This window comes from Styela clava, chromosome 1, assembly GCF_964204865.1.
Source record: "Styela clava chromosome 1, kaStyClav1.hap1.2, whole genome shotgun sequence".
Classification (NCBI taxonomy): Eukaryota; Metazoa; Chordata; class Ascidiacea; order Stolidobranchia; family Styelidae; genus Styela; species Styela clava.
The window spans coordinates 17,408,142-17,480,230 of record NC_135250.1 but is presented as its reverse complement, the minus strand read 5'-3'; the positions used below and the strand labels follow the sequence as shown (position 1 = coordinate 17,480,230).

The window sequence follows — 72,089 nt, the reverse complement described above, 5'->3', positions numbered from 1 at the left end:
GCGTGACAACGATGGGCCACCATACATGTCTATCCCTTCAATCATACAATACTACTGGATTCCTTTCTTGTATTAAGTACAGTGTAAGTGTAAGTACAGTGTTTAATAAAATCAAAAGGGGGTAACTTCAGCCATTCTGAAATTTCAGAATGGTAACTTTTATGAATGGGGGCGTGAAAACCTGTATTTGATACACGTGCTCTGCTTCTTTAAAAAACTGAGAGCTGAGACCATTTTCATCACTTGAAAAAATTGATAAACCCTTCAGAAAAATATTCATGGTTCTATGTGAAGATATTCCCGGGGACAAATACGGACACTGGCCAAAAAAAATTAGAAAAAGGGAAGACGCAATGTTTGGGAGTATTTAAACAAATATCATCTGTTCAGATTATATAGTGGGACTTTGTTTCTTTTATGGCCGCAACTTTTTTATTACTTTCGACGTTCATGACATGCGCCAAAAATTTATCCTAGGGTTATCGTTTCTGAACCTATCTCAACCTTTATTTTCAAATCATATTAGTGTCGCAGATGAATACCTAAGACCACGCAATGAATTTATTTGTTTAATGTTGAAAAATGATCCTGTAACCTTTGTTGCGTTATTTTTTTTTACATTTTGTCACACTCCAAAACCCATTGTAACACACTTGTCGCAATTTACAGTGATGCATGTTTTTGCAACATTGCCCAAATCAACTGAGAATACCGAATATTATATTTTTTTCGTCAATTGAGTCGTTGTTGGGCTCCCCCGGTGTTAAACTACTAACATTTCACGACATGAAACAGAAATTCCTCAATATGGAGGAAAGAGTTTTTCAACGTATAATTTTAGTGGGCAAATCAATTATTCGGCCGTGTTAGAAACTGACAATAGTCAAGCAAAAATTCACGCGGCTCGTTGAAAAATGAACATGAAAATATTAATATAAAACTGCAATATTTTTTTAGTACCATTCTTATATTGGCTCCATATTGATATAATGAACTAACTGCATTTTAAATTGGGTTTAAAGATTTTCTGTTTGCTAAGCTTATCTAACGAACGTAAGTTTGCTTGGCTTGTAATAATGCAGGACCACAATATAGTGATGTATGTAACAATTTATCAGTACTGTATATATATCTCTCACTCACTTTACACAATTTGTGACATATGGGAAGGTGGACCACGGTGGGACATGGGGCACGGTGGAACATCAGCTCTCACACTCGTATTATATCCGGAATCCGGTCTGCGGTTCGTTTTTTGAATCCGCTAAAATTTTACCATTCCAATTTTTTTTTTCTATTTTAATCTTTCGAACATTACAAACCACCATCTGGTATTTTTCAACTTCAGTCACTGTAAAATATTCATAACGTTGGGGAGTGGATGTGCCTTCCTAAGCTCGCCGTGGGACAGTCTGACTATATTTGTTTCTTATGGGGAACAATGAACCGGGGTCCAGTGGGACATGCTCCACTGGGCGCAGTTCGGTAGTTTGATCCACTAAGTGCTTAGAGATGTGTTATGTTTTTGTAATATTATGGTATCTTTCGGCCCATGGCCCAATATGGGATATTTTCGAGAATCAAAAATGTTTAAAATTTAGATTCTAATAAGGAAGAAATTTAATTTGTTCGCGTTATTTTTTTGGAAGAATATCTGAAATATTTTGGTTGAACATTTGTTTCAAAAAATTAAATATCCAAATTTGAAGCCCTCCCCCCCGTTCTTTAGAGATTATAATGCTGATTCTTTGCTTAGTTTTAAGGGCATACTTCGTTGAATTTAACAGAATGCCCCATTGTGCCCCTGGGTTTGTCCGAATGTGCCCCACGTGGAGTATAGTGGGACACTTGACAAACGATTTTCAAAGTATTTTGGTGGTAAGATGTGTGTCGCAAGGGACCCAAAATGAAATGGCGGTTCAGAATAAACAGGTCAAAATATGCAAGAGAAAAAAGTGTCCCAACCTTCCCCACTTCCCCCTACTTACGAGAACGGATTGCACATCTTTTGGAGCTCAGGCTCAGTTCCATTCTTAGGTCAACCTTGCGTATAGTATGTGATTGTGTAAGCTAAGGCTGAAGCTGCAATATATTTTTGTTTCGCTTTCCCCAATTTATTTTCACTTTGCTGTTTCCCTAGCTGAGATTCTTACAAGTTTCTGGCTAACCGTATTCTTTTATTAGTACTCTTTCCACTTTTATTTGATTGCTCAAGACTCTAAGGGGAATTCTATAAAAATAAATATGAAAAATCCCACATATATATATACATATATGATGTTTCTCTGTACATAATGTCTATATATATATTCCAATACCTGTTCCATACCGATATCATGTGGCTTATTCACTTGAACTTTGAGAAATAGTAGGCCTACAGTTTGAAAATAGTTTCAAAACAACTATTTTTACTCCATATCCACTATATTTGTTACACAAGTTTTCAATTCCATAAAAAACTTGTGTTTTGATAAGAAACCATTGTGCTATTGGAAGTTCCCTTTCAATATAGCCGGCCGTATCGAGCATTTCCGAGATTCATCTATATAACGGCTGAAGAGATCAATGTTTAGTTTAATTAGACGTTGTAAAAATGCAATACAAAAACTCTTACGTATAAGTTACTACTGAATCCCATTCTTTTTTACGTACTCACATATGGTGAGCCACGACACGTCAATCAAAGTAAAACAATTTGGCAGCATTTAAATAGCTACTAAATCAAACAAAAAAAAAGAGATTATTTCATTACAATCACTAAAGTCTGTTAAAGTATACCGAATTCTGCCATCAAAAATCGACGAGTTACCAATGATTTAAGTAATGATGTTGCTTGATACTTACAACATTTACATGGAGATTTTATAAAAGTCCCTATTACTTTTTATAGCAAAGAGAACTTTGAATGCGGTGAATTTTTGGTCAATAATTTTGAATGCCAACAGGTAGTTGCTATTTTAAATGACAAATACGAGTGAACAGAAATTTTTGGAAATTTAGTGAAAACTACATTTTGAAAAATGTTATTCAGCTCAAGTAGATTTTAACAATTTGATTTTATTTAATGTCGATAGAATAACGCACGAAGCCTTTATATGACAACATAATCCAAGGCACATTTAAGATATTCGCAATGCCTAGGATTGCTTTTTCATGTCTTTCAGAATGGATTTCAAGTATTTTATGCAATCTAAGATTTCTCATGTGCCTTCCAGTTAATTAAAAAAATCTTCGTTAATAGTTTATCTTTTGTTTGCTAATGACATAAAAAACCGCAGGTAACAGCTTATTCAATGGCGTAATATTGTATGATGTGACTACGATTAGAAATGTCTCTCCGCCAAAATCTCAAGCCTTTCTTATATGAAATCTTTTCATAACGGTATTACACTTAAAATAAAAATTATTACGAATTAAGTTCAACTAACTTATATTGCCAAGTCCAATTCAACCAGTTTGTGTTGTTACGACTGTACAATCATGCTTAATTAACTGCTGATCGCCATCTGATGAGATACTTAATTTTAAGTTGTTTCTAGTCATGCAATAGAAAGATCAATCGATGCGATGTCATATTATCACTGTAATGAATTACAACTTTGTATTTTACTCGCGTGATGTTACAAACTAGTATGCGAGTTATGGCGAAGATTTAGACAGATGCTGGCGACTGACAAGGTATCAGCAGCCTATGTAAGATTATCAATATTATTGTTGTGGTCGTGGTTTTTAGCATAAATTGAATACTTTTGTGTGAAAAGAGAGCAATGCAGGGTTGGTGGCTTGAATGTGATTAATGTATAACTGTATTTTATGGTTAGGTATTACATACCTAAAGAACCACAGGTATGCGGGATGCACGATATTCACAGAATTTTTCGAATTTACATACAGTACTAATGTAATGGACATTGATAATATATTTCAAATAAACGCAGTCAGTCAGCTCCAGTACTTCTGCACAGAATTTTGCGAGGCTTGTGCGTCTAAATAATCTAAAAACCTATTCAAAGATAATGAAAATGAAATGGAGCCTATGTGTGCTTACATTTTCACTAAATTTTTTCTTTTAAAATACTGTTCTGATACATTTTCTGACCACTTGAAAAAGTGACTAGAATGAATTGTAAAACATGTTTAAACTCCTCTGTGTACAATATACCAGTGTAATGGTAAATTGTAGCAGAAGTTCAAAATGATGTACAATAAAGCTTTTCCTTCTTATTACATAACAATATTGCAAGGGATTTTAAAGACATACTGTAACAACCCGGCCCTTTAGACTTTATTTTCAAGCATATAACGTCACGCGAACGTGATGGTTTAATTCCATCACACATTTAATTTTGGTGCGTTCACGCACGCAAAATTTACCATGGTTCTTAAAATAAAGTTTTCAAAATTTTACTCGCATGTCAGGAACAGGTTCTCCACGAAAGCTCAATAGAAGTAACTTCAACTTGGGATAACGTTTAGTCATCGCGAATGTCTAATTTTAAATCTAAATGAAGAGTTGCGATGTAAAATATATTCTACTGCTTGAAAACTGCCAGGTTCTTACAGGAAGTTATCAATTTTTACAACAGCCTCACATAATAAACTTCTGCTTCGGTGTGAAGGTCCTATAGAAGATTGTAATTTTACGAGCAATTTCAAAACGTCTGAACGCAAGTTAGGATATATATATATATATAAAGTCATTTGATATTTAGAATACTTGACATTGAATTTCACCTCGGGGCTCTCGTACATTATAAGAAGAGCGGGTATAAAGTTGTGCCTATTTAACACAGAGTAGTCTTTCACCCCCGGAAGGCTTTACAACATATTCATGTCTTTTCATCTCGCCTTTATGATCAAACCTATATACTTGCGGCCTAAAACATGATGTATCAGGCTTAGGCTACAGGTGGACCGAGCATTCTTTATGAATGCATCATGGTTAGATTCATGTAAATTGAATATGTTTGTAGCAAAGAACAAAAGAAACTCTTTGTTTGTATGCGCTTTGTTCTCAATTCAGATGTTTTTGTTTTGATGTCCTTTTGTTCAGATCAATTTATTATGAGCCTGTGCTGAAATTGAGTTAAGATATTGTGAAGAGTTTTCAGGGAGTTCGTAAGCTTTCAGCACACTTACTATGACTGTGCTGTTTTCTGTCTAGTATATTCTGTGTTTCAAGAGATTCGGTGAAATATATAGCGAAAACAATATGGAAATGAGTGAGTAGATTTCGTATTACAAATATTCTTGTTACAAGTATGTAAATGTAAGCAATAATATGTTGACAATGAGTCTATGAAAAATTCGTCTATTTAAATATACTTATCTACATAATTAGTTTCATTAATTTCTGTGTACGAGGCAGGTGGTCGCGTTTTCTAATGCGTTTGTGAGACAACATTAGATGAAACTGAATGCAAATTTGTACGTACGAAAAATAAGTAATGTTGTTATGAACTAGTATCATTGATTTGAAATTTCCAAAAGATTAATAGTTATCTGAATTTTGGACAGTAAGACCACACATACATAATATAATATGATTGTTGGAGTACTGTTTTCGTCTATTTATAGTTAATAATGAACTTTAATTTATCATTGAGGTTTGCCCATGAAATACATCATGACGGTGATGTTTTGAACAATTTCGCTTTCTGAATCCAAATTCTATGCCCTACCTATGTACTCAAATCTTGCTTCCGAAATTAGCTCGATACCACATTCGAGTCGCAAATTTGTTTTCCCCTTAAGTTAGCTAAACCATTATAAATGGAGATCGGAGCCATTTTTATATGATGCTGTTATCAAACAGTAACACATGCCTATACGCACTTTTCTATTACATTTTTATCATTCTGAATATTATATACAAAATTGTAATATGCACTCTGAATTCCATAATTGTTTGCCTGTGGTTTCACATCTTTGAGACAAATAAGTCACGACCGTACTGTGCTATATATAATTAATTTAGTGTGGAAGTTCATCATATTGTTGTGAATAATTCCCCATAGAGTATGTTCGTGTGAATGTATTTCTTTATATTCATGTGAGCAAATTGACCATTTAAAAAAAAAATCAAGAATTTCAATTCACAATATTGGTGAAAAACTAAAAAAAACATGAATGTTATTGAAAAATTCACAGCGCGGCAACCTGCTTTTTGCGAGATAAATAATTCAGCTACACTTTTCGCGCCCTAAAGGCAGATAGTATCTGGATTAGACATTCTTTCAAAAGCCAGTATTTACGACGAGCCAGCCTTTGTAATAACCATATTCCAATGCTTAATTTAGTAGCCCGACTATAGATGGAACGGATATAAAAAGCGCCATGAACAGCTCTAAATCTTCATCGTTCCACGCATGAACCAAATCAATAGTATTCGCATGATGGAGGTTCAAATGTTTTTGTTATTGGCACGTACATCAAATCAATATTTTGTAAATCAATGCTGAACTTCCCACAGATATGGGTAGTTTTCCAAAACTAATCTAGGCTAACTTTGTTAATGATGATTTCCCAGTCTGTATTGGGATAATCAAACTTCTGTCATTCCACATAAAGTTGTTGTTCTCTATGTTTTCTTATCCGAATAAAAGTGGAAGTTATGAGTTGCTTTTTCCAACTTGATTTATACCAAATGAATGGCTTTTATTCACACTAATATGGATTTATGTTTGTATATATTTCAATTTGTACAAAGCACACAAATATAACTTTCGGTGAGCGCTCGAATGATAAATTTTTACATTTAAAGTAATAAAAAAGAAACATGCGATTGATGCGTGTTAAAATATGCTTCATTTATCGATAAAAGACTCAAAAGGCTACACAAATTATAGCCTATACAATGTACTTATATAATTGGCCAATTAGTCAAATCAATCGAGCTATATACGTAGATGCTGAATTTAATGCTGCTGTGTAATAGTGTTAGAATAATGCCGAAGTTAATTAGCTTGTCCGTCAGATAGGGTTCGACCCAAAAAACGACCCCCTGGCTACGCCACTGTATTGTAAGCAGTTACCTAGATAGGAAAAAGCCATATTATACATAATATTAGACCATTAATTCTAAAAAACCAACTCGGCCTACTCAATATTATCAATTACGACAAATAATTGAAATCTTGCAGTTTATAGTTTTATTATAAGGTTTGATAAATTTTAACAGCAACGGATTCTAGCAATTTCACCACTGTAGAGACGGCGACGCTCTACCACAATGTGGCAACAGACGAACTATCGCAAATGATGATGTTTTTCGCCATAGCCATTGTTGCGGGAGGATTTTCCTGGCTCGTTTCAAAATGCGTTACAGTTTTACATAAACGCCATTTACGTAAACTAGAAGAAGAACAAGAAGCGTCGATGAAATACAAAAATCAGGAAACATTTGTCATTGGAAACAACGAAGCCGCGGTGAGATTTACATATACCGAAGGAGCAGTAACCACATGCCAGCTCATATTTTTAGGAGGTTTTCTATATCTATAACATATGTCAAATTGAATTACCATGCTCTTTACAACGTTGATTGAATTGCGGGGGTTCGAATCTCGTTAATGATCGTAACGTATTGTTTCATGTTGTGTTGTGTCTCTATTTATAGATGTGGTTTTGTCTAACAAACTCCTTTGTACAAACAGTTTTGTACACTTCACCCTTATCCATGTTACCACACCCACCCACCCTCCTTGCACAACTGCCTGTATAAAGGACCATATTGTACATATTTGATTTACCCTATTATAATTTATATATATCAAAAGGGGTGTATGCGCACATCTGTGTTTTAGGCCAATATGGTCTTGTGCATACATCCCGTCTTCAGTATTTATAATTACTTACTCTTTTATATTGCTTTTACGAGACGAATAAACATACATACATACATACATACGTACGACGTATTTCTTCCATATTGATTGCTGCTCGCCCAGAACCCCCTTCAATGCACGTTCGTGATAAAAAAGAATAATATTGATCTATTAAGCTATGTTGCCTTGTAAATGATTATGTGCCAGGTGTTTTATCTACTTTGTCTTTGTGCTTGGTCAATGTGAATCAAATGGAAATATATAACTCAATTACGATTGTGTTTTATGGTTGAAGTAATTGTAACATGGTGTTGATGCTAGTGACGGGTAGTTGTCGGTCTTCACATATGTCGCAATTATAAAACTGTTGATACTCGATCGTTCACAGAAATATTATCTGCCTGGAGCTGGTCTAACTTTCCCGTTACGTGTAGCCTACATTGTTCTCTTGTTTTTCCTATAGGTCTTTGTTAACGGTACTGAAGTGAAAGAAGAGGAAAAATCTGAAGCGAGCCTTTATACTCGCGGCTTTGGAATCACCTCAATGGGAATGTTCGACGTGGCGGTGGATGCCATAGTACGAGCGGGAGAGAGAAGAAAAAGCAAAGAAACTGACACTACTTCTCGAAATGGTGACATTTTCCAAACACCAGTAGAACTATTGAGTCCAAATGACACCCCAACGGAGGACCCTACAGAAACAACGCCCGTAATCAATCCCCTTGATAATGCTAATATTAATAAGTCAAACACAGTGACATAAAATCGATGATTTCCTGATTATTATTTATCAAAACCAGAAGGTTGATATACCGTCACGTAAAACATAAGCGATATTCATGAGCGCCAATCTGCCTTAGTTAGACCTCATGTACAAATCAAACTAACGAGATCGTTGTGGTTTCAGCCTCATATCATCAGTAAGAGTAGCAATAGTGGTTCTGGCACGGCTCCAAATCGTTCAATTATTCGTCCAAAGACAGTAACACCAAGAGTTGAACACTAATTAGAGCCTTAGAGGCTATTTACTTTCACGCCTTATTAATTTACATTATTTTATTATTGTTCTTTTTTTTTTATCTTCCATTTGCCAAACTCCAAATTGCCTTTGATTATAAATGATTCAACACTCGGGCAATGGGTATTTTCAAATGTTCTAAAGGTTGGAAGGTTTCCAAAAGAGATTAGACTTCAAGATAGGTGACACGCTTTGTTCTTTTAAAGGTGAGTCACACGATTATTTTTCTGGTATTCAATATCTTTTTGATATCATTCTGCTTCCCATTAGTCTTCATAGTAAGTAGTTTTATATAAATCTAAAGACGAAAAAAGGGCTGAATTCTCACAACTCGGGCCAATTTTTCGCAATAGAGTCCACCCCAGTAAACAAAGCGACAATCTCTTCATTTCTTCGCAATGTTTTTATTTAAAAATCTCCTTTGGGTCTAATAGTTATACAAATATGTAAAAAGTTGATTTGCGCAAGTAGTTGTATGCTTATAGTCTGATTTGCAGAGCACTTGCTAATATGCAGATCAACTGAGTAGCATCATTCAAGTTGTATTTCATCTATGGCATATGCTTGACTGTTGTAAGTTATACCGCTGATATGGCGATGTTATATGCGAAAAGCGTATTGAGAATAGAGATGTAAGTTTCAGAATTACGACTCGAATCAACGTTTATTTGAATAGATTCAAAGCAATTTCAGAAAGAAAACGACTTGACTCTATTTATGAGTTATAATAATTCAGATAACACGGGGCGATTGCGCGACACAAGAGTGCTGTCTCAACACCGACCGAATGCGTCTCTTCGTTAATTTTTCTTGCGTTTACAGCTATTTCCAAGCCATAAAACACACGGAGTTGATATATCCCATATGAGTCACAGTTATAGAGCAACCAATAGGGCGCGGGGTTGATACATTTCATATAATTTCTTATTTAAAACATAGATATGCGATGTTTTCCTCGTAATTACTGCTTCTTACAAAATCACGTCCCATATATACGGTTGTAAAACACGTTTAACTTTATTCTTATAATGGAGTTTCTAAGTCGATTTAGAACGATCATCAAAATCAAAACGTCATGCTTTGCGGCATCAAAACGGTGTTTTGTGAATAAAAATGAAATAGCGAAATTTTGGATGAAACCAGAGATATTGGACGGACGTATGGAGGATTTTTTGGTTCACGTAGAACCTCGAAATACGCAATTAATAAGAGACCGGCGTCGAATATATTGTGAACGTCCCATTAGTTAACGTAGTTAGTGTGTCGATATAAATACGGAGGCCTCGCATATAGGATTAGACGTGGGGATATTAGACATGGATAGATTGGAAAATGCAGGATCAGTCATGCCAAGTTTAGTTACGATTGTGGTGTAGGATTGGATCATTAGACACTGGTAGTTGAGGTAGGGTGAGCGGGAGAAAGTAGAAACGGTGGTTCGGTAGGGACCGGACATCGAACATTTAAGAGGAATTAGCAGGAGGGGTTAGGCATGGGGAGATCAGGTATAGTCAGCGGGTGGGGTCAGACATGGGGAGATCAGGTCGAGATAGCGGGTAAGATTAGGCATGGGGAGGTTAGCGGTAAAGCTCAAAAGTATACAATAACAACCAAGGATTATACTAACGGATGTATATTTATATTGAGTGTTTATGCTTATGACAAGCTATATGTATAAACTTTACTTGAAAGGCTATATAATTTGTATCAGTGTACATGCATATGCAATTGGCTGTGTATGTATGCAGGGACCGTACCGGCGCGCGGCGTTTCTTCCTTCCCTTTATTAACGTCTCAGGACGGTGTGCTATACTTTCTTTAATTAAGTCTTCTTTGTCAGATAACGTGTCACAGTCTTTAAGTTTTTTCAGATATTTATTAACACTATAATATTAAGTCAATAATAAGTCACAGTCTCCTCTTCCTAGTCTTTTTCTTTTCCCAGTTTTCCTTTTCTAGTTTTATCCTTTTCCTTTCTAAGCGGCGATTCGCCGACTGATATATTCGACAGCACAGATGGGCCGCCAAAACGTGTCACATCGTTAACATTCATTTTGTTGTCGCCCCATCTGCTCAGTCGATCTAATTAGGGTTGACACTACAGGCTCCACTGTCGCGGTATTTGCACGTGTAAGTGACGTTATATTAAACGACAATAGAGGGTTGCCCACTGATACCAGCATAAGTTACCCCTAAGATTGGGCCGCCAAAACGTGTCACATCGTTAACATTCATTTTGTTGTCGCCCCATCTGTTCAGTCGATCCGTTTAAGGTTGACACTACAGGCTCCACTGTCGCGGTATTCGCACGTTTAAGTGACGCTATATTAAATGACATTAGAGGGTGGCCCACTGATACCAGCATAAGTTACCCCTAAGATTTTATAAAGGGCGGTGTTATTATGAAATAGGGAAGGGGAGGCTGTAATGTCAAGCAATAGAATAAAAATTCAATCAATAAAATATAAACATGCTCAAAAGTAACAAACAGGACGCACACAATAATGATGAATGGGGGCAAAACATAATCAAATATGAAGGCGGAACGGAAATCATTGATAAGTAATGTTAACAAACATGTTAACAAGCCATAAATGAGATATCGCGTAGACAGACAGATAAATACTATTTATTATCCTTATTTGAATTCGTTCAAGGTCCGAATGTATAAGCAACAATACGGAATTTTGTTGAATTTGCATATTTTTTAGCCTCATCAAATATTTTCTGCATTTATTTCGGCCATCAGGAATGACTGCTTGTTTTAACTAGATTCATTGCGTCGATATCAGTGGAAAGATGTATTTCTTTCCGCTAAGGCCTCAACACGATGCGAAAAATATCATGGCGCAGAATGTGGTTTCAACTTTCAACTGGTACCACCTATGAGAAATAAACACTAGCTCAAATATATATATATGTCCATGGGATATCACGAACAATGCGACAAATTTTTATTTAGGACCGTGCGATAATTATCAATCCCTTCCCATTTAAAATACACGGGACTGGGGGCGTTTAGACGACTTGTACATTGAAAAATACACCCACTCATCGAACAATGTAAATTTCGTGTTCGGGGTATAAAGATCCACTAGTTTAGGTGGATTAAGATCCGTAATTGTGGTTGTCGTCGTTTGTTTGTAATTCTTTACGTTTTTAACTTAAATTCGTTATCACGTTCCCCTATATATATAACTCGGTATTTCTAGCGAGCCTTGCGACATTTGACTTATGTGTATCAAATATAAAACCGTATATTTATTATGATCTCAATGAAATTTCGACCTAGCTTTATCAAATTATTCATCTTATCCCTTTGATTTCGCAGAAGATGACACAAAAACGTACAATACCAATGTTATATTTATGTGAGGTTGGGTTTTCAGAATGGCAACTACAAAAACGAAAGATCGAAGTAGGCCAAACGTAGGAAATACGTTACGTATCACCTTTGTTTTTGAATGTATTATCAACATAAATTTCCTAACGCATCAAATTTATTACATTAGATTAGTTCGTTTGTATAAAGGTGGTCCGCCAAGATTTTGGTCAGGATTTACCGGTCCGTCACCTAAAAATGGTTGCCGATCACTGCTTTAGAGCATGTGATTCTTTCGACGGGGAGGGTACTAGAAAATGTGTAATAAGTCGATGCTTCTTCATTATTACTAGAGTATAATTGCTATACGAGAGCATTTCGTAGAATGTAAATGGCAAATCTGCCAGAATACCAGTTTTGCATAGAAATAAGTAATCGTAAAATAAAATGCGTTTGGCAGCGGCGGATGATAACTTACAAAAATAAAACATGCGGTGTAATAATGTCTCTATTCTGATTTCTGACATTCATATGTTGCTTATTGGATTCTTGATTGATCACCATGGACTGCAAAACTACAAGAAATAATCAAACTTATATTTATTGAACAATATCAATGCATAGCCATCTTAGACAGAAACGTTTTCAAGGATTTGTATCGACATGTTTCCCTGTTACAATATATTTTGATAAAATCAGTCCCTGAAGAAGGAAGGACCCTGGAAAGGTAAAAAGACTGCTATCAAATCGCGGACTGAAAGACGACAGGTGAGACTGATGCACTTTGAAAAAAAAAAGGGAAAGTAGGTAGAAAGGTTTCTCGTCGCTAAGAAAGTCATTGATGATTCGTTTTGGCCATACTAGCTATCTAGCTATCCGACGCGCAGAAAGGTATATATATCATCATTTAATATATCAATAGATAATTTGTTTTATTAGGCATACAAGGTTCTAGATTCTACATGATATTTGTAAATTGATATTTAATATTTGTAAATTTATAGGCATTTCTGAAGTCACGTTAAAATAAATAAAGTGGGGGTTGTCTTCGATATAAATATCACGGGGAAAAATACCTTGGGCATTCGGTGATACTCACATATTCATCCCAACTGCAGTATAAATTTATAGATTCATAAGAAAACACATATTTTTCGATTCTTATTTCGAAAACAACAGCAAGTATTCCTTTATTTAATTTTGTGTGTACAAAACATGACATATTACTTTATTCACAATCTAATTATATTTTCAGAAAACGTGTCATTAAAAGACGAAAATTTTACATTTGGATTTTATTAGTACCCCAGGAAAGAAAATACTGTAAACTTGCTAAGTATGTTGCAAATTCCAACTGCATGTCTTAGTCGTTCGAATGCTATTAATCATCCTGTACGTAGGTGGTACTAAGAGTGTAAATTATAAAGATTAAAATTAGTATGAATTGTCAAGCCTCAGTGCTGTATAAACTACGAAGTGATGGTCTATTTTTTCCTAAAGCAAAAACGAACATTTTGATTTCCTTGTATAGCCTACATATAGCCTGTAGCAGTATCCTCCTCTACACGAACGACGGAACAGCCAGTGTTACTAAAAAGTAATCACTCTACTGAATATTTTTTTTCACAACAGTTGTCCTTAACTCTCCCAGGGGTACTAAACATGTAGTTGCAATAGCAATGGAAACTACATTCGAATTCTCAACAGATATTAAAATCACGTTGCCTGCTTAATATTTTTATTGGTGATTGTTCCTGAGCAATTTGAAGAATACAAATTTGTCAAACTAAGGCGATATATTTGGTTTCAGATAAAATTTTCATTGCTTCAAATTATTTATTATCCCAAAAATAAACAATTGCTTTGATATGGTTTTAAAAGCACCACAAAAATTTATTCATCTCGATTGACTCTGTTATTTTTCTTGAAATGGTAATTTCAAAAACACCACAAAAATTTATTCATCTTGAATGACTCTGTAATTTTTTATTTGATATGGTTATTTCAAAAACACCACAAAAATGAATTCATCTTAATTGACTCTGTTATTTTTCTTGATATGGTTATTTCAAACACACCCCAAAAATGTATTCATCGTGATTGACTCAGTTATTTTTCTTGAAATGATTACTTCGAAAACACCACAAAAATGTATTCATCTTAATTGACTCTATTATTTTTTTTTTGATAGGGTTATTTATTTCAAAAGCACCACAAAAATTTATTTATCTTGATTGACTCTGTAATTTTCAAATAATAAAGCAAAAAATGGAACAAATTTAACGACTCAAAAGCAAAAATGATAGCGAAGAGAATTTATCCGAAAGTGGATATTAATAATGCAGGCTTGATGAATATTGAAATTAAAACTTGTTTTTGATATATATATATATATTCAGTTTGTTAAACCCGAGTTGATTGTTACCGTTCACTGAAGTTTGAAACTTAAATTGAGCTGAATATCTCTGCTATCTGTTCATTCAGTGAATATTTTATGGTGAATTTTAGTGTGTGTTATCTAGTGACTTTTATAAGAAAACTTGTTTTTATTCGAAAAATTTTCGAGCTCCTGTTACAACAAATATTCGATATATATATAATTTTGAAATCATGTAACGGTAATTATATATATAAAATTCAACTGAATGCGTCTTGTGTTGTAATATATAATTGAAACAAGTGAGATAATGACTATTTAGGCTATATTACTTTTCTGACTAATTTTACAGCACATCACACCGCTTTATGCGTTTATTGTCGAATGTTATGGCACATTATCACACTATGGTGCATCGTTATTTACTGTCATTTTCAGTGAGAAGCACTAAAAAGCAATTTTTTGAGTGCCGTTTGATTAAAATTGATGAACATTGTTGTTTGTACTTACAGTTTATCTAAACATCCCTCCAAACGTGTATATGTAGAAACAAAAAAGTTATATGCAGGACAAACATTCACTGCGCTAAACCATTCATATTAAATAGATCCTATACACAGCGTATCTCTCTTTTCTTTTCTGAGGAAATGCAAATTTGCAACATTCACTAGATGTCACCACTGATCCGCACTTTTGGTAATGTTATGCATGAAAACAGAGTTAATGTAAAAGTGTTTAGATGATTCGTAACTCTTTAGTCTGCAGGTTGAGAAAACACAATCGCCAGATGATTTCAAACTCTTAACTCTTTCGGCACGGCCTCTCCCGACGCCGATGCCGGCGACGCAGCACTCTTTTGCCCGCCGCCGAGGGAATGTGCGCCCCATCCCGCCCCGACTGTTCCGCACCGCACGCCGCTCTTGGCTCATTCGAATTAACTCTGTCTTTCGCTCTTACAGTCCTCACCTAGGGTTAGGATAGTGTGGTTGCACGTGTATGGTGGCCCATCGTTGTCACGTGTAAAATTTAAAAAAAAAATGAAAAAAAAAATGAAAAAGCGAAAATAAAATAATTGTTGTGAAAAAACATAAAAATAATTGAAAAAAAAGAAATAAAAAAAAAAATTAAAATTAAAAAAAAAATTGAAAAATAAAACAAAAAAAAAATTTAATAAAAAAATTAAAATTAAAAAAAAATTAAAAAAAAAAAAAAAAAAAAAAAATTGAATAAAAAGAAAATAAAAAGGTTGACAACGATGGTCCGCCTCGTGGCCCATCGTTGTCACGCGTTTTTATTTTTGGAAAATTTGATGCTGCTTGGGACCAACGTTGTCAGGCCTAATCCTACACGCACAAATGTGTTTCCTGGGTTTCTAACTCACTACTGATTTTCATGAGCAATATCCAATAAATTCAACATGAAAATGTTCTATAAATTCTCCATGCTACAAGTTCAACCACAAGCAATATATTTATAATAATGATAAGAGAATATAGAATTGGATACGAAAATTTGTTTTTACGTGTAGAAGATAATTTAATTGGAAATTGCTGCTTAACTGCTCAGACACTCGTGCGATGCCGGTACGGTACCGTCTGACCGTACCGGTACCCATGCAATCACTCGTGAAAGAATGGGAGATACGGATAGTCTCGTAGAATATAGTCTACTGAAACACTCTCTGCGCCTGCCCCATACCGTACAGCCGTAACGTACCGATCCAGACAAATGATAAATCGCCCGTGCTCAACCATTTATTTCAATCCATACCTCGACTCACTATATTCTACTAGGATCTAGGTATGGATTGAAATAAATGGTTGAGCACGGGCGATTTATCATTTGTCTGGATCGGTACGTTACGACTGTACGGTATGGGGCAGGCGCAGAGAGTGTTTCAGTCGTGATTGTATGGCTACCGGTACGGTCAGACGCAAAGCGACTACAACCGACTACCGGTATTTGGTAAGACGGTACCGGCATCGCGAGTGTCCAGACAACTGAGTAGTTAAGCAGCATTCTCCAATTAAATTACCTTATACACGTAAAAACAAATTTTCCGAATTTTTGTATTCAATTCTATATTCTCTTATCATTATTATAAATATATTACTTCTTGTTGAACTTGTAGCATGGAGAATTTATAGAACATTTTCATATTGAATATTGCTCAAGAAAATCAGTAGTGAGTTTGAAACCCAGGGAACACATTTGTGCGCGTAGGATTATGCCTGACAACGTTGGTCCCAAGCAGAAGCAAATTTGTTGTCAACCTTTTTATTTTCTTTTTATTCAATTTTTTTTTTTTAATTTTTTTTTTTTTTAATTTTTTTTGTTTTGTTTTTTATTTCATTTTTATTTATTTATTTTTTTTTTAATTTTAATTTTTTTTTTTAATTATTTTTATGTTTTTTTACAACAATTTTTTTATTTTCGGTTTTTTATTTTATTTTTATTTTCAATTTTACGCGTGACAACGATGGGCCACCATACACGTGCGGTCTCTCGAACTTTTTTGGTTTGGTTAGTTTGTACCTGGTCGTATTGCGAAATTGTGCGATCCAATGGGCGGCGGCGACGCCCCCTTTTCGTATTGCGAAATGACACGTGGGCTTCGTCGCGGATGAGTGATTAACGGCCAATCACGTGTCAGCAATCGGCGCGAGACCAGCCCAGCGAGCGAGCGGAATTCACGTGGAAGATTTCGAAACGGGGCGCGAGCCAATGGAGGGCGGCGACGCCCCCTTGTCGTGTTGCGAAATGACACGTCGACCCCGCTCGGCGTGGTGAAGATAAGTCCGACACCACGATGACGCCGCCGACGTGCCCCGCCCGGCTCAGTAAAAAAAAAAATAGGACAAGTCTGGCGTGGAAAAAAAAAGACAAGTCCGACACCACGGTTGGGCGAGTCGAAAAAAAAGCAAGTCCCAAAAGGAAAAATCGTAGATCTGGAGGATGATTTTCAACACATCGCAGTGAGAAACTGCTCTAGTGGGTACGACACCCCGATCTTTAAAACGCTTAACCTTATTTTAGGTACGATTGAACTATATCATGCTAAATACGTTAAAACAAGTTTCCAGTGGAACAATGCAATGAGTCAAGTAATTAACAATACTCTTGACAATATAGCCTATAAACAATCAAATTTAGCTTCAAATAAGATAACCAAAATAAATTTCAAATAATTCTAAAAACGCACATTGCGCATTAACGCATATTGCAAATGAAATTTGCAACCGGTATCTTAGTTCACCTTGACTTAATTTATATATTGGTTATCACCAGCTGGCGACCTAAAGATAAACATTAGGTAAAACTAATTGCAATTTTGGACAGAACTATTTTGTTTCTGTGACAACGCGATTCATTTTTTTCAGTTTATAAATTACAGTAAATGGGTGCATTCTGCGGCATTGTTTGACGCCAAATTTATATAACATTGAAATATATATATATTATGCATTCTTGGGGAGATTAAGAGGCAATTGTGAATGTAATTTTGAAATTGCTGACATGTCTATACAAAAACCCTAATTATGCGTCTATACCCACAAATAAAATAAGGTGTCATTAAAAATTTTGAAATTCTTCACGAGTTCAATGATTTTACACCAAAATTTGTAAGATTCTTTGTAAATGAATGTAAAGCTATTGTTTAATAGTGTATATATATTCTTTTATCACTGATAAGAATAAAACTTCCGGTTTTATAGTTAATAGATAGCATCTTCATGAATTTAATAAAATACCGTTCGGGTTTATTGGACCTACAGAACTTTGTGAAGTGTTCCCAGCGTATGACATTGCCATTGTTTATATTTATATTACATAATAACTAGGGCTGGGCATTTCGAATCGAATATTCGAATCGAATAGTAAATTATTCGAATTGGTTCAGAGCTAAATTTCGAATCGCCGCCATCTTGTTTTCTTCTTTTCGCCAATGGTCGAGGTGAATTCCCCAATTTTTTTTTCATTGAAGTCATATTTTTTCAACGCAATTCTGACGTATGACTTTTTTCTGTAGTGAGTTATTGATAAAACGTGTTTTTTAATATGTGTGAACGCTCAGTAATCTATCTGTGTGATGTATTCTATGTCTTCAGTAATTCATTTGTTAAGAGGACCAATTACTATAAGAAGTCGTCTACAATTATATATTTCCAAGTATCCGAGATTCGATTCGATTCGAAAAAATTATTCGATTCGATTCTGAAATCACAAGGTATTCGGAAATGCCCAGCCCTAATAACAACACATTCAAACAAATTAAGGCCAATGGCAATTACAAATTTGAGCTTAATTTGGGCCGATGACAGTTAAATTTACTTTAGGTCAGAAGTAATGTTTAAAAGCTATAAAACAATAGCACTTCGGGACGAATTTCGTGAATCAATATTAATATCATTAAGCACTACTCTTGGAGCAAAATCTTCTATCTAGAATTATGATGCAACTTATACCTGAGTAATCATGATTCAGGAAAAAATTCAGGAATCCATTCCAGGAAAAAAGTAATAAAAAATTACTAGTGCCTAAACGAAATATCCCCTTTTAATTTCTATCGTGAAATACATTACCTTACTAAACTACATTTATTAGAATATATTTGAGTTAAGCGTTTCGAAATTGTAACGACGAGGAGTTTTCTTTGCAATGCAAATATAAAACACACTCTCCGTGGTATTATGTTGTAACTACGGCATAACGCCCGTTCATTGTTATCATCATGATCATGTGATGAAAAAGATAATTTGGTAAGAATTTACTAGATGACGTCACACGATAAACACACGTGCACTTTGTAATACAAAAATAGATTGTTTATATATATATATAATACGAGTGTCTTAAGTAATACAAGGCATCGTAACAATTAGAAAAAAAATTACATAAGAAACGTCATTTTAAATCTGTAGCGACAAAGTGGAATGATTACAATTTAGAGTCGAAAACTGTATTTTTATACAGCCGTGATCTATATTTGTAATTAATCCAAGCGATCATATAATTTTAATCCCATTTTCAATCTTTCGTAGGATTGGTCTTGTAAATATTATGCTGCACCTACCCACCCACATGATCGTATCAGGTGCCGCTCACGCACCACATTCCTGTAATAATGTTATTATTCAATCAACAAATGTACCAAACCTACTAAATTTTGCAGGTAATGATAGAAAAGAGTGGAAATGTAATTTTAGCAGACAAATGACAAATTTTATAAACTTGGTAATAAAAATTTGTCAAAAGTACCGACATTTTTTATTAACATATTACTCAAATATATATGCACAGTATTGCCCAAATTTTATTTGCCAAAAAGAAAACCAAGCGCCTTATTAATGATTAAAATGAGATTATTTTCTTATTGATATTTTTGACATAACCATGGATCAGTGTCGCATGTCACCGCATTGAACCACATAATGTCATGATTTTTAAATCACTTTTGAAAGTGTGACCATGATCAAACCAGTATTTTGAAACGTACACAATCATGGGTTGAATGAGAATTAAATAATATTCAGAGTAAGAACCATGACCTAATGATTTTGAACATTTTTTAGCATTTTGTTTCACAATAAAAGCATTAAAGACCAAAAAAACTTTAGTTCGTACGTTATAAAATTTCAACTTTTAGAAATAAAACACTAATTTCGAATATTGAAAACATCATTAACAGCAAATCTCCAACTGTATACTTCAGACATCTCGTTGAATTAATGCTATTTAGTATAAGTTAGGTATATTCGCATTGTTAATAGGTTTCTCGATTCTTATCAAGCAAGGGAGATTCATTTGTGATGGCATCTATGAATATGTATAATTGCATAATTGATTTCTTTTAATTAAATATAAATTCCTGTATAATGAAAATTCACTTATATAAACTGTTAAGCTATTATTATTTATTAATATAACATACAAATATATTTTCCAACGTGATCATCACTGACGCGTAGACAAAGGTATTCCTGATATTCCTACAACAGTCATAGCATTGTTTAACTTAATTATACATGTCTGTTTGTTACGAAATCAAATTTCTAAACGAGCTATATTAAAGAAGCTATATTTTATTTTTGTAACGCGTACGCCAAAAATTGATCATGCCCATGGGCTTTTCGCTGGTAGACAATTACATTTACTTGCCTTGAGATAAGTTATCGTATACCAACAAAAACAATAAAGGGGCTGATAGATGCACCGCACACTGATTGAATTGGAGCCCGACAAAATGTATTATTGGTAGTTTTACATGATAGAAGTCTTATCCGGGTCTATTTAAACATAGCCAAAATCGACATGCATTATATCGATACCCCGCTCTTCATTTGTAGAAAAAGAGTCCACTGGCTGAAGTCAGATGCTGATCCAGTGGTTCAAGATACATATAACTAAAATAGGCTGATCTTCCCACGACCCCGCAAGTCATCGATTGTTATTAATAACTTGAAAACTTCCACAATACCATAGTGTACACGTTACACAAGGGCAATATAAACTTGACACAAAGTCTGCGCACGTCTGCCATATGTTTAGCGTTAACGCTAACGTGACACAAAAACGTAAAACCAACTGAAATACAATCCGCCTTGGAACTTTACTTACTCTATAGCATGCTCTTAGTCAGTTGCTGCTACTTTATTGTATTAAAATTAACAATGCTCTAAGAGTCAAAATGATAACAAAAAGACATATTTTTCTCTGCAAGATGTGTACATGAAAAAGAATATCCCCACATTTAACGAAGCATGTAGTTAATGCAATGAGTTTCCCGACTAGTATGGTTCTCATATCTATCTTGACTTTATGTTACAGATCATTTTTATTATTAAATCTAAGATATGACTAATACATTGGTTATATTCAAACGTGGAATGGAGTAAAGCAGGGGTCAGCAACCCTTTTCTCCAAACCTACCGGTTTAAAACTGAAGTATTTTCGTCGATCGGCTACCAAAAAAACACTTTCCACTTATTTTGCCAGTCTAAGCAAACTGCATAACGGCGGCAAGTTCAAGTTCTGCAAGTTCGATATTGATTTAAGACAAATTTTCATTGTTCATTGTATTATTTCGTGTAAGCGTGCATTATTACAACACAAGATGTCAAGATGTAGATGTAGACTCGCTTGTATTGAAATTTAATATATGAATTATGGGACTGTATTGTAATTTACCCATCTCATAATAAATCAGATTATTTTGAAACTATCTCATAATTTGATGCTATTTAGTGATACTTGTTTAGAAGTTTCATTATAGTTTGAATCAGTAATTTTGATGAAGTGATTTTGAAGTAATTTTGAATATCGATGAAGTTAAAATAAAATTGAAACAAAAAAATGTACTCGAGGACGTACATCGTACAGCAATGCAAACTTTCATAATACTTCAAGTCCAGTAAATAGTCGTTTCATTCTTTGCCAACCAGAACCAACTCCAGACCAAATCGGCCACGTCGGATTCTTGAGTCGTGGTAGTACCGTGTGCAGTTTTTTGAATTATTTGAAGTCGTGGTCTCCATTTTTAAATTCTATATAAAATTTATTTGATTTGATAATTTCATTTTTCCATTCTACGTCAACACTTCAAAATAATAATTTAGTATTTCCGAGATCTGGCTTCCGAGATCTTCGCTTGCCTCTTTCTGTCTCTTGTTGGCCTTACGCGTAAAAATGAGTCCGAACACCCACCTATCTACTGCAAATAATTTTATGCGTCCTATTCTGTTGTTAGATATGCATGGTCACGTACGTTTCAGCTCAAAATTGGTAGTAATAAGAATATTTCCTTGTCGCCTTGTTGACAATTTAAGGTGCCGTTTAGTATTAACAACAGAAATATAAAATCGTTGTATGTATATTTTTAAACGTTTATTGTTATTTTTCAAAAAAATGTTGACACAAATCTGAATAATATTTCATATATGCATGATAAACCGATAAAGAAAAAAGAACGAAAAACAATAATTGGAACATTATTTCCATCGTATCATGTCATATCTTACATATTAGGATTGTGAGGATATTACAGTTTCCGATTAGAAAATCTATTATAATCTAACTAGAAGAACTTTAAAACGCAAACAGAATAAAACCAACGTAAAATATAAATATTACAGTAGATCGAATAAAAATAAGAAATGCATCCGTCAGAATCGGAGAAAAAATATAGTACACGCGTGAATTTCATGACTAGTTCTTGCAGCAGAGTCATCCCGATAATTGTATTTGATATCTGTGCTGAAATAGTCAGTGTATCAAGAACGTCTGTTCTTGCTTAACCAATAGAAATTCAACGCATCTCAGCCTTTGAAAGACATCGACATGAAGCATCTTTCATTTGGATTCGATTTTTTTACAACTTTTGATCTGCATTTGTTGACCTTGACAACTTTACACGAAGGATGAATGTTGGTAAAATGAACGGAACTGTAACGTAAACAAACATTCATTAAAATTTAGTCGTGTTATTTGTAACTCTGTTGAGACTAATGGAAACACAATATAGCTTGCTACCTTGCTCTATAATGTGCTACATAAAATACTATTCTCGTTGTGAATATCGAGGAATATTTCTAAAATCGGATTCGTAATGTTTAGGCGCACAGTGGGATTTCACCTTTTTTGAAAAGTAGGCATGTTAGTAGATAATTAGTTAGGTATCTATGGTGGTTATTATTCTCAAGCTGAAATAATGTCTGAAAAAATACTAACCGGCTGCAACATCTGGATTCTTTTCTTTTGTAGTAATAATATACTGTCTTGTATGTGATGGGGTCGAAAGTACCGGTAGCCCAGTTATATGTCGGTGCTTTGGTAGGGGGACATTTTTTGTCTTTTGCTTCTTTTTCCGTAATTTTAACATCTTCATCTTCTGCATACTGGATCGAAGTGTCAAAGTGCGCCGATAATTTACTTTTCTTCACAGAATCTTTAATTTTCTTCTCGATGGCAACTTGACATTCCAGCTGTATAAAATGAAACAAGTTTAGGATTTGAATCAGAAATTATATATATTAATATAGTGTCATGTAAAAAAAGTCTAAAAAAAGAGTACGTTCTTTCTATTCAAAGATATTGGAACCTACCACATATTTCTTGGCTTCCACGCACTTGCAGCTATGACATTGATGTTCTCTTGATCGCCATCTTTTTCCTATTTCAAATTCTTTACCCTTGCGAGAGCATCCAATTTCTCTGAAGCAATCAGCAGTTACACATACGATTAAACATACAATGCAGGCGGTGATTGTTAATCCGTTAGTCATCTGAATTAAGAGATACACGAAGATTAATAGAATGTCAATAATTGTCACTTATAATAATGTAATAATAATAATAATGTAGACGTATTGTTAAAAATTATGTACTAGTACATTGCTATAATAATTCAGCAAATGCAGTAGTTATGTACAACTTAAAATACAAAGTATATATATTAAACTTGCATACCTTGAAAATGTTGGCGTTTCCTCGTTGTCGTGTGGATTAGAAACTTAGTTGTCCTTACTTTTACTTGGCTTCGTCGATTTCAGCGTTAAGAGTGAGGACTGATGGATGCAACACGCATTTATATGCAATTTCTGTCAGGTCTATTTTGATCACTCACGGAGATTTGTATAAAATACGAGAGATTACTGCATCACGCCAGCGCGAAAAATTCTCTCGTTTGCATCGATATGGAGAAATCTCTGCGAAAATCTAGGAAGAGCCAGAAATAGTAATCATACATATAGACATTCACAGGGCGCGAGACACTGGTGGTATCAAAATTGAATGGGAGAAATTGCTGTTTAAACGCAATTTCATTGAAATAATTTTCTCACGTATCCATCTAATCTAAATGCGGTATTTAAATAAAACTTTAAATTTGTGCCATTGCTATCTGTCAACTGTATTTATGCAGTCTAATGTAAAACCATTACTGTTCTCAAATGTATATGCTTAGACCTGCATTGACGTCAATGCTTGGGAAAAAGATAGATTTTGCAGAAATTCATGTTTGTCAGTATCGTTGTAAACACAAATTTTGTTATGATCACGGAATTATTTCAGTTTAGAATTAACAAGGATGTAAATACCTTATTTAAGATATCATTTTAAGTTAATAAGAATGTTCCTTACTTGCGTCACGGAAATGAAGAGGGAATAAAATAACACTATCATGACCAATTTAGTATGTAAATTGTATGATTTTATAAACGATAAATTTATAAACTCCACACTATAAATTTAAAAGTATTAGTTTTGTATTTTCATTCGAAATCTCTTACGTTTATCGACGTAATTATTTCAGCATTTGTTAGCAAGTATTCAGATGTATTAGAGGTACACTTATATAGACTATGTTAGAATACATATATAATATAAATGTGAAAGCTCAAGTTCTTTATTGAGTTTTTAATAGCAATAACGCAAACCTCTAACACTTCAACATAAAAAGCTCTCAATGATTGACTGATATGATACGAGTAAACGTTTTGTTTCACAATTCCGTGATTTTTGTAAAATGTCCGCTTCGCATGCATTGCACGACTCATACGGATGGAATGCAATGTCTCAATTGTAGCAAACTTCATGTGGGTGGAACATTTATCCTACGAACAAATTCAGAATGCAGTAGATTTCCCTGTAATATGCGTCACGGAAATGAAAAGGGAAGAAACTTACACTATCATGACCAATTTAGATTGTAAATTGTATAATTTTATAAACGATAAATTTATAAACCACACGATAAATTTGAATGTATTGGTTTTGTATTTTCATTCGTTTCGTATGAAAACCGATGTGTTACTAAAGCTTTTCAATACAGAATTTTCGAAAAAATCGTTCTGCTGCGTCTGTTTCATTGCATTCCCACTATTGTATATCATATATATTAGAGTTTTAAGTTCCATTTACTGAATGAATATTCAAAATGACAAAAAATTATTTCAACAATGGATTGCTTCCTCAAATTTTGTTCTGTGTTCTGATGACTTCATGACAGATGACAGCAGTTTTGGAAAAATCTTCTGCTACGTCTGTTTCATTGCATTCCTACTATTGTATTTCATATTTATATTAGACTTCTGAGTTCCAATCACTGAATGAATATTCATATTTACAAAAAATCGTTTCAACAATAGATTTCTTCTTCGTCAAATCATGTTCTGATGACTTCCGTAATCACAGTCTAATTAGAAAACTTAATGTCTGAATGTTCGGTAAATGTGATAGTCGTTTTGTTTACGTCGTCTTCATGCCTGTGACCAATTTTCTTAAAACTGCATCGATAATTGTAATACTAGTAGGCAAAACACGCTGTTTGACCTAATTTTGACCTAACACGAGCACAGTATCATATCGCATGCTTTTGTATTATTTGACTTGAAACTACTATTCATTTCGAATTGTTGAATTTCCACGGAATGCAAATAATTCAATAAAATAATTCATGTTCTTAGATATTAGCTATGAGAAATATTAACACAGATTTCTGTAAATCCATATATCTTCCAAAACATGAACTTCATCAGGATGGTGACATGTGCGCTAGAACAAAGTTCAGTTAGTTTTTTTTTCTTTAAACGAACAAGGATTAAATGAATACGATATGATCTACTCATAATGTCTGTATATTTGTATTCGTAAAAACTTAATTTCAATATGACGTATAAGCAATATGGGTTGAACAACTAATAAAACGAGAATATCGGTCGGAGACCGAAGACTTATCGATCGAAAGTTAGGGGGTCCCCAAAACAGAAACTGCTCTCCGATCTTACTTCATAGCGACACCATGTGTCCCATCACTAATTAATTAATACCTCGCTAATTATACGACATATTTCATCCAAAATCAATAGTCTTCTGGTCCGAGATATGATAAATGTACATAAAAAATTTGAAGCAGATTCAACCTCGCTTTCGTGAGATATCGCGTTAAATACGAAAGTGTCTAACAGACAAACAAACAAACAGACAGACAAACAAATACCTATCAACATACTTACCAATCATCGATACTTACCAATGATCGATAAGTAACAATCAAGATCGATAAGTAATAATGAATCTGTTAGCCACTGTAAAATGCTATGACGGGAATCACCTATTTTATATGCATCAAAACATATGAGCAGGTCAGACAGCAAAATTCATTCGCATAATTTAGTTTTTGAAAAGTGACAAATGGGTAATATTTTTTAAACGACAAACAAAGGGCTTTAATTCTATCGGTAATACGAACACAAAACAGATATCGAAAATAATGAAAAAATTGACGTATTATACGTAAATAGTGTATTGCTACTGTATTACTGGAATGGAGCATGTTGATTATTCTCCTATATTTTCAATGAAATTAATTTCACTTATTTTGTTATGAAAACTGTTAGTCGGTAATCTCGCCATTTCTACCAAATTTATTAGTGTTCATGCGTCAGTTATGCACGAAAAGCGCAAGTTATGTATAAACTAGTCGAAAAGATTTGTTCTTTAGACAAATATATTGAATGTACGAGTATATCAATGAAACATCAAATTCTGTTTTCGTTTATATAAATGTCGGTACTTTTAGTATATGAAATTTTTCATTTCCCATGCTTCGAGTGATCGATTTATCAATGAAGTTAGTCCGTAATAATTGGAAAATTACGTTTCCGTTGACGTGGTTTTCTGGTTATTATGTAACAACATAACAATAGCCACATTTCTATTTAAGATTTGTAATTCAGTCTGACGCATGTCGATCATTTTGCAGTACAATTACTTCCTGTAAATGACAGGCAGACAAAACATGCATATTAACCTTCGTGATCGATTCAAGAATGATTCGTCGATAATGATTATATATATTCATATGCACATATGTCAATAACTAAATATTCGCATTCGTTGCATCAGAGGATTAAAGGAATAATGAAATAATTAACCTCTAAAATCGTGCATTAAATCATTTAATTCTGTGAACGAAAATGAAAAAAGGGAGGTTCAGATACGCCGTTTATTTTCCATGAATTTTTTTAAAGTCTAGTAACCCTGTATTTACTCTGATTTCAGCTTTTAAACCAAAATGGTACTGGACTAGACCTATGGTATGGTATTAGATCTATGGTAATAACAACACTTGTTTATTGCTATGGCCTGGTAATTGTTACCCCCAACGGCATATTTAAAAATGTAAATAAGATTAAATGGATTGTATAAAAAAAACTATTTCAATTATGTAATAGTCTTTATTCCTAGCGTTATTTGTTTTTGCGCTTTACTTTTACCCCGACTGGTTATCTTTAGAGAATGCCGTATGGGACGGCAGTATAAAGGTGGTAAAACAATCGAGTAAAGAGATTAAAAGGTGGAATACAATCTGCACACTAAAGCATGCTTCGTCAAATGACTTGACTTGTGAATAAAACACCGTTACTGTTTTTTAATACAAGATCTAAAAATTCGAATCACAGACGCCCTATTTTGATTCCGCCATGCAATGGCTTGTATGTGCAGTCATGCACCCCTTTTTGCCCAAGATGGCACCCTCAATTTTCGGCCCCTACGAGCAAGCAAACTTGATGATTACGAGCCGTCAATGGTCAGCGGAGGGAGGAAGATTGGGAACACTGTAGATATATTTTGAATATACTTTCACTCGATATATGCTATATTCTAGATTCTAGAAGAAAATATCCATGATTCTATCTATTTGCCACTTAACACGAATCTGGGTTGGACATTTAAAGTTAAATTAATTGTCTATATTTTCTGATTCAAATTTAAATGTAAAATTAAATAGTCAACCTTTTCAAGGGCTCCGCAACACCAAAAGTTTGAGAACCCCTGTTCTAGAAGAAAATATCCATGATTCTATCTATTTGCCACTTAACACGAATCTGGGTTGGACATTTAAAGTTAAATTAATTGTCTATATTTTCTGATTCAAATTTAAATGTAAAATTAAATAGTCAACCTTTTCAAGGGCTCCGCAACACCAAAAGTTTGAGAACCCCTGTTCTAGAAGGAAATATCCATGATTCTATCTATTTGCCACTTAACACGAATCTGGGTTGGACATTTAAAGTTAAATCAATTGTCTATATTTTCTGATTCAAATTTAAATGTAAATCTCAATCACTAATCATTAGTAGCATACATTTTGGAACACGTAATATTCTTATCTGTAATTCAATACTTGACGTACAGTGCGTAGAAAATTGAGAATGAACTACGCATCACATTTTTTTTTTCGAACTGAAAAACGTATCTCATGGAGCCCACAGCTGTTTTAGAATTAATAGCAACAACAACAAGCTTTAACCACTGAAAACGTCAAGACAATTGGTTCAGCAGTTAAAGAGAAGAGCAATTTTTTCACAACAACAACATAATAACAGAGCGGTCCATAGGTCAATTCCGTGTCCAATAAACGTGAAAAGTCGACATCCTGTACCACGCGAGTTCCCCAGATAATCTTTCAAAGATGTTTTCAAAAAGATAACAGTTATCGCTCACTCATGCCATCTACCGAAAAAATTTGATCCAAAATAAGAAATTGGCAAAACATTGGCCAGTGGTAATGTCCATGTCAAGAGTGTAGGCTATCCGCTCCACTTTGCTCTTTTTTGAAAGCGGATTTCCTCGTCACTATGGGTCCATTATGGCCCAGGGGTGCACAACACAGGGCACGCGTACCAAATTTGGCACGCCATATGCTCAAACGTGGCACGCGAACGGTTTTGTAAATTTTTTATGATAAACATCAAAATATCACCATTATATTAAAAGAAACTTTAATGATCTTGTTTATCCACACATTGCTAGCTCGTGGCCCTGTTTTCAGAAGGTAGTTGCTAAAATTAATTAACACCTAAATTCGCACTGATTGCAGCAATGAGTAAATCCATTTGCTGCAAAAAAAAAGAAAATGAGAATCGTGTATTTTAAGACTCGTGGACAAGCGAATATCTCTTTGTCGAATATAAGCAGAAGACCTTATTCTTGGTTTGTGGCACAACTTTTTCTATTTTAAAAGCCTTCAATGTGAAGAGACACCATAACGCGCTACATCAACACAAATATGATAATAAAACTGTCCGAAAGCCGAGAGAAAGTTTAGTGCTGAAACTAAAAAATTCCCTGGGCGTGCAACAGGGCGTATTTGAAAAGCCCATCGGGGAAAATGGAAAACGCCATCGTTGCATCTTATGTTTTAGCAGAAGAAGTTGCTCGCTATTCCAGGCAGATGGCGAGTTTGTTCGAGAATCAGCCTTTCGAAGACTACCATTGCTAGAAGAATTGAAGAAATTGGCGAAAATCCTAATAAGCAACTGCAATCGAAAGTAGATACCTTCGAAAATTTTCCACTGGCTTTTGTTGATAAAAGCTGTGATATGAGTGATACTGAGCAATTATCAGTTCGCGCTGTAGTAAAAGACCTATCTGCTTATGAAGATCTTGTTGGACTTATTCCTCTTTATGACACAACAGGTGGGGTAGATATAAAAGAAGATGTGTTGAATGCGTTTCACTATAAAATTAATTGGATTGACAACAGATGGGGCAGCTTCTATGACTGGTAAAGAAAACGGTGCGGTGGCGCTATTGGAAAAGTACTTGCAAGAATCTGTTTTCATACAGGACATTATTACCATTCACTGCTTCATTCACCTAGTCCTAGAGTCTCTTTGTGCTCAAAGTATAAAGATGACCCATGTTAAGGGCGTTATTGTGAAATGTGTGAATGAAATTCTGTCGAAAGGATTGAAGCACCGCCAATTTTGAGCATTCTTGTTGGAGATGAATACACAATACAAGGACTTAGTGCATCATTCTCAAGTTCTCTGGTTAAGTCTAGGGAGAGTTTTGCAGCGCTTTCTTAGCCTTTTCGAAGAAATTAAAATATTTTTACAGGAAAAGAGTCCAACACTGAAGACCAAAAATGGTGATGATGTTTTGACGCACTTATGTGACAATACTCGGTTGCCGGATATTACGTTTTTGATAGATAATACACAGCAGAGTTACAACCTATGTATCATAATGCAACTATCAACTGGCAACATGATCCAGTTTAAAAGTACGTCTTTGTTTTTGAAACAAAAAAAGGCAATCTTGGTTCCTGACTTTGAGAAGTAGGCTATGCCATAATGTGCGGTGACTTTCGTCAAATCTTTTCAAAACGCTTTCAAGATCTTAATGACCGGAAGGCGCAAATGAATTTATTTCAAAGACCATTCAGTGTGGATGTTGAATGATATGTATTGAAGACGCTGACGCTCAACTGGAACTTCTGGATTTGAGGTCAAACCAAGTTTTGCGAGATGTTTTCCAACAAAATTCATTACTTGAGTTCTACTGTCGCCTCGAATAAGAGAATTATCCAGTTTTGTTGAGAAATGAAAAAGTCTGGAATTGTAAATTTGCAAGCACGTACAGTTGTTAACAGGCATTCTCAATCATTCCAGCTACGGACTCGTTTACTAAATTAGCATATAGATTCAGTGATGCACATCGCTATTTCTTCTTTGAAGCCTAACATTTCAAATTTGGTCCAACAAAAACGTCTTCAAATCAGCGTTTTTTCACGGCATTAAATCGTTTCAATAAATAGATATTCGTTGTTATGTATTGTTATTAAAATTTGTTTGATATATGTTATACGGGAGTTCGTTTACAATACCAACAATTGTGCCTGGCATGCGACAAGATTATTTTGAAAAATTTGGCACATATCCTCATTTGAGTTGTGCACCCTGCATTATACGATATTTTGAGTATTTTCTTTAAGGTCTGCATTGTTCGTTATCAATCAACTTTTGTATGAATCATACAGACCACAATATCATACAACCACAAGTATTTTTGACACTCTTCTACTTTTCAGTGAAACTTTGATGCAGAAATAAAATTGATGTAATTGAAAAGGGATCTAAACTGATATATGCCAGGGATCTTAAAGGATATATCCATTACAACAGGACAACTCGACTGAAAGAAACAATGGGGGACTAAATTACCTTTTAGAAGACGATCAATATTGTAGAAGATTCTATCTTATTGAAAGAAGTTGCCTTATACGTTACATAGTTGTATTTGTATAGCTATAATGTAGTTGTGTTTTTTGGAAGAATTATTAAATTCCTTATGTTTGTGAGGCGCACATTACGCTACCGCACCGATGGTTTGGTATTCGCAGGTACTTATCAGCTTATCAGAAACTATGACCTCTTATGTAATTTCATGTTTTTTCAATGATTAAGCTGTCGTAAAATGGTAAAGTAATATTTGTTTAATAAAAAACAACTGTGACTTGCAACTGCGGCAAATCGCACGAATTGAAACTTGATCAATTTTCTTTTTCGACAAACAAGTTCACTCGTCAAATTAACTCATAATTCAGGTTTCTTAAAACTGTTAGTTTGTCATTTAAGATTAATAAATTATACACAATTTCATCCAATATTTAAACTTGATCCAATATTTAAAGCTGATGTCAAACGAAGGCAATGAATAGAGGTAATCTGTACGAAATGTGAAATATGTCGATATTCATGATTGGATGAAGAGATCTCTCGGGCTCTGCTGGTTGCTCATACTGTATTTCATCCATGTTTAGACTATTGCACTATCCACATGACACATACATATATAAAATATAAGTGATAGTCTGTTTGCCTAGAGTTTTGAAAAATATTTAAGAGTTTTCAGAAAAATACCAATAAAATTAATGTGATTTACGTTCTTTCACGCCTCATTTCTTTTTATTTTATATTAAAGGTAACATTTTAGTTGTCTATTCATTAGTACGCAAGGGAAATAGATAATATTGATAAGGAAATTTTTGCAGGCTGATTTTACGCACACAGTTTGTAGAAGCGTGTAAAGCAACACTTCTCTAGTCTATATAACACGGACTTCCCCTATCCTATATAATTCGACGAACGTTATATAATCGCATCAGAATGTACGCATCTTTTAGTACATTTTGTTTTTATAAAATTCACCTTCGTGATATATCGCATTCAAAGATGGCCAATAAAGTTGGAATAATAACTTTAAATTCTAAATTATTTGGAATTACGATTGCGATTATGATTCACGGAAATGGGAAATGGTACAAGGTGCAAACTTTTACCCGAGGTTTGTGGATCGCCATACCTGAAAAAAACAAAATTTAGAAGTTGGTATACCATGGGAAATCATTTTCTTGAGTTACTTCTTTTGCGTTCTACTTAAATAAATGATCACATAATATACCAACACAACACGTGGGTTGTTGATAATGTGGTTGGACTAAAAAAATTGCATTGTCATTAAATATTAATTCGGCATTAATTTTAAAGTTTCAGTTCAATTTACCCATTTGCCACATTTTTTGTAATTTACTTCTGTTTCCATTGAATGATTAATTTTCCGGTATAATGTCCTCAGCGTATATGCATGAAATTAAGGTGAAACTAACGAGATCGTGGCACGTATGTCATGATTATAGTGCGTCAAAATATTTCCAGCAATAAGATATTCAGCTTATACGATATATCTTTACATGTCCTCTCCGTACACCAATTAGTACTTTAGTAGTATTATATCGTCACGATTCTACCTAGGTTTTTTTTTTTTTTCAATTCCCTTGCACAACTTTAATAAAGCCGTATTTTTTTCTTTGAAAATTTTAAGGACCCTTTGTATAAACACGTTGTAAAATAAGAAATTAGTAATTATCTAGTTAGGGTTCGGGTTAGGAATGCAGATTGCGCTGGGAATTCAAATTTTCAAATCATACCTAACACCAACCCTAACCCCAACTAGATAACTAATTTCCTAATTACTACTGATACTAATTTCTTATTTTACAACGTGTTTTTCTCAAATATCACATTTTTCCATTAGAGGTGGGGGCTTTGTACAGAAAATCAAATCTTTGTGCTCGATGAACATTATTTCTCAACCATTTGTCGCTTAACTAATATGGCGATGATTTAGGCTTATTCAAGGTTTGCGACTGCTGTTAATGACGTTAGATATATATCTATATTGTTTTAATATATTTAAATGCCAATTACGTTTGCCACTATTATTATTATTTCTAAATTTTATTGATAATTTTGTTTTGCAAGTGTAATGCTTGCATTTCAGTTCTACTTACAGTCCTACAAATATATATTACACAGGCGTTTTTCGATTCTCTGGAATGTTTTATTGGAGTTTCGCGCCACCAAAGAGGATGAAGACCATTGCTATAGAGAAGCAATCGCTCACTTGGGGATTATTGGAGATTGAAATTATAGGAATCTTAATTGTCGACTTGGCAAAGGAATTTTTCCGTGGCTAAAGTTGTTTGTCATTTGTTGTTTTACATCCTTTACGCGTAGTATACTTTTGCCCCTAATTAATATGATATCTTGAAATGTAATTTTTCTTTCTCCAAAAATATATATATTTCATATAAAGGCAACGTCTTTCCTGGTTATGCATATTTGTCCATACCTAAAACATATTTGCTGATTGACAGATTCAATTTTTGCCGGGACAGCGAAAACATATACAAATCTAAAAGTTTTAATTAAACCTTAAACCCTTTGCTCTACCTACACAGATTAACTTTGATGCTACGGACTTCTGGCTTATCAATTCATCATTGACATGCCGTTCATTGTAGTGCTATTCACAGCGTTACGGTTAAATTTGTATTGAACACAAACAAAAACCATAGCGTGCCTGGAACCACGTGCGACTAATAATAGCTCAAATCCATACATGGATACTTTTTGTGGTAAACAACGCTCATATTACCATGGTATTGACAGGTGACAGCACATCTGCACCCTATTAAATTTGCACACGTGAACTGCATCTAGGACATTCGACCTGTATACTTTTCCACCCATCGACAAATGCAAATGTACGAGGGTGCAAATGTACATGGGTACAGATGTCCATGAGTGCAAATGTAAGCGGATGCAATCTATATGCGGATGCTAAAATTTGTGTGTACAAATGTATGGATGCAAATGTCTCTGGATGTGGGTGGGTGTAAGACTATGCAGGTGCAAATGTCCTTAGTGCAATTTACGGGTGCGAATGTACGTGGATGCAAAGATTAGGGAACTTATTGTCATGATGATGGCGTATAACATCTATTCGTGTGGCTATGTGTGTGTTCAAACTTAGTTCGTGTTGAAAAATTGAATATCATAATTGGCCCATATTTGCCTTATTCATGCCAGGCCCTTTACATGGACATGCATGTACATCTGTTCAGAAGGTGTGGTGTGGGCGTTGGATATTATACCAAGCGATCAATTTCCTCGTGATCAACTATATACACAATATTTCGTTTTAAAAAGATAAACAACAAAATATTATCTTTTCCCTCATTTATTAAAACATAAAAATAAAAATAATAGAAACAATTATTCAATAATTTTAAATCGCTGAATGACAATTTCCTCGCTTTTTGACCTCTTGTACATTTCTTTCCTTTTTTCACGTTGCCACACTGCATTAGGCTCTTGCAGAAATAACATTTGCATGTACCCTGCTTCAATAAAACGCACGTTTTCTTGTTGAAAAACTAAATGCCCGTCGCATTTGGAAAAACGTCACAATCCATTTTCACCCGACGTAGCGCATGGAAAGATTGCATCTTTCTTGTGGATTATCTTTTCTGACAGCTTTTGATCTGCACTTGCTGATTTTGACGACTTTACAGGCTGGGTGGACACTTGTGTAGCCGATAAACCTGAAAAATATAGGAATAAGTTATTCCCAACTACATTTTTGAATTTGACCACATTGTATCGTAAGATCTGGCGTAAGATTTTAATAACACTTTGATTAATTTGTATACAATTCCCATCTGGAACCATATTTTATAAATGTTATGTTACATTGACATACACATGCTAAATTCAGAAGCAATATCACTGAGTTGTAAATAAAAATAAAAGTAAAACTACCAAGCGCCTCATCTTAAAAGCACCAATGATCCTGAGCTATTTTGTACAGCCCGAAGTACAAACATTATTATGCGAAAAAGCTTCAGAACACTCTTGGTATCTCAATAACATATGTTTTTGGTATATACCTAACATATAGGTAATGGGGAAACTATTTTACAAACATTTTATACAAAAAAATGCTAACCTGCTACAGCAACTTGACACTCTTCGTATGTAATAATAGTAGACATTCTTGTATGTGATTGGTTCAAAAGTACCAGTAGCCCAGTTGTAGATCGGCGCACGAATTGGAGGACATTCTATGGTTTTTGCTTCTTTTCTTGTAATTTTTATATCTTCGTTTTTGGCATTCACGGACATGGATTCAAAACGTGCAGATAATAGGCTCTTTTTGACAGTTTTTGGATGTTCGTCAATTGCAACTTGACACTTTAGCTGTAGAGAAACAACTTAAATATTAGCAATTGACAAACAAACGTTTCTTAAGATATTCCCAAGATTAAATAATGTTTTTGTTCATGTATTGATTGAAAGTAAATTATGAAGTTTTACCAGCCGTTGTCAAATTTGCGCTTTCCTAATTGGTACATATCAAAACGACACAACTAAAATGGGGCTGTATATTCATACTTTTCTCCTTACCACAATTTTCTTTGCTTTCACACACTTGCAGACGTAGCATGGGTCCGATTTTGGTTTCCACCTTTGTCCAATTCTGTAAGTTCTTCCTTTTCCCCATGTGCTTGAACAGCCGACTTCTCTGTAGCATGCTGCAGCAACGTAACCGATCAAAACTCCAACAATTAATGCGGTAGAAAGAACAGAGTGCATCTGTAAAGTAAAATTCAACTTTTAATATTTTTAATGTAAAAAAACGTTGGCTCAGTCGCAAAAATCTAAGTACGAACCTTGTTGATTTAGAGAATGTATTTAGACGTGAAGTTCCTCTGAGTTGAGTTGTCCGTTTTCCTCTACGTCGCAATCATAAGATGGTGTGCAACTGTGAATTGCAGCCTTTATATAGTTTTACACGATGAAAAAAGAAGTTGTTATATGTCTCTTGGCAAATATGTTAGCATTATTTTAGACCGAGAGAACGTTAAAACGAGATAATAAAAATAACCACACGCATGTTTGACTATTCTCTCGTTTTTTGGAAAGTTTTTTTTTACACTATTATTCATTTTATTGCCAATAGATTGATGATGTTAAATTGGGATTCCGTCTGAGACAGGACTGCCAACATTATGACGTCAAATCACAATATATAATTGTAGAATTGATGATGAATCGACATGAAAATGTTCTGGCATCGAAAAAAGCACATTGATTTTTAATTGTCACTTGGGAGAAACGCCGGCATTTTACATATATTGAAAATCGACTGTACACAAAAATATTAAAGTGAAATAATATGGCCTCCGCGAAATAATAAATCTGACGTCAATGCTAAATGATGTTGGCACGGAATTGAATTATATTATTAGATATAATGAATTTATATCTAACTCTTGGTTACAATTAGAGCTCTGGACCTTTCTTCTGCCAAATTGATTATTTATTCTTTGTGGCTATTTATTTACTACTTAAATGTTGGGAAATCTGCAGGAAAAAGTTACAATCAGTTAAAGCTGCAATCGATCCTTGTCAATATTACTTGTTTCAATATTGAAGTATAATAGTAATGGTGTCATTAATTCACGGATAGGTGTGAGAAATCTATAAAATCTCAACCAACATTCAAAATTTGGAATTTACAAAAACCGTCAATTTTGAAACAAAAATCACGTGATTAATTATCTTCTCACTGAAAACAAAATAACAACGAATAAATAGTGAAGTAAAGCGGTCAGCAATCAATTTTTACTGGGTTGAAACAGTATATTCGACAAAAAATACATTATATAACTTTTTCAATTAATCAGCGTTAAAAATTTGTATATTTTTCACAACGTTACTATTCTTCAACTTAACTTGTCTAGACTGAATTTCATCTATAAACGATGCATCGTCAAAATATATTGTTACTTGACTTTAAATTCACTTCCGTTGTATTGCATCGATAACTTGCAGATGTTATTAACGTCGGAAATAAGTTGTCAGAAAAACTTTGCTAAATACCGTCCGTCTAAGAAGCTTTAATTGAATCTGGTGCTACTTGTGCAAAAATGCCATGTAGTCTTGTTGCTCGAATTCCCTTTAAAAATGTTTAAAAACATTGCTGGTTGAACGTTGACGTTGTGTTGAAATCCCATTCTCATGATATATAAATCTATATATATTTTTATATTATATTGTCTGGATATTTTGGGCGTAGGTCTTACCTTCAACCATCAGTGTTTACTACAAGTTTAAGATTTTACCCACGTGCGTCCTCTCGAGGAACCTATAGTTATAGTACGTATCCCAAGCATTCTTGGTAATATAAAATGGAACATAGTAACAAAGTTGAATAACTAAACGGAGATGAGACAACTATTGAATAAGTTCGTGGATTATATTTGAGCGGCGCGTTGGCCCAACGTTGAAGTGTTAAACTTAACTTTGTTGGCATCGCAGATTACACATTTTGGGCTCAATCCCATTATGCGCCTAACTCACTCAAAGTGTAATGAATTGATTAGACAATGCCGCCGAACCGGATAGATTCATTTCCCCCCAAATAATATGTAGCTCCTTACGTATCGCCCATGACTGTTTTTCGAAGTTAAAGGCGCGTAGAACCGCTATATTAAAAATGGTAAAAAATAAAGTTATGACGATGATCCAATGAAGACAACACTATACAAAATAGCTTTGGTTTACGTGCTATACTTTGCTGCATTGGATGGAATTCTAGCACATCGGTACTGGTGGAGAATATATATCGATTGAGTAACATTATCAAGTACAATGCAACCTTGAATGGTTTGGACACATGAAAATAAAATATTTCTGATATTATAACGAGTCATGTACAACAATTTGATAATTATCAAACTTTCTCCAAATAGAAAATACTATCATTTCTCAAAACTAACCCTAATCGCAAAGGTTATGTTAATTTTTTTCAGAAATTCCAGAATTTCTTCAAAACGTTCCACTAAAATGTTGATCCACCACTCTAATGCGTATTGGATATTTTGTAAAAGCAGTCAGAAGGTAAAGTTGGATTACGAAAGTATAGGATGGAGTGGCTGAACTCAAGATATTAAAGATACAATGACAATATATATATTTATATCAAATCCACCTATACATAACCACTATATTAGTCTTTAATTTCTTCCAGCACTCTCTTCTCACATAAAGTATATATACAAATTTAATATTTTAGTTATATAATACAAGTAGATTTGGTGTGAAATAATTATTATATCATAACATGATCAATAGAAAAGCATATTATTAATATAGAACAAAAATTTGCTACTGCTAATTATCCTCATTGCTTCTATATGTCAACAATATAATATTCTTAGGTAATATTAATTACTCGAAACTGGCAAATAAACAATTCTAACAATTTGTTTGAAAATCGCATTGAGAATGTGCCACATTTGAATCGAAGTTTATCAAGATGTATGAACATTTCAAGAAAACTCATTTGAAGCTTAAAATTGCCCTAGCAATTTATTTCTTGGACATTTTTGTTTTCGTTTTTCGGTCGTTTATAGACCTGCTTATATATTGTCATAATTACATAAGCGGAATTATAGGTTCTTTTCTTATATGTATATGAAACCTCTCTTGCCATTATGAAAATGTTGACTGAAAAATAGATCTTATCATCATTAGATGACGTCAATCACCATCTTGTTATTGGCGGCAAAACGAATGACTATAATTAAAGACAATTGACTCTATTTTCGGATTGTGATCCTTCTGGAATCTGTAACTAACATACCATAAATTGGCGGAATTCAAAATATTTGGAAAGACAGATACGTTTTTATATGTCCTAAAATGTTCAATTAAGGATTAAGCAACATTTTCAATTTGAGAAAGAGGAAATCCAATCGGTTGGTTTAATCGTGTCGAACAACAATAATATTTCAGCTCTCGTTTTGTGTTTCCGTTATATTAGCCAACTGGCTAATTAATTATTGGATCGCTCATACTATATGCTCAACAGAAGTGCATTACAATACTACGGATTTTTATATAACACCATATCAACTATTGACAAATTTACCGTTTCATAACATATTTTTGCTCTTATTTAAATCAGCACAAGAAGTAATCATCGACAACAATGAATAGGCACAATCTCATTATATTGTCATAGTTATGAACTCCTAAAAAGTTCTTTGTAAGACGAAAATACACATTTTCGTGTTGTAAGTATTCAATCAACCGGAGAAAAAGAAAATTTGGATAAAAATATCATCATGCTTTGACTTGAATAACCAAAATAATTAATAAATACAATAAATGTTGTAAGTGATTTGTTTCGATATAATATGACGTCAAATAATTTCATGTTTATTGGCAAAGTAATATTTTTTGCAGTGATAAATGCAGCTAAGACTATTATTATGATGGTGCTTTTGGCCGCAATTTTAGTTATTTTATATATGGATAAATTTCTCAAAATAGTTTCATAAAAATGAATCACAAATATATAAAAAGCAAATAAGATTCACACAAAAGGTAATTAAAATTTTAATGTCCGTTATAATGTTTCCAAATTCATGATTGTCGATAATTTTTTTTCCGAACAATAAAAATATCCATTGGTTATTCGCAATAATAGTCAAAAGTTCGTGATGGAATAATTAGATTCCTTTTTGTTCGAGATTAAGCATAAAAATTTAATCAAACAGTATTATCAACTTACAAAGATTTTTTTGATCGCTATGATAAATTGTTGGAACAGGTTACAAAGTCATAGTCAAGTTTATTTTTTCCATCCAGTAAAACAAAATTAACACGCAATGTTCAAACGAATAATATTGAATACACATTTCAATGGGGAAGGGAAGTTGTGGGGAACCAAAGATGGTTATCAAGCAGCGACACCCAAGGTCCAAATAATTAAATAAACATTAGCAAGTTTTAGCAACTCGATTGTTGGAGCGCTGTTATTATTGATGAGCGAGGCCTTTGGTAGTTAAACCATCTAATCGATAGTTAAACAACTAACATCGCGCAACGCAAATTACATGTAATTAACATTAGTTTTGCTTGGAGGTTCAGAAGTAAATGAAAGCAAGCCCCAGAATAATAACAAACAACCATTTAAAACTTCGGAACATTAAGGAAGTTTACAGTATTCTAGTAGCAAGTCCGAAAGCAATACCGGTTTTTGATGGTTGGAACACTGATCGCAGTGAACCCCGCAGAGTCATTAAATTTTATAATAATCATGGATCTTTGTTAATTCAATGTGACAATGTTTGCTGATTTCTACATTCATTCCGTTTTTTTTTAATTGATAATTGTAACTACATTAGCCATGCAATATATTACCCAGTATTTTTTGTCGAGCTCTCATTATTACTGAATGGCAATTCAAGTTCCAAGAATTTGATAAATATTGCCACTAATTTTATAGATAAATTAATGGGTAATGGTTTAAGCGGTGGCCAAGTGTGATGTTCAAAATATTCGTGTGTTAAATTTCAAAAAATTGGTAAAAATTTACTATACTCCAATGATATAGGGATGAATTCAAATTCTACAAGCACTCTAGAAATATCACAAAGATGTCAAAAAACTGATAGCCTAGGGTTTTTGTACGAAAATTTATGTTCAGAAGTTAACACTTGAATTTACTTATTTTATAGGAAATCGTTTAATGTTTGGACGAGATGACGACGAACCAATCAATATCTTCATTGCGCTAATGCGGACGACTGTTGATCTCAAACGTCAAAGGATGTACGATGTCACAATCATTGGATACGGGATGCTGCATATATGAATGCCATTTTTTGCTAGAGTCGCAAGCGATTATAATAAATGACGTCCAAATTGAAAATACAAATACAAACTGTTAGAATTTTTAGTTATATGGTTAGATAAATAATGATATTACAATAAAACCATTAAAAATAGTTGTATATTTCATAGCTATTTTCACAACCTGATAATTCGAGCATGCATTGCCCAAAGCATGTGGCTATGCGTTACCTTGAACAGCCAGGTTGAACTGCGCACTGTGGTGAATTGAAATCAAGTAAATTTAATAAAACACTGCACGCAATCAGTTCTATGTGCTGATTTGCCTAGTGAACTGAGCGCCAGGATTAATTTTGCGTGGTATTATCAAGATAAAGGTCGTTTTCAATTATATAAGTTGTATAATATTCAGTAGTTACCGATTCTTGACATTGAAAGCAGACGTGTTTATGCCTTGTATAAACTGTCATCAAATGATTCATCTGCGACATTAAACAATTTTAAAAAAATGCGTAATTACATATTTTACCATGAAATTATGCCGCAACGTTTCGCCTTCATTATCGCTTAATTCTCGAAATCGTGTTTCCGTTTCGTACAAACATATTATTACGCTTTGTTTTAAATAAAATGTTACCATTGAGCAACAAAATAGAGAGTGTAAATAATCTCTGACCCCCAGTACAATTTAACCTTCCTGAACATGACAACTGTTAATTATCTTGCACTAATCGATTGTAAATATGAGAAAATTTTAGCAAGGTTACTCATTTTCAGGAACAGTTTCAATCAATGTTTTATAGAACATTTAACTGGTAATATACTTACAAAAATTTCATTGGCCGATATAATTGATTTTCAAATATTTGAATTCTATTTGTGCTCAAAATAGCAGGGTAGCCCATTTTTCAAATTCTTTAAGACGAAAATTCTATTTTAAATTAAATACTCAAAAAACAGGATATTCATTCCAAATTCCAATCATTGTGGCATGCTTTAAACATGCACTGAACAATTTCAGGTTATCGTATAATCACATTCGTACCTTTTAAAATGATGAACCTCGATTAGGCAGAAAGTTTCAACGTCTTCAGAATACAGACTGGTTTATTTGAATTGCTGTATTGTATGCACGCAATGACGTGTCAAAATCCCCAAGCTCACTGTTGCTTAGCACTTTATATTCATACAAATATTGCAATATAATTGTTAGTGATATGGATTGTTGATATTGTTTTATAATATTATATTACATACATGTTATATTAATTAATGATATTTATAGTAAAAAAGTTATTAAATTGATTAATAGAGTGATTCATTAATAATTTGTAATATTTATTGAATCGCGATCGCTTTTGTATCTTCTATTGCAGTAGGGGCATAGCATATGATAGATATTTTCATTCTCGCATTCCGATAATCACCATTCTTTTTTGCCATATCATGCAGATGAGCAGCTTAGTCTGAACAACTATTAATTTTTTTTGATTAAAAATAAGTACGTTGAATATACCAACCCTATTTTGCAATCTTTGTTAAGATATCCGCAAATTACGCATTGCATTTTCTGATGGATTCAAATGATCATTTGAATGTCATTCGCTTACGCAATTTAGTTTAAAGATTGCTCATCGTATTAGATCGTCTTAATGCTGCATACCAAGAATTATGACCGGAAATTAATTCCGCTGTGTGCAAATTTGTTCGAAATGATTGATAATTCAAGACGCAGTAACATTTTAACATGAAAAGTTTCAGTAAAAATGGGAAATATATGGAACTTCAAAAACTCACAAAAAGTGCTCGATTATAAGGAAATACATGTGATTTATAATCAATATTGCAATGATGTTGCATGGAGTGCAAAAATGTTATATTATTGTGAGTAAAAATTTGATATTTGAATATGAAAAAATGTTCACTTACATAAAAACTTGGTAAATTAGAAAATAATTGTTCAGAGAAGTAACTTGTTTTTGCTAAGCATGACTAACTGATTAAATACGATTGATTCAATGTCAAAAAACCTTCGAAAAACAACACTAAAACATTTTTGTTTTACTGGGGTTCAACAACAGAGTAAACACGTTTCTTTAATACGTCATATTGGCGTCAGGATTGGCGAGTTCAAATAGTTTCATATGACATTTGCAAAAGCATACAGGCAATAATTATATTACTTTGTTTCCATGTGACTTCCTGTCAGAGGTTTTCAGTTTAGCACGACATTCAAATTGATTACCTCACAAAGGTCGATAGTCCAAATATAGTGTGTTTACTTATAAAAATATTGTTAAATATTATAAATCAAATTTTGGCGATCCGAGAATTGCGATGAAAAATGCGTATTTTACGGGGTTTCATACAAAAATACATCGAATTTCAGTATTTTGAAATAATTTTCGTAATTTCCTCCTATTGTACAATGTAAATAGATAAAACTTTTATTCGCTTTGATATAACTGAGCCACAGATAAATTGACATTTTTTTTATTATAAAACGATATTTACGCCTGTTTCGTACTAAGAATGTTTTACAGAACTTTAATCTTTGCTTGATCAAAATTATATAGAAATCTGAATGATTGTTTGAATATTCTTCGGTATATATTATTCTACCTGAAATTGTTCTGACTTTAAGATTTTGCCACCACGCGTGTTTCTGTAGAAGTAATATTGGTAAGTTCGTGCTGAACGCACATCGTTCATTCAATTTGCTGTCGAGGTATATCGTCTCTGTATCGCCAACATACGTTCATAATTTTAACTGCTACGATTGTGTTTTCTTTATATTTATAATGACTAAGACATTATAAAAGGCTCATAACAATGTTCAACAATTTACAAAATAATTCCATGTTTGGGCGTCTTTTTTGTATTTTAAAAACGCTATAAGAGATTTGCAAATCTTCAGGGATGTCTGAATTTAGTCAATTCTACATATCTACAGAGAAATAGCTATCAATTTTGTTAAGGAATGTTATTAAAATGGAATTTATAATTGATTCATGTCGGGAAATTGACGTCATCTACTATAATTAACTGAAAGCCACACAAAAATAGAACATGTACGACTATTTTCAGAATGCTCTTGTCAGATGACCTTCTATTTTTATCGTACATTGTTGGACATGAATAGTCATAAGCACATTTTAATTTCCTCTCTGTCAAACTGAACCAAACTCGTACAACACGCGTAATTTAATGAACTGATGCTAATGAGGGAAAAAACAACATTCGAAACCATCAATCAAGCAATCGCTATTAACTCCTGATTACCATATGACGTCATTGTGACACAAAAAACAAACAGAAAGTGAATAACAATAAAGCTGATACCTACATTTAAAAATGAAACTGATATCACTTTAATGCATGGTTAAGTATTTATATAATGAAAAAAGATAAAAACTGTGGAGCAACTTTTAATCGACTGACACCAGCTGCATGAACAGTTTGTCATTTTCAACACCCTCCTAATTGTAATATTGAAACAAGATTCTTATATCATTTTTCTGTAAAGCCTATCTATATTATTGACAAAATAAACTTGGCAATTTGCGATATTGTTTCATCCAACTCAAGACATCCTCTTGCCGCATATTTTACGCGGATTATTCTTCATTACCGCTTTCGATTGGCATCTGCTGATTTTAACAACCTTGCATGAAGGGTGCACGTAGGAAAACTTGGTAAACCTATAAATATATAAACATTTTTAGTTCCAAGCAGTATCATTGTTTCGATTAATTTTGAATAGTCTAGTTCAGATAAGAATAGCATCGAATTTTGAATACTAGATGCAAGTCGCGTATAAAACGCACTCACATAAACTGCATTATTTAGACTATAAACTTTAAAGGATCAAAAATTTTGGCGTTACTTATCTCATAAAAAAATCTTGGTACTCTTGAAGTATGCGCACCAAGATGTCGCATAACCTGAACCCTAACCTGGTGCACAACCTGAGTTCAGGTTGTGCGCCATCTTGGTGCGCATACTTTAGGAGGTCCAAAATCTTTATTATATTTGTTTCGTATAACAAAATATGTATAGCCCATAAAAAAACTGTTTATTCGTTGAAACATATACACCCCACTTTTCTTATTTTTCAACCTTTGTTAACACTTTTTATTAAAAAATTCAAAATTGTTAGTTCAATAAAGTAACTGACCTACTACAACATCTCGATACTTTTCTGATATAGTAGTAATAAACTATCTTGGTTGGTTCAAACGTTCCAGTTGTCCAATTGTAGACTGGTATTGGCGTTGGTGGGCATTCCATTGTTTCAAGTTCGGAAATTCTTCTGTCTTCAGATAAATTGTAGTTTACGGATGATTCAAATCGTCCAGTGAATAAACTTTTTCTGACTGATAATTCCGTTCGTTTATTCACAGGCTCGAGACATGCCATCTGCAAAATTAATAAGAAAACGTTTTTGAACAATCCGCATTCGTAGTGCATAAATTAAAATATTGTAGCGAACACTAACTACATTGACATGGAAACATATTATACATAATACAATATTTTAAACTTTATGCTACTGTGTTCATATTATCATGTATACGCAATAAAAACTAAGCCCTTACCGCGAATTTCTTTCTTTTAATACATTTGCAAGAATAACATGGATCCGATGATGATTTCCATCTTTGTCCGATTTTATAATCTCTATATTTTTTCCTCGTGTTTACACATCCTACTTCCCGATAACAAACAGAAACGACGCATCCAATACAACATGCAATGATCAAAACGATTAAAAATGCAGAATTCATCTGTGAAACACAACAATATGAAGACAGTCTTCCATCCAGACAGCAAAATGCGGAATGCTAGTATAATGCACACAAAACGAAATAATATTTGCAAATTCTAACTGCAACTTAAGGGTATCTCCTTATTCAAATTATTATTTACAGATTATCCACAGCCATGCCAAGGATTAAAAAATACAATGTTTGTCAATTTAATAGCTTTTTAATCGCCAAAAGATGCACCATTGCATTGGCAATTATTGAATAAACAAAATCAGCTTCAAGTGTCCTAATCTTCACAAAGAACACGTACAGTTTCAGCACCACAATCAAATTCAGCCATTTCTCTAAATGCTATTATGGAAAATGGGGACAAGGTTACATTCGTAAAGCTGACAAATTACTATGCCTACAAAATTTCACTACTATCACTGCAAACCTTTGTTTGTTGACATCGGTGAAAGTGGGCTGGGCTGGGCTGGGTTGGAAATCCCGTTTGCTTATATTTGCTGTATTTGCTTTGGGTAACTTTGAATCTCTCGAATCATTTATTTGTGTTCATGACTAAGTTTCACACCGTATCCAATAACAAATGCCATATGATATTTTCATGGGATATCCTGAACATGTCCGACAATAATATAATATTGAATAAATATCACCACTTACCTTCATGCTTCACAAACGACCATGATTTTAGCAAAGAATGATGATTATCCATGAAATCTTCAATCAAATACTTCAATTCCGAATGCCTTATATATATACTTATTTCACGTCCAATTGGAAAAAAAAGTTATGACGAAAAGATAATGTCTTGGTTATTTTTAGTGCAAATGAGTTAAATATATTGCAGCAAAACGAAAGCTTAAATATAGCAATAAGCGACCCGATTTTGAATATTAGACAATTTGAACAAGAGCGTTTCCGCCTCCAGTTACGATTTAACTACAAAAGTATTTTTAATCACATGATGAGACCTAATTAGAGAAAAAACATTGTGAACAAATGTGGGACCGAAATGACCAAATATTTTTGTATCTATATGTCGTGTTATAGTTAAATATTAGGTCTCGCATACAAATTGTATGTCACTGGTTTGCTCAATATGGTTTTCAATTTGTCGCGGCATTTTAAACAGAAAACAGCCTTTATCATATATATTCGTAGGTTATGTAGAACTGACGACATGTGGGATATGCCCGCTAATTCCTACCTAATAATTCAATGGCCCTGACTATAGTCGGCTTGATTAAGCTTCATCTCCATTTATCAATCAGCACACGTCAAGTGCTCCGAGTCAAGGGTTCTGGCGTCGCAGCGGTTCGCTGTCTTTTTCATATGAATCTAATCTTTCGATTCATTGGCCTTGTTCATCTTTTTTGTTTCACTTTTGTTTGTATTTCGATTTGTCACATTTTTGTCACCATCACTAGCTCTATTTTTTGCATTTTTATAACAAACTTATCGGAGATTTCGATACTTTTCAACATTTTCCATTCAGTCCAAAAAACTAGGAAAATCGTTTATCAAGAATATGTCTTAAAGATATTGCTACACTTTATTGGCATTACACAAAATATGTAGCTGTTGTAAAATCAAAATTGCCATCTTCATAACAGTACACATGTATACAAGTTCAAAAATATATTTGATGCTATGAGACAATTTATAATAAAATATTTTTTCACTAGACTACCATAGCATTTAAATGTCCTAAGGGACCATAAAACAAATATGACTTTATTACTAACAGAATATCCGTGTTGGTGAATATATTGTTTATTAACACCAAAGTAGAATAGTCACGCTAACAAGCAGATATATCTTTATTAGCTTTAATTTGTTCAAACGTTTTTTTTTTTTCTTTCAAGTACACATGAACATTATTTTTTGCAGGATGTTTCTTATATTCTCGGCGTTCAGACAAAATAGTTACCACAAAAAAAAAATCTTACACAAACCTAATCTCCTAATTAGCGATTGAGGCACATTTGAAACAGTTTCAAGTAGGCCTACCTAAACACCAAACCAAAAAAAAACAGGCTATAATAGTAACACAAAATAATAAAGAAGAACAAAGAATAGCACTGTTGCATTAACTTGAAAAGATATAGAAATATACTTATTGCGTGCGAAAACATGCCCGACAGATGAAAAAGTGTCAACATTTTTGTCCACTTTTCTTGGAACATAAGACACATTCACCAGTAATTTGTTATTAGACATGAAATAATACGAAGATTCTGGCAGTGATTATGACAGCTAAATGTATATTGCCTCGTTGAATTTGGTAGTTGATGGTGATTGATCCTACCTAAACACCAAACCAAAAAAAAACAGGCTATAATAGTAACACAAAATAATAAAGAAGAACAAAGAATAGCACTGTTGCATTAACTTGAAAAGATATAGAAATATACTTATTGCGTGCGAAAACATGCCCGACAGATGAAAAAGTGTCAACATTTTTGTCCACTTTTCTTGGAACATAAGACACATTCACCAGTAATTTGTTATTAGACATGAAATAATACGAAGATTCTGGCAGTGATTATGACAGCTAAATGTATATTGCCTCGTTGAATTTGGTAGTTGATGGTGATTGAAAATCAAGAATCGCTTCAGCCAATCAATGCCATTGGCATGTTGCATCTTTCTTTTGGATTTTCCTTTTTGACAAGTTTTGACCTACACCTGCCGATTTTAACGACTTTACAGGACGCGTGAACGTTAGTGAAATACGAAAATCTGAAAAAATTAAGGAAACAATGACAATAAGGAATATTTACACTATGTGATATCCGTAACGGATATATCCTGGCGTATTTGTTATTTTCAATAAGGCTAATGTATAGGTTACAATACGCTGATTTACATTTACTACAACTAAAGGATGGGTATACCGAATGGGATATTGGGCTATAGGCTAATATTATATTATTGAATTCATTATCATTGTATGCTTACCAAATTCAGCAGCTTCGCTTTGTGGCAAGTACCTTGTTTCATGGAGTTGTCAGAAGAGGAAGTATAGTGTACAATAATCAACATGGTCGTTATCTTAAATATACGAATAGCACTAACCGACTGCAACATCTTGATTCTTTTCTTGTGTAGAAATAATAAACTGTTTTGTATGTAATTGATTCAAACTTGCTGGTAGACAAGTTGTAGACTGGTGCTCGAATTGGACTGCATTGTTTCGTTTTAACTTCTCTTTCATTTATTTCCATTTCTTCATCCGCAGCGTATCTTATCGTTGATTCAAAAGTTGCAATCAATTCACTTTTTTTAAACGACAGTTTCGGTTTCTGATTTATGGCTTCAAGGCATGCTAACTGTAAAATATTAAATAAAAAAATCCGTTATATCGTTTCATTGATAAGTAACATATTCAATCTTTATAAATATAACTCACCACATATTCTTTTGATTTTACACATTTACATGTATAACATGGATCTGAGTTTGGTCTCCATCTTTGCCCGATTCTATATTCTTTTTTCTTCGTTTTTGTATTTGGACAACCATTGTCTATGTAACAGTCAGCAGTGATGCATGAAATCGTACATGCTACCAAGAATATTGTTGCAATATGTAAATGCATCTGCAACACAATGTTCAAATGTTTGTTTGTAGATCCCAAGATAATAATAATAATTGAATTAAATGAAAGCATACCATTTTGATGTAATGTTTTGAGCTGAAAGTATTGATAACTCCGTCACTGTTCAGCTGGAGAATGAAATTGGAATGGATTAGGTGAAAAATTAAGCAGTCTTTTATACCTTCAATTAGTATATCGGTCGACACTACGTCATTTGGGAGATATATCGAAGGAGAAATATCATACATTTTACTATTACATGTGAAAACGAGAGAATTTATGAAGGGCAATGGAGAAATTTAAATATAACCACTCCCAGAGTAGCCGCTCCTAATTTGTGTGGTAAACTGAATAATTTGTTGACATGAGCAGATAAAATCAAGATTACAACGTTTAAACTGTGATTACTTCACCACGCAAGCCATATTTGGTAACATAGGTACTATATGATCATAAGCAACAAGTAGTAGATTGGCATTGATACCCGAAATGATGTGACAGATAATAGGTGGGCGTTTGGATTGCTATCTTATAGAATTATTGAGGAACGCACCCACTATACCTACCCATTGGTGGGTTTAAGTTGGCAAAACGCAATCAACCAAAATATAGTCCGTATTATTAGTTTCTAGTAAAATATATATACCTATCTTGCTTGAATTATGCAAAAAATAAGGTTCCATTACATTTGAACCCACGACGATTGCACCTGCACACTATTGCACCAAGGATATACATTTTGATTAATGTTTGTCTTTCTGCTACCATTTGCTGATGAATACTAGTATTTTATTTAGTATTTCATATCTAATTAGGGATTTTAGGAATCTTTGCATAATAGTATATATCAGTGGTTTTCAACCTCTTTTAGATTGCTGACCGGTAAAGTTTCAAAACTAATTCTGCTGGCCGGTGAACCCTCAAAATCCACCCAGAAACAAAATTAAACGAATGTAATTACGACAAAAGTATGCAATTTAAAAGCTGGTGATTCAATTCAATGGAAAATTTGCTGCTGTCCTTTCGATATCATACGTGTTAAACGCGGTTCCAATGAAGTTCCTGCATGGCGAAAAAGAGCGTTGACTTCCATACGATTTCTCCGATTATGTCTTGATGAGAGATAACGATCAAAAGCGTTTCTAACAAAAGTAAGTTGTACAACAAATCAGCAGTAATTTAATAAATTTGTCACTGAGCTCAGGATATTCTTTTTCAAGCGATATCCAAAACTATGACAATGGTATCCAGCTGCTCAGGGCTTGCAATGAGCGTTGGACCCTCTGACTGAGTTCGGCTACGAATCAAAAGGCGGTAAAACTTACAAAATAAATAGACAGGCCATCAGTGCTTTGCATTTTGCAATTGTTATATAAGAAATGGATATATTTGGCGGATATGCAAGTGATCTGAGAATGACGTTTAGTTATAATGAACAATTAGTGAAGACCGTCGATCAACGTCAATTACATTCATCTACGTAAAGAAGTAGAATAATATTAACAAAATAAATTTGATTAAGACGCAAGGATATCACGTTTGCAAAAATCGTCATTTCAAAGCATGTTACAAATTTCCGCATGTTAAAAAGTACGTGATATTCCGGCGGAAACTACGTCTATAAGCGACGCGAAAAAATGAAAATGACATTGGACTTCTACGCAATAGTAACCCGTTATTTCACCATTATTTCATATCCGTAGTTTTAAAATTACTTTCTTTTCCGGCGGAAATTGAAACTTGGTACATAATTTAGTAATATTACGTAGCATACTGCGTAAGAACTCAGTTCATGACGACGATTATCTTTAATTAAGGTCAAGAAAGTCGCATGATATATCTGAGGATTCATGTTCAGATCTAATTTAAGTTTATATCAAAATAAAATTGAAAAAAGAAGCATTGAACCAACACTGGTTGATGTGGGTGTTGAATATTAGTAAAGACAGTTATTATCAGAAAACATAATTCTTAGTAATTTATATATATAAATATAATCGAAACATATTAAATACCATGTATGTGATATACACAGGCTAAACAAAATGATCCAAAATTACACCGCACATTACATTTAATTAACAAACATAGAAAGGTCTCTATACTGGTCGCCTCCATTTTGGGAAAAACTGACTCAGGTACAATTGATTATCTTCGAACAAGAATGTTTCCGCACATTTTCGTTACCAAGCGAAAACCAAAGATTCAATTAAATATCCTAAGACCTAAATAGTTGCAGTAAGTGTAAGTCTCGCACGAACAGTGTATTATATACTATAATATTTCAGAAATTATGGATATCTAACTTAACTTAATTTATACCTGAAGGTGATTTCGTGATTAAATAAACTCCATATTTCAAGTTCCTTGTATATTTCGTTGGCAAAATGGTCATAATTTTATGCTAAAATTTCATCATATAATAATATTGCTATTGGGCTGTAATTACAGAACGTTGTTTGTAAGTTTGTTTGAGATTGGTATTTGTGATTTAGGTAGTTGAATCGGAAAAATATGTTTCCTCTAACCTCACATAGTTATATTGCGATATTGATTAGCATACATTTTTTATAGGTTTTCTGTTTTTACAACTATTGATCTACACTTGCTGATTTGCTGATTTTTATAACTCAACACGGAGAATGCACGTTGGTGAAATACATTAATCTGTTAAGTGAAAATCAAAAATAAAATTCACTCCTGAATTATTACTATCTATTCTTTCAATGTTCATCACAACATAACCATCTCAAACATGTCGTTACGATCGGTAATCGGTATAAAGGACCAGTTGTAATCTGAGGTTCGAGTCAAGTCTGAGTTTTTTATTTTCTTTTTTAATATTTTGATAGTTTCACCTGGAGTATAATTTACTGGTGATTCGAATCTTACAGACTTGTTTTTTTAATTGATAAACTAATAAATATTACTGCATGACGTTAAAAATTAATATATTTTTTTTAACTTTTTGCCAATAGAATAAGGATTCGACACCGGCTTCCGTGTTTGTGTAATTCTATATTTTTTATTTTTGTGTTTGAATATTTCATTTCTAATTGAAATATTTATTAGTATTTTACAATTACTCAACAGCGCAAATATGTTTAATCTCAAGCGTCGATCGGCAACGAGTAGTCAAAAAAGCACATTTTGTTTTGGCAATTTCGACATTTCCAAAAATATAAATATCTTAAATACCTATCGGTAACTATTATAACAAATTCCAAATAAAGTCATGAAAATATGTCACTCGGATATATTTTAAATGTTTGACATGAAGAGAGCTGCGATTTGTCGCAGATGATCGGTCTTCAGTGCCGGTATTCATTAGCGTTTTTATCGCAGAAATAAATCTATCTGCAACACCAGTGATGCTTTCACCTTTTCCGTAAGCAAAGTGTTAACATTTGTGACTCGGATGCGAGGAATCCCAAAGCAACCAATTTAATATATCCATATTCCTAACTATATAGCGTTGAACTGTTTTTTGTCTCGCATAACAATTTCCAAATAAAGTCATGAATATATGTCACTAGGCTTGCACGTAATTTACGGATTTACGGAATTACGTAATTATTTGGAGTTACGGAAGGGAAGTTACGAATTACGTAAAGTCGTAATTATTGCATTGAAACGAGCTTTCTTCAAAGCAGTCAATTTCGTCGATTGCGAAAAATGAAAGCTCAACAAGTAGAAGAAGTTAGAGTTCCGGTATTCGCAGCCGTTTTTCTCTCTCTTGCTACGTAGGTGAAGGAAGGCATGCCGCGTTGCCATTTACTAACCTATTATCAACTTATCTGGCGTGTCCAATGTAAATTATTAGTTAGTTAATGGGGGAAGAACTGAGTAGGGTCGTTTGACGTCAACACACCTGGTTTTAACTTCTCCCGCAACTTAACCATAGATAAGGGATAGAATTGTGTTAAGACCGATGGACGCTAACACGCCCGGTTTCAACTTCTTCGGGTGAAATGACTAATGAACGCAGGAGATCAATCTATCAAACATGGCCTATCAAACATTTGTATCCATTTTACTTTTATTTATTATTTACTTGTTCCAGTTTTCCGTTACTTATGATATATATGTTCCGTTTCTATTTTATATTCACGCGTTTGAATAGTGGGAATTCCCCGCCAAGTGTGGATTAGCAATGCTTAACCATTCTTTATTGTTAATATCAACACTTGATATATGAACATGGAATATCATATTGTTTTTGGCTGTTTCATTTCAGACTTGGGGTATAAACAGGAAAATATCCATAACCTTTCAACACGACGATCTTGTGAAATTTAACGAAGAGCTTTCGCGACGAATTGGAACCAAATAAGCGAAAAGAGCGATTGATCACTCGCGCCAATACCTCGCCGTGATAATTAATGTCGCGCTTATCAAATAGCAATTTGATGACAAAAGAGAGATTGCGTAATGAACCAAAACGACGGATTCCTCGCGGACCGTTGAAAATTTAACTGCTATCATATATAATCAAATATGAGCCTGTGTGTTTATTCTGTGCGAGATCCATTTTCTATTACAAAATCTTGATGTTCTGTTAACGGTTTTATCTTATATATCAGTCCGGACTTGGCCTTGCTCATGATGTTTTTCACAATTCCTCTCAATATTTCGGCCATATATGATTAACTGTCTTACCAAATGCGGCAACTTATTTTGATTTATCGTCGACTTGAATACCACCGGCACTCGACCAAACTTTTGTCAATCTTGGCCGATAGGATCGCCGACTTGAGTTAGCAAATAAATGTTATGAGTGTAAAATAAATGTCACAAAATGCATTGTTTTGCGATATAACTTTGTATTTTCGGAGAAGGCATGTCATATAAGTTCGGTATTTAAATTATACGCAAATAAATAATATTTGATCTAAATTTATCGCAAATAATGTTATAAACATTCAGTCCGCGAAATGATTGAATGTAAAATGAAGCATGGTAATCGGAATATCGTCAATAAGTCGACATCAATAATTATTATTATAAAAATGCTAACAAGGCATTAATGTCGGATAATGCAGAAAACGCTGCAAAAACAAGTCTTCGTCGCGAGGAAATCGCAAGTATAATCAAATGAGAGAATACGCTCGTCGTTGGTTAATAAATTAGAAACCCGTAATTTTTATTCAGTACTAAGGTGGTTTTAAAAAACTATCGTTTCCATAAATATCCGTATACCAGTGTCGGTAATGATAAAATAAAATTGATCGCATAAAAATGGGACGGTTAATTTGCGAAGGTGATAAAGAAAAACCAAAGCTAACACAAAAGATAAAAATCAGAATAAAATTAATTTGAATTCACTCCTTGATAGTTGTCTTTAACATCTGCCGCCGGCGTGTAGTACTGCCAAGAATATGAAAACCCAACTTCAATGTCCTATTCGGAAAAAAAGTGGATTCAATGGGTTGTTACGATGGGTTTAAATGCGTGGAAAAATATCGCAATTACGGGGTCATTACGTAATTGATTTTGCCGTAATTACGGAATTGATTTTTGTCAATTACGTGCAAGCCTATATGTCACTCGGGTATATTTTATATGTTTGGCATGAAGATGGCCGCAATTTGTTGCAGATGATCGGTCTTCAGTGCCGGTATTCATTAGCGTTTCTATCGCAGTAAGAAATCTATCTGCAACACCAGTGATGCTTTCACCTTTTCCGTAAGCAAAGTGTTAACATTTGTGACTCGGATGCGAGGAATCCCAAAGCAACCAATTTAATATATTCATATTCCTAACTATATCGCGGTGAACTGTTTTTTTTGTCATAAATTATTTTCTCCTTTCAGTATACAATCCGTTCGGTATACATTTTAATTATTATCACAAATATAGTTTCTTGTCTATTTTAAGCGCATACGTGTTTTCATTAACTTTATGGCTTATAAATTTAGGCGTTCAGTTGGATTTATATGATGAAAATACCATTTATACTAAAATAATAATAGCCCGAGCATTATTTCAACTAAGTAATCAGTCATGACTATATAAAAATTGAGTCATAATTTATAGTTTATAAATCATTTTTAATTACAATTAACAACATCGTATAATACTAATAACTAGAAAGATATAATGTTCACTTTTGTGGCTATTTATAAACTCGTATATAACTAGATAGGAATTGGATTTTTTTTTGTAGCTTCCACTCAATTTTTACACATTGCAAACATCCGGTTATTCATCTTAATTTTCATTTATACATCGCCAAAACCCAATGCTTCTGCAACACCCATATATATAGGACTCACTTCATATTTGATACACAATTTTTAAAAGTAGTGTCATACAGATATTTCATTGGTAATTTCTCAAATTATTCACGAAAAATTTGTGGAAATTTCAAAAAAATCGTACAAATCATATTTATCAGTTTTCAATTTGTCGGAGCGGCATTTATTACGTTTGGTATTCAAATTGATCCACAATTTTAGAGCAAAAAAACTCCAAATCACAGAACAGACTAAATTATAGGCGCAATGGACGCATTACAACTGTGCACGTTCAAACATGATGTGGGTGCGATTCTAATTAATACAGCATCAGCAATCATCCCTAGGCCGAAGGAAGATCATCGCCGAGACGTGTTAAGCGTGGCTTAAATTGGAGATGTATGTGAGCCACGGATTAAAAGTGAAGTTTGTCTATAAAAACGTCAGTATATAGTTATAACTAAAATTGGTTCAGAACATTTTCGATTCGAAAAATATCTGACTCTTCATGATTCCTTTCTTTCCACGTTGGATGCCGTATTCAAGTTTATACTATACAGTATGTTGTGTTCTAAATGACAATATTAAGAATTTACAGTACCCGGGTCAGCGCGATTATTTCAATTCAGGTATCTCTGAATATTTCAAAAGCTCTTGATTGCGTTTGACATGAGCGACTCGCAATCGAGATCTAATCAAATCAAAAGCACACAACCTAAAACATTTCCAGAAATTTGAAATATTTATCATTTACTTCAGTCAATTTAGTAAGATATTTTAACATTCATTTAAATGTAATGGTTTTGATACATTGTAATTTAATTAGATTTACCTTGTCAATTGAAATGCCAAATTGAAATGCCATTCAATTCACGGATCTTGCGACTATAAGCTTTCATTTCAAAAATTTTGCATTGTTAAAATTTACCCTTAATTGTTTTAGTGTGTGATATCTCAAACTCAAAATAAAGCCATAAAATATTTTAGTAGAAAATTTTTTAAACTAAATTAAATTGGGTTAAATTAAATAATGATTGTGACAAGTCAATGTAAAACTATATTTAAAAAATTGAATGTCAGTAATGGGTACACCGCGAATTAATTTGACCCTTTGAAGTTTTGTCATATATTATTTCTGCTTCAGTTTTTTTGCTTAGGTACTCAAAATGTATTTTGCAATGAAATTATTAAAATTTGTAAGGATTCAGTCAAAATATGATATTTTTATCTCCAAGAATATATATTTTGTAATTTCGAATCATTTCGAACACATCATTTAATAAACATAAATCATATTTTAAAATTGTGTTTCTCTTTTATTCGGGAAATTCCGATTAGACTTCAGTATAATAGAGCGAGAAATTATTACAACGATAAATTAATTAATTATGAATTTGATTTGAGTATTTGATACATATATGAAAAATTTGCATAAATAATTGTTATACCAAAGGCTTTATCTAACTTGTACGTAACTGACTTGAGTATAGTTGAATCTTTTAACAAGCATGTTTCCCCACGCAAAATTTGCGCGTAAATCGCCGTTCAAGTTAAAGATTTGTAAACGTCATGGCGTCTAATATAAGTTTGGCGCTAGCACTTTATTTTTTGCAGCGGTGCTTTTAGTCGTACATTTCTCATGTTTTCAATGAGGATTAAATTCAGAAATTATAACTCGTCAAATTTTGTTTTCCTTTGACTTTTTATAGAAATACTGTCCCTAATATTTTTCAAATTTCGCCGATTAAATTCAGAATTTATAACTCGTCAAATTTTGTTTTCCTTTGACTTTTTATAGAAATACTGTCCCTAATATTTTTCAAATTTTGTACTAGCTGCTATTTACTGACATAGCTTCGGTAAGGACGAAAGTATAATTAGCAAATATTGGGTTGTGATCGCTCACAACATCTATTCTATATACTGAATCCAAACATCAACTTTCCCAAGGCATCAAAAATTATGTAATCTTTGCAAAACTAGTTTGTACGATTGTTTCGATTACTAATTTTAGTTATATTAACTTTTCGATTATATATTCTTCAAACTAAAGCGTTGTGGTATTTTATTAGAAATATTATTTATCTGATTTGACTAATCAATGGCACATTACCGACTAACGAAGGATACCATAGTCAAGCTGTTGTTTGTCCCTCCCAACATTATTTGTAAGTGTACTTTCATGCTTTAATGCGGGTTCATTTATTCAAACAATTTTTGAAAAAACAACGAAGAAATGTAAGAAATAAAAATAAATAAAAAACAACAAAACATTGCATATTTTAATAAGAAAAATCACCTGATAAACAATTAAATTTGAAACTGGATGATTTTTTGCAGAAGGCCGGTTTTTGTGGAATGAACATTATAAATTTCCAACAATAAAATTTCATAGAAATAAAATTTGAAACTAGCTTAGCGATAAACAACGACAAAGAACAAAATCAATTGCAAATAACTTTTACGAGCTCAGTATATAAAAAAATCACTTTTCAACCAGTAAACGACATCGGTTTGTTACATCTTTCTTTTGGATTTTCCCTTTTCACAACTATTGATCTGCATTTGCTGATTCTGACAACTTTACATGAAAGATGGACATTTGTAAAATTCATGAATCTGTGAATATAAAATTAAAGATGAGAATAACAAAATTGTATGAAACACATTATTTCTGATGTAATCTGTATTTGAATTTTTTTTTAAATAATATATCATTGTTTGAAGATATGTGAAATATAAATACATAGCTAAATATGAGGATTGAGTTGAAAATTCTCCCGTTGTTTTAAGTTTCATCGGGGGGCCGACAGAAAGGCCCCTAAATATTCATTGTACATAAAACCTAAGATAGTAAATACTAACCGACTGCAACATCTTGATTCCTTTCTTTTGTAGTAAAAGTAAACCATCTTATACGTGATCGGTTCAAAAGTACCGACAGCCCAGTTATAGATTGGTGCTCGAGTCGGAGAACATTCTTTTGTTTTTGCTTCTTTCTCCGTTATTTCAATATCCTCATCTGGAGCAAAATTTACAGGGAATTCAAATCTTGCAGACAATTGACTTTTTTTAACTGATAGATTCCGTTTTTTATTCACAGCTTCAAGACATGCCAGCTGAAAAATATAAAAGAAATGTTACAATCATGTCAAAAGCAGTAAGAGATTGCTCCATATAAAGTATATGAGTTACCACAAACTTCTTTGTTTTTATACATTTGCAAGTATAACAAGGATTGGACTTTGGCTTCCATCTTTTTCCGATTCTGAACTCTTTATCATTTGTGTTTGAGCAACCATCTTCTCTGTAGCAATCTGCACTTACACAAACAATGGCAGTAGCAACAAACAGTGAAATCATAATACAGGAATTCATCTGTAATGTAAAATGGAAAATATTTATTAGCGTTACACAATTACACAGCTCAAATGCTACTTACATGTAAGGTATATATGGTTCAAAAAATTACATTTTTTTTGCAAGTTTGACATTCGAAAATACAAATATCTGAAATACGTACCGTTATTGAGTGGTTACTTAGTTCTTCGCCGAAAATAAGAATTTATGCTTTCCCTCTCGTTGATAATCGAATTCAAATGTGATATTATCGGTGACAATATTACAGCTTATATAGTCCGTTCACGTACCTTAGCTTATATAGTCCGTTCACGTACCTTACGGCTATACGTCACGTGGGAGAAATCGCATCACGTATCAATCTATTTCCATCAAAAAGAGAATTTCGGAAGGTCAGCACTAAACACAACTCTCTTTCATTTCGAGGATTTTTAGAGATATTTATATGATAATTAACATTTGAGGTTAGTAATATATAGTCACGAAACTGTGTATTTTGGACATTTTTCCAATGTTTAATTAACATAGCAAATGCGGTGATTCTGTATGAATGCTCAATCTTGAGTGTTGATATTTATTATAAGTCTATATAGCTTCTAATGCCAGTGTTGCCGAAACTCTTCCTCGTAAGTAACTTAACTGTAACATAATTGTAATCTTGCTACGGAAGATCCAAGAAATGAATAATAAATCATGTTTCATCAATTTCTTGATAAATCAATTGTGTGATAATTTATTTCTCCTGTCAGTGTTCATATCGAACAATAAGCATTTTACCTATTTGCATAAATATATTCATGGTTTCTGATCTATTTTAAGCGCATATGCGTTTTATATAGTTTTATGACATATAAATATAGAGCTAATTAATTTTATATGGCAAAAATATTAATTATACTACAATAATAGCCCGAGGATTTGTTCAACTAAGTATAAATAATTAACATTAGATGGAAACCGATAATTTTTTTTTGATCAAAATAAGATACAAATTTTTTCAACGAATAGTAAGTACTCATTATGACTTTTTAGATACCCGGTCAAAACTTTCAGGTATAAACAGCTACCAAGTTTGAAAGGTCTGGAATTAGAGTCTCACTCGTCGGGTAGCATTTTCTCTATTCGTGCACCATGTATTCCTTTATTTCATTTTGACGCTAAGATGGAAAGTGGTTCTGCAATGGCAATATACCTTACTTCAAATATATTTCAGCATTTCTAATTTTAGTGTTCGATACAAATTTAGTGGCATGTATAAAAATATTAACCTACGAAAATTTCAATTATTTTGGTCGCTAATTCTAATTCTCAGTACGAATTCTTAAGCATTATGTCTGGGTTGCTTCCTAAATCAGTTCAATATTATACAAAATCTATTTTCGTATTGACGTATGTCAAGCATTTTGTACAAACAATTGTAAAGTACGTCTATAACAATTGTCATATTAAGTTCTTTTCATATAAGGTCTTAAGATGACAAACATTTGATAAGTCATGAGATTGCACTTTTTTGTTTTATGGCTTATTCCCTGGAATACGCACGCGCCAGAAATGCAGCACAATTTGAGATCTCGGTAACGCTCAAATATGCAATTGCATTGAAAAGTTACAAGCCTACCTAGTTGTTTATAATTAGCAATAGTGCGCTCAGATTACGCCCAAACTAGAATAAACCCATGTAAAGGTCGCTCTTTAAAACACGAATTAGACTAACATGTTGACAATCAAATTTGTTCTACGAGACTATCACCGAATGTCTGATTGTGATTTACGGCCCTGATTACTTCTACAAAATTACCTTTAAAATTGAAAATTAATTTTTCAATTTGTGCCTTGAGAAGACCAAATCCATTAAACCAGCTATTTAAATGTAAAATGCAGACAGTTGTTAGGGTTGGGAACCTTCATGTGTGGCCTACCAAATTCGTACTTTGTCTTACCAAATTGTACTTTGTGACGTGGCTTTTACTACTAGAACTGTTATTTAGCTAGTTGTTTAAATTCGTTCGATATTATAATATTTCTATGTGCCCATGCATTGATGCCTGGAGCCAAATACAATTTAAATATATTCACTGGTGAGCATATAAAATTTGTATCGCTGATATTTTACGTTGAATTTGACGTTCAAAACTCTACCGTATTCTTCGAAACTTGCGTGTGGAAATGCATGACGGTTTTATGATTCCGTGCAGATTCTCAGTAATTTACGTAAATACTCAAGCTTGTTTACCTGAAAGCTTAAAATTTTACTAATAACTATGTTATATTACTTTTGTTGTCAATATTCGTTTCATTCTCTGAATATTTCATATCTTTTGACAAACACGCAAATATATGAATCAGCTGCAATTGGTAACTCCGGCTAAAGATTTGACGCACCTAATTTGTTTTTCAGCGTTATTCTTTTTATATTTCTGTGAAAATGTTTGACTTGTTTCGATCAATAAAAATAAAATTCTGCACAAACTGGAACATAAACTCGAGATCTCCTATCTGATACGAAATTGTTTTCAGCCACCGCGCAAAGCACAAGATCATTGCAACAAAAATGTAAAGTTGAAAATAAGTTGCTTTTTGGCGCCATTGTCATAGGTTTCGTGCAGTATTTAGCAAATTAACACACATTCGTTGTACAGGAAATATGATACATCTTAAAAGTTCATGTTTTTATAACACGTGTTTTAGTTAGTTATACCTACCTGTTTAACAGCAACTTTAAATTGTAACTTCTATTATTATTATTGATTCGATTTGTACGTCATAGTATGATGTGCATGAGAATAATTTCCTGAATATTTACGCAGCTTTATCACGTTTCACGTGAAGGAAAACACACATTATATGTAAGCCACATTCGATCCTCGTTTAAAATGTGTGTTTCTTTTATGATTCATGCTTAATTGTGTAAATATTAATTTGATGCGATTAAAAAATATGACGCAGTAGCCGCACATGAAAAATTTCCAGTTCAATTTTCATAACAAACAATATTTTATTGGTTTCCAATTTATATGACGTAGGTAAATTAAACCAAATTTAATTTAGTCAGTCATTCATCAATTTTTTTCAATTTGTTTGCTGAAAATTTCCCTTGTTTGCAGAAATTGACAAATACAATTTTAGTTTTATTATTTGCAAAGCCTATTATTACATCAAAGTTGCTGTTGAATTGAAAAAGCGCAGTTTATAGAGAAATGAAAATATTCTTATTTGGTGTGATTTTGCAATATTCGTTTTTAATTGATATTTGAATTCTTTCCCAAGTCTTTGATCAAAATTCTTATAGTTGTCAAAGATTTATTATATCAAAAATAATATCTGATGGATCTGTCTGACCCGAAATGCATATGACGTCCGCTCACTTGCGACGTTGACACGTTCTCACAGAGTATTTCAACGAATCACTTCATTAGTGATACATGAAAATTTCTCTCGTTTTGCTCTGAACTGACATATTAATTGTCTCGTATCGAACTTTTCTCCCGACTGACTATTCCCGGAAGCTACGTGCGCGATACTTATAAAGGGGACCAATGGATTTTACAATCATTTCAAACTTCGTAACTTCGAGTTAACAACTTTTACTACTACTTTATTAGTGAAGCACTCAAATACTAGATAACTAAGGTATGTTTGGTTGCCTTTTTATTTAATATTTTGAAATTTTTCCGCCTTGTTCCGTATACTTTACCTTTTATTTATTCTAGATGAAATCATCAATTTCAATTGCCAGTATAATTGTTTGTATAATTGTATACGTTGCCGCGGACTGCTATCAAGAAGCTGGTTGCTCAAATTCACACGGGAACGATAAAATTTATAAAGTTGGGCAAAGATGGAGACCAGATTCAGTTTCATGTTATACTTGTAAATGCATATCAACAAAGAAGTTTGTGGTAAGTCGTATTTCGATTTTTGTTTCAAGCTAGTTTCTGCGCTGCTTGTTATGTGAATTAATATTTTGTTTTTAAATTTACAGCTGGCATGCCTTGAAGCCGTTAATAAGAAACCAAACTTATCGGTTAAAAAGAGCCAGATGTCTGCAAGATTCGAATCTCCTGTAACTTATACTCCAGATGAAGATATTGAAATACCAAGAGAAGAAGCGAATACAAAAGAATGTTCTCCGACTAGAGCACCAATCTATAACTGGGCTACCGGTACTTTTGAACCGATCACGTATAAGATGGTTTACTATTACTACACAGAGAAGAAATCGAGGTGTTGCAGCCGGTTAGTATTCATAATTCTTATATACAGAGAATTACTTAGATGTTTGAGTTGGCTAGGCTAGAGAGTGAATGCGAATAAATTCGTCTTGTGCAAACAATGCCCAATACTTAAATTTATTATATAACAATCTTTAACAGATTCATGAATTTCACAAACGTTCATCCTTCGTGCAAAGTCGTCAAAATCAACAAATGCAGATCCATCGTTGTAAGAAGAGACAACCCAAACGAAAGATGCAACAGGGCAATGTCACTTATCGGTTGAAAAGCTAATTAAGTCTTTATTTTCTTTGGTGCACGACAAGACACACGACATTTAATCATTACATATACAATTTTGAGTGTCCAAACATCCCTAACGAAGACATGGCTCAATCCTGATATCAATAGTTTTACATTAAGAAAGCAATCGATATTAGTATAAGGCGGCAATTTACATAATAAATCCTGTGCTATAATGTCATTCGTTTCCAGTGTTTCGTTCTGAGATTTTAATACAGAAGTTGATTACTTATAATATAATCTGCCTCTAGAATAAGAATACAATATATATTTAATTATTTTTATGATGTTACTAGCTTTTTTAATGTTTTGATTTTTATTGCATTCTTATTTATTACTGCGTTTGAAAAATATATGCAATGAATTCTAATTTGTCTTGTATAAGTAAACGTTTTAAAAATGAGGATTTTCTTCTAATGCTATCGATTGGATTTCTGTAGGACCAATTACTACCAAGGCCAGACTTCCTCAGCCACGCATAATTCAACTACAAAAAGAAAAGCGACTATTAGATTGTTTTTTTACTTTGAAGTTTTTCTGGGAGCTATGGATTCTAAAATTAATTAAGGGTGTATTATGGGATGGAATTAGACCACTAACTTTATGACGCGTCAGAAAGTGTCAGAGTGGAACATTTGTGATGTGACGTCGCGTTTTTTACATTTATCATTTCGTCCTGATGTACTAAAGAGGGAAAGTCAAATTATGAAATATTAGTTGACTCAGACAGAAATCAAATAGAGGAACAAACCATCTCGAATGCATATTTCAATGTCTAAAAGTACTTTCTGCAATTATACCATTAAATCCATCTTTCCATTTGATAAAAAATTATAATTTTGAATAAATATAATTGTGAAAGACCTGTATTCATAAAATTGATTTGATCATATTGTCATGAATTGCAAAAAAATAAATAATAGCAAGTAAGCGAGTCATATGATAAGGCAATAACATTGACTACATTTTGTTTGCCATTAACAGAAATTATTAAACGATAAATAAATGTTTTCACAACAAATAACGAGGTAGTCATCAATAAAATCCAAACAAGAGAGATTTGCACCATTGTTTTTATTGGTCATACTAGTACTAGTCAATCATTTAAACATTATTCAAAATATGAGTCAAAGCTTTTTTATTGTAATTTTAGTAATGGAGTTGAAACAGAGTTTCACGAAACATCAAGTAACAGTTGGTTTTGAACATTTGAATGAATTCAATTGATGAATTACGTTAATTTAATACATTTTTGACTCAAAAAGTCAAGTTCATCAAATTTTTAAACGAAAGATACTTTTTGGTTCTTGGTTTATAAAGGTCAGCAAGTGATAGCAAGCATGTCCCTAATAAATATTTCACCCAATGAGCTAACCGCCGAGGTCTATTGCGTATTAAATATTTCATAACTAGTCTTCTTGGGCAATGAAAATTTAGCATCAGAATATATCGGATAATAAAAATGTAAACATAAATTGATTTTTGTATGAATGCACAATCATGCAATCTACTAATACAACACGTTTTTGTCGCAATACTTGCACACAACCTTCCTGTAGTGAGTTCTAGCTTTCGTTGTATCGATTGGTATATCCGGTAGAGCAAGGATCTCCAACACAAGAGTCAGGTCCGAAAAAATGGACACAGTGAAATTTCCCCCATGTTATTTCACTTTACCACGTTCATATTTTATTCTGTGGATGTTTCCCCGTGCATAGATTTCCTTGTTTATTTCCGTAACAATTACAAATCAGCAATGAGTTAACAATAACGTAACAATTGGAATTTATGCGCCGATCAGAGTCTTCTTTCGCTCAGACATATATATATTCAAACGTGATTGTATAGATTGCCTCTTTTGGTATAGTTTTGTGTGTTACTTTTCAGTTTTTAGTTTTGTTTCCAAAAATTAGTAGAAAATCAAATGACTTAATTGTCATTGTATCTCCTGAGGACCTTTAGTTTAGTTACAATAATTCAAATCGCAAACGCCCCGATAGACTAGCCTAAAATGACATGTGGTTTATTGTTTTGCATAAAAATGACAGGTTTGAACATGGGAGCCGATTTGTAATTGCTAACTCTCCAAAACACTCTCAAATTCACCGTTGAATAGCTACAATCTTTCAAGGTTTAAATGTCGGGGAAACGTTAATTAATAATTAAATTGTGATTCAATAATTTCATTTTGCGTTGTTATTATGACGAAATAAACAAGTTTATTATGACGTAATAAACCATACGCAATGTCCAAGAAGCGTAAATGTTCGGAAGAGCACAGAACATTTCAAAAGAAGTGGGGATCTGTATTTTGTGTGAAACTATATTAAAAAGGTTCAGTGTCTCATATGTTGTGCAATTATTGCTATTAGAAAGGAATACAAAATCCGATTACATTACGACCCATTACACAGGGAAAAATACCCCGTCTATAATTAGGGCTGGGCATTTCGAATCGAATATTCGAATCGAATAGTGAATTATTCGAATAGGTTCAGAGTTTAATTTCGAATCGCCGCCATCTTGTTTTTTTCTTTCCGCCAATGGTCGAGGTGAATTCTCAAATTTTTTTTAATTGAAGCCATATATTTTCAACGCGATTCTAACATATGACTATTTTCTGTAGTGAGTTATTGATAAATCGTGTTTCTCATTCTGTGTGAACGCTCAGTAATCTGTCTGAGTGATTTATTCAATTTCTTCAGTAATTCATTTGTTAAGAAGACCAATTACTATAAAAAAGTCGCTTACAATTATATATTTCCAAGTATTCGAGATTCGATTCGATTCGATAAAAATTATTCGATTAGATTCTGAAATCACAAGGAATTCGAAAATGCCCAGCCCTATCTATAATGAAACATTTCGTCACGAAAAGGTATCGAAATTAAAGTTTTCGCTGATGAAACAGAGAAGATTTTTCTCAGACATAAACAAAATTTCCGAAGCTTCCGTGAAAACAAGCTTTGCCACAAGTGAGATAATTGCGAAATCATCGCGTCCTTTCGTTGGAGAAAACTTTATTAAATGGTATGTGTTGAAGGCTTGTGAAGTAATTTTCAGCAATTTTTTTCAACAATAAGAGCTAACACACGACTAACGGATGAGCATTTGCATGCTGCCTTACGACTAGCAAACAAACGCAATCTTTCTTGTCTCGTTAGGCGAAAGATTCAGGTGTGATTTCAACAAAACCATTCAGATATTTTTTTGTTATCTTTTGTGTATAAATTCTGTACCTAATTTGTTGAATTGCGGCCCGCGTGGTCAAAAAAGTTCAAAAAGGGGCCCGTGACATATTTTGAGTTGGAGACCCCTGCGGTAAAGGGCCATATCCAACTTTCTCTTCGTTCTCTTTGCAGGCCTTTAATAGATACTTCGTCACGGTACCGACCACCGCTGTTGTTGGCAAACGAAGCGGCATACAGCGTTACATAATAGCATAATTGAAATCGAAAATCTCACTGCCTGGTTATCTGGTGGGTCACAACTCTAACACGTGGTGAAGCCTTATGCTACAGCTCGAGAGCGCGCATACGAGCAAGTCATCGGTACACGTGTCATTTCGAAGAATAAGTTAAGGATAAAAATCGATAAGCAAGTTTATCATCCATTTTATCGTTTTATCCTATTTCATACAAAAGAAACAAATAAATCAGCCATTTTTAAACAGAACAGGTAAAAACTTGATTCAAAACGGTAGTTCAAACACAAATCTTTTTGCACAAATCCCTAGCCCCGGCCACGTTAGAGCAAATGTTATTATTTCCAATCATATATTATGGTATTAGCGTTAGTTATGATTATGAAAGTACTAAAAATAAACCCTTTTCGACTCGCAGACTAGCAGAATATCTTTGTTGGTATTCAGCAACAGCTCGAGTTTTAAATCCAGGGCAGTGAACGCTACTAGCTCGCTTGCTTAAAACAAGATTTGATTTTTAAGTGAACACAGGGCGTTATCAGAACTGAGCTATTGAGACTTCCATCACTCGCTTTGTTTGGGTAGCCATGTCGACCATATACTTTTTCGACGGAATAAAGTTTTTTTTGTTTCGATCCATTTGATTTTGTTCAAACTGAATTTTACTTGTTATTGCATAGAATCAGTATATATCATATAAATCTAAAGTATGTCACTTTTACGTAAAGTCTATAACGCATATAAAAATTCCATTGTGATATGACGCAGGTTAAAATGAGTTAAAATGATGAAAAAAGGTATTAGGAAGAAGAGTAAGAATGATATTAGTTCTTTTTTAATTAAAGATGGAAGAAGTTTGTTCTCATTTTTGAATACAGGAAAAAATGCGACTAAATTCATTCAATAAAAAGGGCACCGTAACGATAAATCTGGCTTCAAACATTCAAATGGCCCTGCAATCAATTTTTATGGGTTATTGAATAGTTGTGTATACATATTGAAGATAGGCAGGACATGAATCTTTGCAAAATATTCTAGTGAATGTCAGTAACTCAGTGTGAGGTATGTAGTTTCCATGATGATAAATGAATAAGTTGCATTTATATAATCCAAGAACAATAGTTATTAAAAATACTTACAGATTCAAAACACCGGTTTATGCAATAGATATATGTTGTCTGTCAAGTTAAGAATTTCTCTATTGTTGAGAAAAATTCCCCCTTCTTGATGATCAATCACTCAGCCAGAAATTATCCCAATACTAAAAAAACGTTGCTCAGTTATATATGTAAACAGATGGCAGATTTAAATTTGTGGAGCAAGACTACATATTCTCCAACAGTAAATTCTAAATTAAGAATTTCATCGCAAATTAAAAACCTTTCTATATTTTATTACAGCTACATTATGTTTTTTCATGAACATTGACCAACAACAAAAATTTATCATAATTTTGACATATTACTTTGCCAACTCAACTAGTCTTAATGCACTCAAATAAAGTTGGGAAAAAAATTAACTTTGTAAAAACACAATATAAAAGAAACTACAAAATATTCAAAATCGGTGTTCTTTTACTTTAATCCTAATTGAAGTATTAGGTATAAATTTATTAGTAAATATTTTAAACTTATCGTATGGACGTCTTATCACCAATTCTGTAATTGTTTATCGCAGGTATTAAAATAGATTGTAGATAATATTGCTGATTATTATTCAATGCTTCTTCGACGGTGTCTGGCATGGGTTGTCCTTAGTTGTCGTCTGGGGTATGGATATTAATGTCATTATTCCACTAAAAATGGCCAATGCTCCCATTGTAACATTTGGTAAAGAATGATAAAATTTTTCTGAATTAAAAACATTTTTTAAAATAATGTTTTATGAAGTGTAGCAAGACCGTCACTCTCCCTAACTTTTATTATTAACATTTTGTTAATTTCGTGGTGATTATTTAATCAATAAAATGACTGGAATGTTCATAGTTTTGTGCTGTTTGATATCATAAAGTTATTTTTAATATACCGATAATTTTAATAGAATTGGTGATAAGACGTCCATGCGATAAGTTTAAAATATTTACTAATAAATTTATACCTAATACTTCAATTAGGATAAAAGTGAAAGATCACCGATTTTGAATATTTTGTAGTTTCTTTTACATTGTGTTTTTACAAAGTTAATTTTTTTCCAACTGTATTTGAGTGCATTAAGACTAGTTGAGTTGGCAAAGTAATATGTCAAAATTATGATAAATTTTTGTTGTTGGTCAATGTTCATGAAAAAACATAATGTAGCTGTAATAAAATATAGAAAGGTTTTTAATTTGCGACGAAATTCTTAATTTAGAATTTACGGATGGAGAATATGTAGTCTTGCTGTTCAAAGAGGCGATCCTAATGAACTCTGTGAAGAGCCCTACAACGTGTTAGGAAAGTGAACCAATAATAAAAACACTGTATAAAATATTGCTTTTTACGTCGATACGGTTCTTTCAGAAAGTTTTTAAAACTTCCACTACGTTTCAAATAATTTCCTCGTTTGTTCCTGTGTTTATTTTTTCAATTGTTAGCCTCGTTTTGACTTTTGATAAAATCCATTTTCCTAATTAAAATTTGGCTATTGAAATTTTAGATTCATTTAATTAACTTCTCATTGTATATATGTCAAATTTTGAAGAATAAATTATATAAAATAACTATTCATTGGTGAAACTATCCAAATGACCAAATGATTTCTTAGCTAACTGCTGTACTTGCGAAATGGCATATGCTAGAAATGACATCGGGCGACGTGTGGGCTACTATAAATTCATTTTACTGTAGCCATACTGTAGCCTATATCATGTGGCCAACGAGTCAACCAACAAATGGTTGACCTTAAAATGGTTTATTACAAGTATAGGTTTCGACTCCATAAGCAGTACAGGTATAAATTTCGACTCATAATCAGCATAACATGATTGATAAAAACAAATGAATAAAAACTGATTATAGAATAAAAAAAAAAGCAAAGAAAACCTTGAGTAAGATTTAAAGTTTACAGAATTTGAGTTCAGAAAAGGTTCTGCCAAGAAGAATGGTATGTGTTCACTCACCTAAAAGTATTAAATTAAATCGAACAACGTCACACACACAACCACAGTATATAATAAAGTAAGAAAATCACGAGAACCTTCAAGATAAGTCACATAGTGAGCAAGCAAAAGGAAAGAAAGAAATGAAAACAATTGCCACACCAGAATATCAACTTTATAACAGTTGCCAAATTGAGAATCTATTTTAAAAACAAGAGTGAATTGTATAGGGAAAACTTTATTGAACACGATGTGTACATATATATGAATCGTTTGTTGGACACGAAAAGCTGCGTCAAAAACTGTCCCGCTTGGTGGATAAATCTGTCTCCATGTTCCCGCCACACCAGGCGTTCCTAGAAGATCCAAGTTTTCGCTGTATTATTATTTTTTTTTATTGGAACACGATTTTTAATCCCCCAAGCGTGACATCTGTCTTGCGTTTTGATTTTGCAAAATCTTGCTTCGCGAAAGTCGGACGTTGTTCGGTGACGCACTGTACACCTGGTACGGTACGCTAAGTTACCCTAACAGGTTGATTAATTCAAATTACTTGATACCACAGTCGTGAGTCGAATCATAAAGCATTTTAATTCACGTAGGCACAAGACGCCTAAATTTTCATTGTTACGGGACCTGGTAAAAGTAGGGCGTTTTTTTTTTTGGAAATTGTGGGTAAAATATATTGTTTTAGTTTTCGTGTCCGTATATTATAGCATTTCTCTCTTGTTAAAAAGATATCGCCAAGCTGATTATAGTTGGTGTCAAATGATAATTTTCCAACCGAAGTTGCCAGAGTTGGTGCATACATGTTATAATCCTATTTAAACCATGACTAACGGGAATAAAACATTTTCTTGCTTTTGATACGCCTGTTTTTTGTTGTAATTTTGATAATGAATATATTTTGATTTTTCTGGGATGTTTGCTCTGGATAATTAAATTAAAACCAGTCTCAACTCTAGTAATCGATTTCCAATTTACAACGTTTAAAATCAAATATTTTTATCAATCAGTTAATATGAAGGGATATTAAATACGTGGTATTTTTTTTATGCTTGAGGCTTTGACTGAATGAAGCATTTGGTGCTATAATTTAAGCATAATTGTCAGTAGCCCTTTTATTAGGATACGTAATATTTTCAACAACTGGAGCGAGGCTATAAATTTAAAAAAAAGTAGGCAGAAATACCTATACCTACCTATAACATTTACAGATAACCCTGGGTTACTAACAGAAGAAAATATCAGCTAAATACAATAATTCACATAAAATGAGTTCAATCCGTGTGCATTCTGATCACATTCATTTCATATTTATGGAGGGGAAGAAACCCTACTTCGTTTATACTCCAATGAAGCAACAAATTACGACAGACGGACTATTTACAAAGATTTAGTGACATATTTGACAAGAAAGATCAGCGTGCAAGATCAATTCTTCACTAGGTCAGGCCAGTACAATATCGTAATTTCAAGAAAACGACGGGGCAATAATTTGCCGGTATTCGTTCTTGGAAGTAAAGCAGGTGATCCAAGGTTCGAGCAATACAAATACTTCCACAATTCATTTTAAACTATATATATTTACGGATGAGTGGAATTACTAAAGCGCCGAATTCAAAACCTAAAAACCACTCCAATAGATAAATTCCACATCAATTTAAGATAAGCTGTAGGAAATTTTATTACTTACATGAAATGAAAGGAGGGTTGCCAA

At 33.2% G+C, this 72,089-nt stretch overlaps 7 protein-coding genes across 9 annotated transcripts; 2 read left to right on the top strand and 5 right to left on the bottom strand.

The window, feature by feature from the left end:
* Positions 1-4,821: 4,821 nt before the first annotated feature.
* On the top strand, positions 4,822-9,302 carry LOC120348471 (uncharacterized). Its single transcript, XM_039418594.2, has 3 exons — positions 4,822-5,222; positions 7,181-7,428; positions 8,290-9,302. Exons 1-3 carry the CDS (start codon positions 5,213-5,215, stop codon positions 8,587-8,589), a joined length of 558 nt encoding a protein of 185 aa, XP_039274528.1. The 5' UTR covers positions 4,822-5,212; the 3' UTR covers positions 8,590-9,302.
* Positions 9,303-22,411: 13,109 nt separating this feature from the next.
* LOC120346949 (uncharacterized) lies at positions 22,412-24,139 on the bottom strand. Its single transcript, XM_039416749.2, has 4 exons — positions 24,009-24,139; positions 23,645-23,824; positions 23,271-23,524; positions 22,412-22,985 (listed from the first exon to the last, which is right to left on the bottom strand). Exons 2-4 carry the CDS (start codon positions 23,822-23,824, stop codon positions 22,859-22,861), a joined length of 561 nt encoding a protein of 186 aa, XP_039272683.2. The 5' UTR covers positions 24,009-24,139; the 3' UTR covers positions 22,412-22,858.
* A 10,758-nt stretch (positions 24,140-34,897) lies between these two features.
* On the bottom strand, positions 34,898-36,561 carry LOC120345291 (uncharacterized). The gene is made up of 4 exons (XM_039414684.2): positions 36,406-36,561; positions 36,140-36,328; positions 35,682-35,932; positions 34,898-35,277 (listed from the first exon to the last, which is right to left on the bottom strand). The coding sequence occupies exons 2-4, from the start codon at positions 36,326-36,328 to the stop codon at positions 35,151-35,153; spliced, it is 567 nt and encodes a 188-aa protein (XP_039270618.1). The 5' UTR covers positions 36,406-36,561; the 3' UTR covers positions 34,898-35,150.
* A 6,849-nt stretch (positions 36,562-43,410) lies between these two features.
* Positions 43,411-46,938, bottom strand: LOC120347344 (uncharacterized). Its single transcript, XM_039417276.2, has 4 exons — positions 46,816-46,938; positions 45,979-46,167; positions 45,558-45,799; positions 43,411-45,081 (listed from the first exon to the last, which is right to left on the bottom strand). Exons 1-4 carry the CDS (start codon positions 46,819-46,821, stop codon positions 44,964-44,966), a joined length of 555 nt encoding a protein of 184 aa, XP_039273210.2. The 5' UTR covers positions 46,822-46,938; the 3' UTR covers positions 43,411-44,963.
* Positions 46,939-47,701: 763 nt separating this feature from the next.
* Positions 47,702-50,425, bottom strand: LOC120348098 (uncharacterized). 3 transcript variants are annotated; one of them, XM_078115318.1, is made up of 5 exons: positions 50,403-50,425; positions 49,831-49,884; positions 49,568-49,756; positions 49,234-49,487; positions 47,702-48,897 (listed from the first exon to the last, which is right to left on the bottom strand). In XM_078115318.1, exons 2-5 carry the CDS (start codon positions 49,831-49,833, stop codon positions 48,771-48,773), a joined length of 573 nt encoding a protein of 190 aa, XP_077971444.1. In that variant the 5' UTR covers positions 49,834-49,884; positions 50,403-50,425; the 3' UTR covers positions 47,702-48,770. The 3 variants fall into 3 exon arrangements, 2 of the variants coding, with proteins under 2 accessions (XP_077971444.1, XP_039274153.2); XM_039418219.2 differs by lacking the exon at positions 50,403-50,425 and having other exon boundaries at positions 49,831-50,084; XR_005570168.2 differs by lacking the exon at positions 50,403-50,425 and having other exon boundaries at positions 48,760-48,897; positions 49,117-49,487; positions 49,831-50,089.
* A 7,742-nt stretch (positions 50,426-58,167) lies between these two features.
* Positions 58,168-59,646, bottom strand: LOC120348516 (uncharacterized). Its single transcript, XM_039418661.2, has 4 exons — positions 59,516-59,646; positions 59,188-59,370; positions 58,858-59,111; positions 58,168-58,611 (listed from the first exon to the last, which is right to left on the bottom strand). Exons 2-4 carry the CDS (start codon positions 59,368-59,370, stop codon positions 58,485-58,487), a joined length of 564 nt encoding a protein of 187 aa, XP_039274595.2. The 5' UTR covers positions 59,516-59,646; the 3' UTR covers positions 58,168-58,484.
* Positions 59,647-62,829: 3,183 nt separating this feature from the next.
* LOC120348515 (uncharacterized) lies at positions 62,830-64,273 on the top strand. The gene is made up of 4 exons (XM_039418660.2): positions 62,830-62,982; positions 63,063-63,251; positions 63,335-63,588; positions 63,726-64,273. The coding sequence occupies exons 2-4, from the start codon at positions 63,063-63,065 to the stop codon at positions 63,850-63,852; spliced, it is 570 nt and encodes a 189-aa protein (XP_039274594.1). The 5' UTR covers positions 62,830-62,982; the 3' UTR covers positions 63,853-64,273.
* Positions 64,274-72,089: the final 7,816 nt, after the last annotated feature.

What these genes read in the sequence shown, in the direction of transcription:
- LOC120348515 (XM_039418660.2), top strand. Translation starts at nt 63,063, where the DNA reads ATGAAATCATCAATTTCAATTGCCAGTATAATTGTTTGTATAATTGTA. An exon ending in TATCAACAAAGAAGTTTGTG is followed by an intron (nt 63,252 to 63,334) that starts GTAAGTCGTATT and finishes TTAAATTTACAG; the next exon opens with CTGGCATGCCTTGAAGCCGT. An exon ending in AAATCGAGGTGTTGCAGCCG is followed by an intron (nt 63,589 to 63,725) that starts GTTAGTATTCAT and finishes AATCTTTAACAG; the next exon opens with ATTCATGAATTTCACAAACG.
- LOC120348098 (XM_039418219.2), bottom strand. Translation starts at nt 50,004, where the DNA reads ATGTATGATATTTCTCCTTCGATATATCTCCCAAATGACGTAGTGTCG. An exon ending in CAAAACATTACATCAAAATG is followed by an intron (nt 49,757 to 49,830) that starts GTATGCTTTCAT and finishes ATTGTGTTGCAG; the next exon opens with ATGCATTTACATATTGCAAC. An exon ending in TAAAATCAAAAGAATATGTG is followed by an intron (nt 49,488 to 49,567) that starts GTGAGTTATATT and finishes AATATTTTACAG; the next exon opens with TTAGCATGCCTTGAAGCCAT.
- LOC120348471 (XM_039418594.2), top strand. An exon ending in TTGGAAACAACGAAGCCGCG is followed by an intron (nt 7,429 to 8,289) that starts GTGAGATTTACA and finishes TTTTTCCTATAG; the next exon opens with GTCTTTGTTAACGGTACTGA.
- LOC120348516 (XM_039418661.2), bottom strand. Translation starts at nt 59,370, where the DNA reads ATGAATTCCTGTATTATGATTTCACTGTTTGTTGCTACTGCCATTGTT. An exon ending in TAAAAACAAAGAAGTTTGTG is followed by an intron (nt 59,112 to 59,187) that starts GTAACTCATATA and finishes TATATTTTTCAG; the next exon opens with CTGGCATGTCTTGAAGCTGT. An exon ending in GAATCAAGATGTTGCAGTCG is followed by an intron (nt 58,612 to 58,857) that starts GTTAGTATTTAC and finishes TTATATTCACAG; the next exon opens with ATTCATGAATTTTACAAATG.
- LOC120345291 (XM_039414684.2), bottom strand. Translation starts at nt 36,328, where the DNA reads ATGCACTCTGTTCTTTCTACCGCATTAATTGTTGGAGTTTTGATCGGT. An exon ending in TGAAAGCAAAGAAAATTGTG is followed by an intron (nt 35,933 to 36,139) that starts GTAAGGAGAAAA and finishes GTTTCTCTACAG; the next exon opens with CTAAAGTGTCAAGTTGCAAT. An exon ending in GTGTCAAGTTGCTGTAGCAG is followed by an intron (nt 35,278 to 35,681) that starts GTTAGCATTTTT and finishes TATATTTTTCAG; the next exon opens with GTTTATCGGCTACACAAGTG.
- LOC120347344 (XM_039417276.2), bottom strand. An exon ending in TTAAAAGAAAGAAATTCGCG is followed by an intron (nt 45,800 to 45,978) that starts GTAAGGGCTTAG and finishes TTAATTTTGCAG; the next exon opens with ATGGCATGTCTCGAGCCTGT. An exon ending in GTATCGAGATGTTGTAGTAG is followed by an intron (nt 45,082 to 45,557) that starts GTCAGTTACTTT and finishes ATATATTTATAG; the next exon opens with GTTTACCAAGTTTTCCTACG.
- LOC120346949 (XM_039416749.2), bottom strand. Translation starts at nt 23,824, where the DNA reads ATGACTAACGGATTAACAATCACCGCCTGCATTGTATGTTTAATCGTA. An exon ending in TGGAAGCCAAGAAATATGTG is followed by an intron (nt 23,525 to 23,644) that starts GTAGGTTCCAAT and finishes CATTTTATACAG; the next exon opens with CTGGAATGTCAAGTTGCCAT. An exon ending in GAATCCAGATGTTGCAGCCG is followed by an intron (nt 22,986 to 23,270) that starts GTTAGTATTTTT and finishes TTTACGTTACAG; the next exon opens with TTCCGTTCATTTTACCAACA.